The sequence below is a fragment of the Paramacrobiotus metropolitanus genome, unplaced genomic scaffold (genome assembly GCF_019649055.1).
Source record: "Paramacrobiotus metropolitanus isolate TYO unplaced genomic scaffold, Prichtersi_v1.0 Parri_scaffold0000027, whole genome shotgun sequence".
NCBI lineage: Eukaryota > Metazoa > Tardigrada > Eutardigrada > Parachela > Macrobiotidae > Paramacrobiotus > Paramacrobiotus metropolitanus.
The window spans coordinates 374,081-444,306 of record NW_026570247.1 but is presented as its reverse complement, the minus strand read 5'-3'; the positions used below and the strand labels follow the sequence as shown (position 1 = coordinate 444,306).

Here is a 70,226-nt window from a genome sequence, read left to right as displayed (position 1 = left end):
GAAAAGCTAAGTTGCCAGATAGCGGTAACGCTTCCGGTCCGACATGGCCTATTCGTATAAATGCACGTAAAATGGGCATACCCTTCGCCTCGACCTTAAACTTAGCTCAACAGAGACAGTGCAATAATATAGATATTACAAGTGTTGGTCGTGCTAGCGCGCGACCAGTTGCGTTTAAGGTAAGGAATCATAATTGTGAAACTAGGTGCGGGGACGTATTGATTGGAATTTTTCTAAATTTTATTTCCAACATTTTTTAAGCGTAGAAATGCTAAAATATCGAGCTATTAGCCGCGCTGTGCGGGGCCAGATTCAAAAACCTTTGAAATGTTTAGAAATCTTTCTAAAGTATAGAAAAAATTAAAATATAGAGGTAAAGGTAATGAATGCTATTTCAAAATGTTTGGAAACATTTAAAATTCTACAATATGAGTATGACGGAGCTGTCATTGATGAAGTGCCGTACATTAAGCATCAATATCGTACTGAATACTGTGTATTATCTTGTTGTTGCTGAGTACGAGTACTTTTATTTCGGGAAAGCGAAAAACAACAAATGTGCTGCTGTTAATGACCTTTTTAAAACATTCTACAATGTCAGAGTACTAAGTTTCAAAAACTTTTTGAATCTCAGACTAATCAAACTTTTGCAAAACCACCCACTAGCTGGAATCTACATATTATAAGGCATAAGCTATTTTATAAAAATTATGTAATTTGAAAAGTTTAATCAGGAATTAGGAGTGAATTTTCTGGGAATAAAGACGTAGGGATGAATGAATCTATAGATACCATTTCAAGTACAGCATCATGAAGTTGACATTAAGTGCAAGAACGTACCGCTGGAGCTTCATGTGTGAATGCAGATCCAGGTAAGAAAAGATTTCACTGAAGATCCAATGCGGCAGATAACCAAGGCACGTTGCTGAACACGATGACTCCATTCGGAAGTCTAAATTATGCAGCAAACTAATAAGTACGTACTACCAGTTCATAAAAATTGTCTGCGGTGGATCAAGTAGATAATCATGCAGTAATTGGGGGAAAATTATCATGGGTCTGTAATCATTCAATGACTATTAGCATCCGGTTCAAATAGGTAGTTCAGATTTGAGAATCATTCAAGAAGTATAATTATTATATTCTATCTGCACGGCAAACCGCCACCTACATTCCAGAGGTGCACCTGATGGTACGCTAAATAATATTAATAATATCAATACGCTAAATAATATTAGTACGCTAAATACTATTACTGTAGTGACGTTCACAAGTTAGACCACAGAGTTCGTATACCGGAAAACTGCGCATGGATACACCCACGCTGCACGGGCATTTTTCACGGCCTGCATCGCATTTTACTTTTCTTACTTCAGAGTTCAGATAGCAAATTTCCATGTGATTTCAGTTTTTAACTATTTCACCCATATCTTCCTTATTATCAGAGCTCTGAAAACAATCGTCACTTCCCCTCTTGTAAAGATATTCACTGTCAATCCCAGTGCTGAACACAAACCGTCCCCCCTCGCAGGGGCATCACCCCAAAAACCACAACAAACCAACACGGTAAATCGGAGCTCGAGTTTGTATGCTTTACTTTTCAGCCTTCCAAGTTAATAGGTGATTTTGGACTTTCAGAGATTACTAATTAGTTAAAATAAAATGTTAAAACATGAAGGTTGCTCAAGGAATTCCGATTTTAGTTTGCTGGTGAAATATCGTGAATTTTGCCCGTGCAGCGTGGGTATATACAGTGTTCATTTTTCCGGTAAACGTACTCTGTGGTCTAACTTGTGACCGTCACTACAGTAATCGTCAAAACCACAACATGAACACTCTTTATCGTCAACGTACCGTATTTATCGAATTAGAAGCCCAGGGCTACAAATAGTTCAAATGACCCACGGGGTGGGCTCCAATTACGGGCATGGGCTTGTATTTAGGGGGGGGCTTCAATTTTTCAAACCAGCTTTTTGGCATTTTTTAATATGGGCTTTACGGCATTTAATTAAGCCCATGGGCCTCTATTTCGGGGGGGGCTTATAACTTTCAAACGACCTTAGGGGTGGGCTCTAATTACGGGGGGGCTTGTATTTTGGGGGGGGCTTCAAATTCGATAATTACGGTATCTGCAGGTAAAAGCTGTATCTGTAACTATGCCCTTCTACATTTATCGCGTTCCGGACGCTTTCATAATACGGATTCGCGAATCGCAATCGACACAGCAGAGTCAGGGTATCCTCTAAACTGTTTCACATTAGAAAACTTGATAATTTTTAGTCTCATGTACTGTACAAGATTTGTAAATTAAAATAAATATCTGTACTATAAAGTATATATATTCAATTTTGAAAAGTTGTTGTCCTGTGGAGCGACGCGGAGACAATACGTCTCTGGTATGTACGAACTCATAATTCATACTGTGAAAATGTCGGAGAAGGCGAAAACCGTCGAAGTACGCATTTTGTTGAGAAAATTGTGCGGCGGGGTACTTCGAAGCGGCACAACGAATGCCTGACGCTTGCCGATATTAAGTTTGAAAGCGCTCGCAAGAGAAAACTCCAGCAGTCACAGCCTACCGTCGATGCCGATGCTGGAGCCATCATCAAAACGAATTGGCAGCAGACCGGCCCGGCTCCATACATGCCTCGGCAACATTATCGCCAGCTTCATGAACGTCATCCGCTGTGCGTCCGCGCTCCTTCCGACGCCGATCACCACAAACACGCAGCCGTTGGCTAGGACGCGCAGGTGAAACCGGCAGCAATCCGTCAGGTTCCCTAGCCCGCCATCAGACCCAAAGGCGTCGCGAAAATGTTTAATAATCCGCGAGCGATCGGCCGGTTCGCTGAGCACTTGGTGGGCCATCGCCATGAAGGGAACGAAATACTTCGTATACAGCAGCCCCCTCCCGCGCTGCACCATCGTCGGCGCAGTAAACCACTCCGGACCGAGGATCTGGCATTCGTCCACCAATTCAGTGCGAACCCCGACTGAATTACTGCTGGTAATGCACTGGGCATTGGTTCTGACGTAATACATACCCTGCGCGATTGCATGCAGTACAACAACCGACTGAAAGCGGAACGGACCGTCGTCTTCGTCGCGGAGTGCCGCGTAGATGGGTCGGTCGCGCTGGCGGTTCTGGTACTGATAATACGACGGCAGAATATACACGCACGCTGCTTCGAACCATCTGGCTTCGGCTTTCTTCGAGTCGAAATCGATGAACACGCGGTCTCCGTCGATATCCTGAATAAATCCCAGCCACATGGCGCCGTTGACATGGACAGCCACCGTGTTCTGGTAGCACATCTGATGGGCGCCCGGCAGCAGCCGTCGGAACGGTGGCATCGGTGTGTTCATGTTATTCCTTTGTTGCAGTTATACGCATACGATCTAGCTCAGACGAAAAGGCCAACTTTGCAGTATAGTGGCAGTTATTTTAATAATAAAAACGGTTGGCTGGAAGCTTGGAACTACGGCATCTACAAGTGGCGCTTTAGTGCTCAGTTTGTACAGCGCAAAACTGGTCACGGACTCTGCAAAATCGGGGCGTTTGCATCAAAGGAAACACTGAAGTGGAAAACTACACACAATTCAATATGCAAAGAAAAAACCTCCTAGTGAAATGTAGCTGTGTTTCGGGAATCCCAGCAAAACCACGTTTCGAATTTCCACAGACCGTATGGAGGCAGTGCTGTTCTACGCAAGCTACATACTGTACAGAACCACAGACAGTAACAGTGTTGCCATTCTGCGATAATCCTAAATCAAACAAGGATCCTCCTATATATTAAAGCAGAGATCTGATTCCGGAACGCTCCCGCCTCCAAAACGTTCTATATGGCTAGAACAGCCTTACGTTTCTGATTTTTTTTTTTTTGCGTAATTACTTTATTTCCAACAACGCGATAACAATATCAAGAATCAGTTTCGGTTGAAGAAATCAACATTTTCAACCGTACCAGTAACAGAAGCGGCATTACCCCTTTGAATTGCTAATGAAATATTCTGCCTTAAAAACTCATGGCTTCTTATCTCGCCGGTTTGTGACTCGATCCTCTTTCCGACTTCTCTGAGCAGCTTCTTAGCCGATGTACCAAAACTACCAAAAGTCTCGAAACCGACGGCAGCAAACTCATATCGTCCTGACAGGAAGCTGTACTTCTTCATTTTTTCCGCTTCAGCATGATCGGCTGCCGCTCCGGCCTTTACGCTGGTTTGATCCAAATAAGAGCGGGCGACAGTGTCGACGCAGGTTACATCCCATGCTAAGCATAACCCACGGGCCCAAGGGAAGGTAGTGATTCCATCTGGGCGTGTGTCATTTTCGTAGTGCATACCTCTAGGTTCCGTTCGCGCGGGGATGCCTGCCGAACCCAAAGCCCGACGCAAAATATCGTTGATGCAGTCGTGTCTTGGCCGTCTTCCAGCAGAAAATTTGCAACTTAAACCATGGTGGCCGTTAGCGGCGACATCGGTACCACACCTGCACTGGTGTTCGGCAGAAACAGGTGCGCCCAGACGAATGGCAACGGCGATGCGGAAGGATTCGTCGTCCAGGAGATTACCGATGGAGGATGAGGGTAGTGCGTGGGTCCATACACCGGACTCTGGTGTTGAAACAGCCAGCAGCCGTGCCTTGTTGGTGGAATCTGATGCTTCGTACAGCAGAGTTGCCTGCTCTGCTAAACAGTAAGGCGTATCCCTAGCACGTTGTAAGTGTCTGCTTTCGGGGAGAGGCGGCGAAGCGTCGTCAGAGAGATAGCTCCAAAGTGCAATGTGGTCATCCGCGTCAACTCCTGTTGAGTGTGGCAGTAGTTTGGAAACCAGACTACGGGTAGCATGAATCGAAGCCAAATAGGCCGGCAATGATAATTCATCAACCCGTCGGATACCAAGTCCACCGCAACGCACTGGCAAGGAAGCTTGACGCCACGCAGGCGGATTGGCTGGAACCCGCCTAGCGACGTTTAAGCTTTTGCAGCCCCTTAAACCTGTGCTGTTACGCCTTATCCTTACTAAGCTTTTGAAATTTAGTGCCTGCCTTTACCTGTAAAACCTTCACCTGATAAACCGAATCTCACAATAGCTTAGCTTTATTGCGAATTTAGCTTTATTTCTTACTAAGCTTCAAGACCATAGTGTTTTAACAAACCTGATAGTGTTAATTGCCTTAACAAACTTTGCGGCACCCACCCTTTAAGCCTTTGGTCACCGAATGCCACGCGTGCGGTACCCGCCTTATTAAGCCTTTGGTCACCGAAGGCCACGCGTGCGGCACCTGCCGTATTAAACCTTTGGCCACCGAAAGTCACGCGTGCGGCACTCGCCTTATTAAGCTTTAAGTTACCGAAGGCCTTATAAAACTTTGGTTGCCGAAGGCCACGCGTGCGGTACCCACCTTTTTAAGCCTTTGGTCACTGAAGGCCACGCGTGCGGTACCCGTTTTTTTAAGCCTTTGGTCACCCAAGGTGTTTTTAACCTTTTGTCACCGAAGGCCACGCGTGCGATACCCTCCCTTTTATGCCTTTGGTCACCGAAGGCCACGCGTGCGGTACCCGCCCTTTGAAGCCTTTGGTCTCCGAAGGCCACGCGTGCGGAACCTGCTTTTTTAAACCTTTGGTCACCGAAGGCCACGCGTGCGATACCCTCCGTTTTATGCCTTTGGTCACCGAAGGCCACGCGTGCGGTACCCGCTTTTTTAAACCTTTGGTCACCAAAGGCCACGCGTGCGGTACCTGCTTAATTAGGTAGCGGAAGGCCTTTTAAGCTTTTGGACACCGAAGGACATTTAAGGTTTTAGACACCGAAGGCCACGCGTGCGGCACCCGCCTTATTAAGCCTTCGGTCAACGAAGACCTTATTAAGCCTTCGGTCACCGATGGCCTTTTAAGCTTTTTGTTACCGATAACCACGCGTGAGGTACCCACTGCTTTAGCCTTTGTAACTGAAGCCTCTTGGTTTAGCCTGGTCCTAACTGACCTTATTTCGCTTTTACTAAAACCTACCAAGCTTTTTAAACCTTCTAACTGGAATCCATTCAGGGAAAAATGCAGCTGACTGAAATCACCTTTGCACTGCAGCGCGGCGCGTTAGCGCCGCGCGCTGTGCTTGTACAAGATTATACTTTCTTGCTGTGTCATACCACAGTCGGTAAAAAGCTAAAGCTAGTCCAGACAGTGCACGCTCGCTGCCTGTCGACTGCTGAAATCCAAACGGGGAGGTCAGTGTAAGTCAACAGCATAAACATGTGTTGCTCCCGATGCCTAATGACCCTTATAAAGGCTGTGCTGTATGTAATTGGCAGGTTCAGCGGATTCCATGACGACGGGACAGCGCGGCTCTGGGATGATGTGAACTTGCCGGCGATGGATGTGCGTCAGCTGAGCAAGTTGGCGGTGTGGGGCATCAGCCAGACCTTTCGTCTCTGACAGATATGCCGACCGTGTTTACAGATAGTTAAAAAACTTATCTTAATCGATCCATATTATTACGCTCTGCACGATTGCAGTAGTTGATTTGTATTCGATGGGGCTTCAATAGCAACTCTGATGCTTTCTGCTCTCGGTTTTGCATCCGTTTTCACTGTTCATTGCTTTCCTGAGGTTGCTGCAGTCTGAACAGTTCATATTCGAAACCAACTGCAATGGTAGATTAATTGACTGGTCATATAGCACGCCGTCATGCATGCGAAACTTGCTAACATTTTAAGGAAATGAGTATGAGATACGATTCGCCGGAGAGGAATGGATGGCAATCGATGCCACCGCGCGGCTGTGCATCATTAAGACAACCCTCAAGATGAGGATGAAACAATTCTCCGCTTCAGGTTGCGGTGTACAGTATGTAGATCCCCAAATACTTCACGCACTTCTCATCCTCCATCTGGTGGCCGCTGATTGTAATCAGCAGAGAAGGCTGTCTCAGGTACAAATCCGCGTTTCCGCTCACTGTCTTGCTTTGTTCATCCCAAGGTTTATCCTTCGAACCGTTTTACATAGTCGGTAGTTCAGATACCGCCGAATCCCGTACCATTGCTCAGGATAGACCAGACTGCCCACCCAATGTTCGTGCACTTTCGCTGCCAAAGCGTAAAGGTCATCGGTAACCGGCGGGCAGTGGGCGTTGACGGCCCACATGAAGCGGCGGAACATGGCGCTGTCTCCCGTGTCACAGTTGAAAGCCACGCTGTCCAGGTTGATCTCCATAAAACCAATGGCTGGAGCTGATGGCGTCACATCTAGCGGGAGAAAACTTCCATGATGCCAAGGGAATCTGCAGCGCACCCCGTACATGACACAGCCCCACAAGTCGCTCAGCGTCCAATTGCGAATGATGATGCGATGGCAAAAGTCGCGAAATTTCGTGACGTGGAAGGCAAAGACATTCTCGCGGCCGCAGGCGCCAAAGTCCAGGTGGAAATCCCGTAAAATGAGCAGCGGGAGACGGGGTTGCTACGCCCAGAACAAGTTCAAGCAAAGGTATGCTACTTGGCAGTGCGGATGCGGACTGGTCAGCGTCAGGCTTTTCGTGGTGGAGCGGATGGAGCGAACCAGAAGGAATAGCTCTGCCTGGTAGCGCCGACTGAGGCATTGTGATACGCCAGAAGGACAGAAACGGCAACGGACGATAATGTGGTGCGTGCTGCGGTTATCGCTGAGAATCTGCTGCCACAATGCACAGACTCTGTGCGACATTTAAAGGTCATCTGTCATGTTTTTACTGTTTGCCTAAAGACCTTTCAAAAACTGGCTGACCTTTTAGCGGTTGCCTGCGCCCGGAGGTCCATGTGGAGGAGGACCTCGGTCAACAGCGGGAGGGGCAGCCAAACGAGGGCGGTCGCTCGTTCCGCGATTGCGGTATCTGCTGGCAACAAGAAATCATAAGAAACTATAACACCTAAGAGACTGGTCAGTCGGTAAAGAGATTGTGCGGTGTTGCACATGGTCGACTTACTGTGATCCCGTGACGCAGGATAGATTGGAGATGGTCCGTCCTTTGTCCGGTCGGCGCTATGCTGTTGCAGCACCCGCAGCAACGTGGCGGGCATCCATCCGGGTGGTATGACGTTCGTCGGTGCGCTTAACACGATGAAGGTACAGTTGTCGGCTGCGAAGCGCAGGTGGAAGCGACAACAATCGCGCAGCTTCGTCTGGTGGTTTTGGCAGCTCAAAGCGTCACGGAGACTTTGGACGAGACAGCAGCGATCAGCGAAGCTTCGCAGCATCACCGGCGCCCCGGGAAAAGGAATAACGTGCTTGACGTAGTGAACGCCACGGCTGTCGTTGACGCCAGTTGTTCGGGCCCACGGTAATTCGGTAAGGAGCTGACAACCGTCGACCACTTCGAATCCGGCGCTGACATCAGCTGCCAGCGAACCATCCATCGCCGCGGGGGGCCAGCTTACGAAGAAGATTGTGCTGGGTTTATGATCTATGATCCTGCCCTTTACAACCGCCGCGCGGTAGCTGAAAGGTCCGTGGTCCTCATCCCGCAGCGCTACCAGCACCGGTGACTGGCTGTCCGAGGGAACATCACCCACGAACAACGTCGGCCAAACGCGACCGGCTTGCATCCAACACGCACCCGTCCGCTGAATATCAAAGTCAACCAGAACGTTAGCACCGTCGTCAGAGATGTCCTGAATGTAGCCCAGCCAATGAGGACCTGCGTCACAGGGATTCCGCACGATTACCGTGTTCTGATAACCAAATGAACGCCCATCGACTGCCGTCAACATCCGCCGGAACGGCGGCAGTGCTGCATGAATAACCATGGCTTGCTTACGTGCTAGCTCGTTGCCGCACTTTGCACAGCCAGTTTTATACGGTACTAATCTTTTAGAATCCAAAGGGATTTCTTTAGTGCAGTATGGTGGCTTCTCACTGGATATGGAGTACGTTCAGTTGTACATCTTACAGCACTGTGAGTGCATGGCTGTGCTGTTTGAGCACTTTCCGTTGCTCAAGAGAAAAACGATTTTCTTGCTGAGCGACGTTCGAAGCGCTTTATGTGGGTTAAAAGCAGAAGTAAAGACGGCAGAGAGCAGAAGCAGTATGCATCGACATAAGTAGCCGTCTAACCGAGCCAGTGGGCTAGACAATGGGCCCTGGTCGAGTGCATTTTTCTACAAGTTATGCAAAAGCCATAAGAACACTATAGGCCGAGAAGCAGATAAGATCGGAAAAGTATTAAAATGGTGAAAGAGATTTTGCAGAAAAGACTGGAAATCTATCGATTCAAATCTTATCAAGTTGCGTCCATCGGTATTACTGATACCCTGTCAGTTGTCCTTGTGCCTACAAATCTCGTTTGCGCCAGGCGTTGTTTTGGGATAATTCGCATGGGGCTGTGTGGGAGGTAACAATGTCTGCCGAACTGGAGATTTATATTCAACTGATTTTACTGTTCACCTTTCCAAACCCTTACAGCGCAGGTAAGTTTCGACAAATCGAATTCGACTTGCAGCAAGCATATTCACCAATAAGTTGTTGATAATCATGACTTTGGCTATTTTTTTAATAGCCTGGGATAATGCCACTACACTTCACAAAAAAACACGATGGTCACTACAATCCACGTCACAATTTGGCCAGTGGCACTACAAAAGGTCATTTAACATAAATATGTTAACCAATAAACAGAGAAAACGTATTATATCGAGCAAACGCACAAAACCGAAAATAGCCATGAAGACCATCGCCAAAACATCGACCACTGCAATACAGTACTTAACGGCAGGAAGTGACGTAAGACAAGGACAGCGCAGAAACGGTTCGGCGTATCCGTCAGACATGGAAGACCTCGCTGATGCCCCACACTGTCAACTTACTCAGCTGACAAACATCCAGCGTCCGCAAGTCGACATCATCAAAACACCGCACTGTCCCGTCGCCGCGGAATCCACTGAATCTGCCAATTTCAGCGAAGACAGTTATAAGGATCACTGTGCGACAGAAACAGCACAAACAGCGAGTTGCCTTGCGCAGCGGTGAGGCGCTGACTTACATGTTAAGATACAGCCGAATCCCGTACCATTGCCCAGGATAAACCAGGCTGCTCACCCACCGCTGGTGTACCTGCGCCACTTTAGCGTAAAGGTCATCGCTGACCGGCGGACATTGCGCATTGAGGAGCCACATGAAGCGGCTGGCCATGACCTTCTCGTTCGTGTCGCATGGGAATGCCACGCTGTCGAGGGTGAACTGCATCCGGTCGATGGCTAAGGGCGAGGGCGTCGTGTTGAGTCGCACCATCAACCGTCTCTCTTTACGCGGAAGAACAGCCACCCGAAGCCAGGGGAATACCCGCAATGCCAGGTGCATGGCGCGACCGAATAGCCCGCACAGCGTCCAGTTGCGCACCAGGATGCGCTGGCAGCAGTCGCGAAATCGGACGACTTCGTAGGCAAAGGCATGCACTGTAATCCAGCAGTTGCCCAGTTCCCGGTGAAAGTTCTGCAGGATGAGCAGCGGTAAGCGAGGTTTCCACGCGCACAACAAATTCCAGCACAGAAAAGGTAAGGCGCAGTCCGGATGGGGACTGAGCAGCGTCAGGCTCTTCGTACTGGAGCGAATGGAGCGAACCAGGAGGAACAATTCGGCGAGGTCCCGGGGACTGCCGCACTCTTTAACGCCAGACGTACAGCAATGACAGCGGACGGTATGGTGGCGCGTGTGGCGGGCGTCGCTGAGGATCTGGTGCCACAAGGAGCAGACTCTGTATTATTTAAAAGTTTGTAGTTTTCGTTCGACGCCATGTAGAGACAATAGTAGTTGACCTTTTAGCGAATGTCTGCGCCCGGAGGTTCATGTGCAAGAGGATCTCGGTCATTAGCGAAGGCGGCAGCCGACTGAGGGGGATCACTCGTTCGACTGACGTAGTAGCTGCTCGTAATAGCAATAATATTAAAACTGTACCGACTGCCGGCTGGGACCAAAAACATAAGAAATTGATCAGTTGTTTAAGAATCTCTCAATTATTCTCGATAACCTTGTCTTACGCTGCACAGCGATGTGTCGACTTACTGCCATCAGTCGCGCATAAATTCCGGGTCGCTTGACCAGGTAGCTGGTGCCCGCCTTCCGTGCAGTCGGCGCGGTGCTGCTGCAGCACCTGCCCCAACGTGGCTTCCATTCACTCCCCCGACATGACCTCCGTAGCGGCGCTAATCACGATGAAAGTGCAGCTGCCCGTCCCGATGCGCACGTGGAAGCGACAGATGTCGTGCAGCTTCTTCATCGGGGCGTGGCTGCTCAATGCATCCTGGACACGCTGGACGAGACGGTAGCGGTCAGCGGACCGTCGAATTAGGGACGGCGCCCCGTGAAACAGGATGACGTGCTTGGCGTAATACAATTTGCAGCCGCCGTTGGCGCTAGTCGACGGTAATTTGTCAGTAATTTGGCAGCGGTCGACCACTTCAAAGCCCGCGACGGCATCCTGCGTCGCCGGGGGCGTACTTACAAAAAGAGTACTGCCGTGTCGATCCATCACTCTCCCCTTTATAACCGCTGCACGGAAGTGGAATGGACCGTCGTTTTCATCGCGCAGCGCCACCTGCACCCGCGTTTCATCATACCAGCTGTCGGAGGGAAGAAGCCACACGCGGCTGGCCTCCATCCAGCACGCATCAACCAGTTTCGTATCAAAGTCAACCAGGATCGCAGTGCCGTCGTCGGAGATGTCCTGAATGTATCCTAACCGAAAAGAATTCGTTTTGCTGCCGGTCTGCACCACTACCGTGTTCTGGTAGCCGAAGGAACGCCCGTCTGCCGCGGTCAACATCCGTCGGAACGGCGGCAACGCTGAGGATGCCATGACTGTGTGCAAGTCGAGTAGAATCCAAGGAGATTTCTCTAGTGAAGTAGTATGTATGGCGTGACTATTTACTGGGTTGAGAATTAATTCGGTTGCACATTAGTATTATTTCGCTGTGCACACCAGCGAAACTGGAGAGTGGGGACATACCTATTCCGCGTTATAGCAATTTCAGCTGCCTCATAAGAAACAAATTTCTATACCCTGAGCGAAATGCGAAGCCCTTTAATTGGGTCAAATGAAGGAGCAGAGAAGAAACTGCCGAGCGCAGAAATCACGGTCAAAAAAGAACGTGACCGGACAATTGGGTCAGACGAAAGTCGGGCTTTGACTACTAGACGAATCTCCTTTATGTTTTCCTCAAAATGCTGCGAAAGCAATTAAAGCAGTACTCGTACTTTTGTACAAGTCGATAAACAGAGTAGAGCGGTTGCGCCAATCCGCCGAGATGTTTATATACGGATCAATTCTTTCACGGTTAAGAGCAGGGACATTCTTAGTGACCGTGTCTGCCCAGAAGCGAAAGATCACGTGTGTAAACAGTAGCACACACCGGGAAACAAGTGTTCATGCAGTTGTTGGGAACTATTTTGACGGAGTTATCAACTTCGCAGTATGGCAGGTATTCCGCGCAAGGTCAACCAAAAGCGGAGAGCGCCATTTTGTTCAGTCACCCGGTATAAAATTACCAGACTTTCCTGGCAACATGTGTTGGTATTAAAGATTAGAAACCAGCAAACAAAGTAAACAGTTTATAAAAAAACACACACAGAAACATGAAACGCACATATTTAGAGGCGAAAATGAATGGATATTGTTCGTGTGGCACGAATGTCGGTTACTGCAGTAACAACATAACTGTAGGTATCGATCGCTTGTCGGCAGTTGATTTCAAAGCAGATTCCGGCAAAGCAGCTTGATCACGGTTGGCGCATGTTATTGTGTGTCCGGAAGAACTCGCTGATGCCCAGCACTGCCAATTTGCTTAACTGGCGCACATCCACCGTCCGCAAGTCAACCTCATCCCACCGGTGTTCCGTCCCGTCGCCATGGAATCCGCTGAACCTGCCAAATGCACCCGACATCGGTCTAGTATCAAAATACAAGATTATCCAACAATGTCCTACGTACAGTACCGACTACAAATATTAAGGCGAAATGAATGTTGTCTAAGCGGTTCACCATGTGTGTCTACCTGACAACCTGTTCTGACCAGCTCACCATGCGCGTAGCATGAGTAGACACATTATCGGAAGCTGGCCCATTCTACTTCTAAACTTGATTTTAGTTTCTTGTTTCTCCTTCCGTTCGTACGGGACGACGTCTAATAAATTAGGCCTGCGATCTGGCCGCACGGTGTTTCTCTCTTCTGGTAATTGTAATGATAGCTGATTCGTGATCCTGCATCCTTTTCCAACCTGAACAGTCGTCTGCTCCCTGAAGCGCTGTATTAGCAATTCCATTTGAGTTACTTCAAGAGCACCGTTATAATATCTAGCGCGAAATTTGCGCTAGGGCAACTGTCACTACATTAGGACGTGAATGTGTATATTTCGCTGCATTGATTCGATCGTCCGAAATTTCCGGTTAAGCTAGTACACCGAGGATACCTAGAACAGCGCGATTGGTTCGTTGCGGCGACTTACACATTGAGATATTTCCGAATTCCGTCCCACTGCTCGGGATAGACCAGGCTGTTGATCCAGCGTTGGTGCACGTGCGCCACTTTGGCGTAAAGGTCATCGCTGATTGGCGGCCAGCGGGCGTTGACGGCCCACATGAAACGACTGGCCATGGCGTCATCGTCCGCGTCGCTGTGGAATTCCACGTTGTTCAGAGTAACTTGAATCACGTCGATGGACAATGTTGAAGGTCCCAGCGTCAGCGGGACCATCATCTGTTTTCCGTCAGCGGTCGGCCGCGAAACAAGTTGTGCATGGCGCGGCCGAATAAATCGCACAGCGTCCAGTTGCGGACAATGATGCGCTGACAGAATTGGCGAAAGCTGCGGACTATCCAGGTAAAGCGATGCAGCCGGTCGCTGCCGCCAAAGTTCAAGTGAAAATTCTGCAAGATAAGCAGCGGTATATCCGGTTTCCACACCCGGAACAGGCTGGAATAGGTACGGGATAAACGGCAATCCGGATGGGGACGGATCAGCGTTAGGCATTTCATGTGGGCGTGGATTGAGCGAATCAGGAGGATCAGCGGCGCGTGGTCCCGTTCACTCCAGCATTCGGCAGCGCCCCGAGTGCAGGACTGGCAGCGGAGGATGATGTGCTGGGTGTTGTGGGGCTCGCTGAGGATCTGGTGCCATAAAAGGCACACACTAGACAAGAGGAAGCGCTTGCCTTGTTTAGAGTATACGCGTTTAGTGATTATTATTCACTAACCTTTTAGCGACTGCCTGCGTTTGGAGGTCCAACTGCAGAAGGATGATGGTCCACAGCGGAGGCGGCAGACGACGGAATCTGGTCGCTCGTTCAGTCGATGTGATATCTGTAAGGGGCGAATCGAAAGTCCTGATCTTGGCCTTATGTGCACGAAAGTGGACATAAAGATCGTTTTATAATCCAAGAATAAGCCGTTTTACAACCCATGGTTTATGAAGATCGTTCTACCGCTTTCTCAAAAAATATAATTACAGATCTGTATAAATTTCGACAACTGTAAATCTGTTCTAAAACTGGTTCTGTTTGAAACTTAACTTCAGTTCAGTGTAAAAACGATATTGATGCAAGCTCTACTCTGTATACTCTGTAATAAGTGCATCTACAGATATATGGAAGACTGAAGGAAGAGCAGTCCATTACGAGACAAATGCTGATGTCATTGCCGCGAGCGTGGACAGCGTCCTTAATGACCGCCGTTCTGAAGCGGAACGGCCCGTCGTTCTCATCCCGCAGCGCCACCTGCCCCGACATTTTAGGAAGCCTGCTCGTATCCAAAAGAATCTCGCCGGCAGACAGCGCCAGCCACACACGGCTAGCCTCCATCCAGCGCGCATCCATCCGCTTGGAGTCAGAGTCAACCAGAATACGATCGGCGTTGTCGGAGATGTCCTGAACATATCCCAGCCAATAGACATCACCGTCACTGTCATTCCGCACCACCACCGTATTTTGGTAGCCAAAGGAACGCCCATCCGTTGCAGTCAACATCCGCCGAAACGGTGGCATTCCTGCCGGGGAGGCCATGATTCTGCTCACGTTGAAATTGTGGCGCTATACTGTAGGGGTGCAGACCGGGCAGTATTATGTGGTGGGTACTCACTTGATATGGAATACCTTCAGTTGTGCATCTTATAGCGCTGTCAGCGCATGGCTGTGCTGTGTTAGCGCTTTCCCTGATCCAAGGAGAAAAAAGTTCTCTTGCTGTTTCGAAAGGCGAAGCGGTTTATGTTGGTCGAAGCAGAGACTGCAGAGAGCAGAAGCAGTATGCGTCAATAGAAATCCTGGTGGGTCAGTGGGTTAGAAAATGCCATGCTCGACAGCAGTTTTGTCCAGGTTATGGCATAGCCTTTGGAACACTACAAGCCGAGCAGATAAGATCGGCCAATTATTAAACGGAAAAAAGAGATTCTTGCTGGAAATGAATGGCATGTGGTCAAAATGCTGAAAGAAACTGTTTCCTGTACTAGAATGGTCACATTTCTCAAAGGAAAGGGTCGCAACGCAAATGAATACTCTGCGAATGTTCATTCGTTAACTTGTTTTTAAATCTGAATAAAACCACCGATGACGGGAATCGAATTCGTGTGAGCTGCGTCTGTAGCCGTCCACTATCAACACCGGCTGCATTTAGTTAATTTTGTAGTAAATTTCGTCGCTATTTCCGAACTGAATCTCCATTTTTGAGATACGTACTGAATCTCCAAATCAGCTTCTAACGATAAATTACGGAGAAATAAATGTTTTTATTCTAAAATTTAAAACGAAAGAAATCAGACACGATCACAGTCTATATATGTGTCAGTCGACAAACTGCGTGGAGAAATTTGTTTGCTTTTCTAAAAAACCACCGAAATGTTTTATGGAAATATGAAAACCACCGTAAATACCATTAGAGGTATCAAATCACACGTCCGTGTTATCGCCGAAAACTACATGGAGGACAACAGAAAATCTGTAAGTCTGAACGCTCGCCGAAGACATCGTGACCTTTGTAGGCTCCCGACACCACTGCACAGCTGGCGGAAGTCTGCTTTTTTTACGGTTGTATGTGAGCTTTAACTGACGGAAATGAATGAACAGGGAGCTCCAGACCGTTTATTCGGATTTCCGCCCTATTACCCGAAGACGTTTCCAAACAAAACGCGTAATACAGTATAACCACAAATACAACATGAGAACCAAAATGTAGAGTTGCAGCATCATTTTCACTCGTAATTGTGGCCTCAAACAGTCCTACAAGCTTATTTAAGGCACGAGTACTACCGCTCCGTGACATATAGGGGGATTCAACTGCTGAGGCCAGCACTCCCTGTACTTGCTGCCGTAAGCCGGCTGGAGTTTTACGTTGTGGCTAAACATGGTGCTTATGTACCGCGCCGGATTTAACCGTAAATATTGCCGTAACGTCACACTCCAGGCGCGTGACGGCAGCAAGTACAGGCAGTGCTGGCCTCAGCAGTTAAATTCCCCTTAAACTATGTAGGTGATGATTCTCGGGAATAGGTTACGCACAGAGCGTGTTGGACGGTACATGTTCTACACTCCACGCACAATTTACAGGAACCAGAACACTTTGGTTTAAACAAATCCGGAATCCAGCAAGCACAATATACAGGTCAACAGAAAAAACGTACGCAAAACAGGAAGCCCACACGAAAGAATGGCTGTTATGTGTGGTGTACAAGAGTCGGTTACCGCGATAACACGTACGTTACCGCGATATTACGGGAGGGGGGCTGGTGTCAACTGAGCATGGCAGGTCGAGAAACGGTTGCCATAATTCTTCTTGCCCTTCCCTCACACGCGAAAGACCTCGCTGATGCCCAGTACCGCCAACTTGCTCCACTGACAGACATCCGTAGCTCGCAAGTCCACATCATCCCACGACAGCACTGTCCCGTCGCAACGGAACGGGCTGAACCTGTCAAATACAGGGGAGATCGGCTAAAATAGCGAAAATAGCAGCGCACAGAGGTCATTTCAGCGTTCGGCCACTTACACGTTAAGGTACTTTCGAATTCCGGACCACTGCCAGGGAGAGACCAGACTGTGTGCCCAGCGCTGGTGCACCTGCGCTGCTTTGGCGTAAAGGTCATCGCTGACCGGCGGACAGCGGGCGTTGACGGCCCACATGAAACGACTGACCATGGTCTTTTCGTCCGTGTCGCAGTGGAATTCCTCTTGAGCCACAGTGATCCGCATCCGGTTGCCGGGCAGTGCTGATGGCATGGTCAGCGGGGCCATCAGCTCTTTCTCCGTCAACGGTAGGTCAAGGAACAACGGCCGGTCTCACACCAAGTGCCAAAAGTCTCGCATGCGAAAGGAACAAAATAACAGCGATCAGTAAGTGACTTGTATTTTCCTATCTTCTCCCGGCATGCAAGTTCAGCGGCGGCGCCAGCACACTTTGAGGTCGCGTCGATGTATGAATCATTACAACTCCGAAATCTATAATTTTACGGATTACAGTTGTACGGCATTTTAAAGTATACGATGTTCTGTACGCTGCGCTTTATAGCATGATAATGACTGTGAAATCTTAAAAATATATTTTTCGGTGCCGCCAAGAAACCGCGCAGTTCTTAAAACATTTAGTGACTAATGTTAACCCGATCACGATGCATGTACACGGACAGATAAACAATGGTCTGCATATTGTTTAACTGGCTTCTTCCAGGCGTCAGCGTAGAATGGTTTCACTGGACTGCACGTCCGTGGTCGGATCGACGCCGGTGTTCCGGCGGCTGTTGACTGCCGTCAATCAGATGAGCTACCACAACACCGTGGCGGTCCAAGTCAACGGCGCAATGTGGCTGGGATTTATCCAGGATATTGAAAGCGTGGACCCAATGAAGGTTCACGCGTAGGAACAGAATTGACGGAATTCTGCCTACCAAAAAGCCTAGCAATGCTATAAAAGGCGCCTACGCTACAGAAAGCGAGAAATGGCGTGATTGCTAGGAATTTATGACAAGACTAAAATTTAATTCGTAAGAATTTCCTCGTGGACAACTCCGCATTGCTGACTGCAGCAAGCGTGGAAAATGCGCACGTAGCCGCCACACAGTGCGGGTGCGCGCAGAACACCATGCTTCCGCCACGCGTAAGGCGGGCGTGCAACAAAACACAACAGACTGCCAAAGCGAGGGTGTACGCATGTACGCCTGCGCTCATAATATCAACGGGGACCGCGTGTTTGTCGATTTCGACTCAAAGAAGGCCGCAGCCCGATGGATCCATGCCGGAAAGGTTTATCCTGTACCGTGGTACAGTCGGCACCGGGGCCCGGACCCCGGCACACCCATTTTCGCCGCACTGCGCGATCAAGACGACGGACCGTTCCGCTTCCAGTCGGTGTTCGTGCTGAAACGCCTGGTAATAGATTGCCGTAATTTGATGTATTACGTCAAGACCACGGACCAGTGCCTAACAAACCAGACGAGGGCTCGCATCGAATTGGTAGATCTCTGCCAGATCCTCGGACCGGATTGGTTTTCGGAGCCGTCGTTGCTGCACCGCAACAGCGGTCTGTTGTATGCGAAATACTTTATTGCCTTGGCCATGGCGAACCAGGTTCTCAGCGAACCGGCTGACCGATCGCGCCTTATCAAGCTTTTCGCGAAGCGTTCGAGAACGATACGGCGCTGACAGACGTGACGGATTGTTGCCGCTTTCACCTGCGCGCCGAAGCCACTGGCTGAATGTTTGTGATAGTCGGTGTCGGACCGAGCACGGATGCGCAGCAGACGACCGTTACGAAGCTGTTGACAGTGTCAGAAAGGCACTTGGCTACCCGGGCCGCTTTGTTACCGATTAATTTCGACAACTTCAATAGCTCCAGCAAGCCAACTGACATCGACCCAGAAGGTAGGCCTTAAAGCTAGATGAATTGCGTTTCCGTGTTTCGTTTGATTCAGTGGGACTCACTAAAGCCTGATTATTGTTAAACAAGTTATCTACTTCATATTTTTATCACAAAAGCATAGCGGTTTATTAGTGGCTCCGTACGTGTTTAATTGATAGTGCATTTAGATCTTGGGATGGAGTTGTCGTCCTGTTCGGAGGCCTTGCTATGTCATCTGCCACACTAGATCGTCGGTGAAATCGTTTTTTATCTGGATCTGCATTCACAGATGAAACTTAAACGGTAACTTAATGTGCAAACTTATCCCGTAATTTCTGCGTCAAACACAAATTCACGGGTCACAATTCACAATTATGCCAAGCTCCACCCTATGGCGCGCCACCCCACACTATGTATTTGCGCTGCACATGCACCTGGCCTGGTCGATGCATGCCAGATACATTATAAGCTATCTATACAAAACTATAAATACAATATCTACTTGTCTCCTTTAGAGAGGAGCAAATTTACCATGGTGGTAGACGTAGTGCAATGCCGACCTTTCCTAGCGCTTAATACGCGCTATCTGTACCATTACGTTAGAAATTACGGGGCAAGCTTGTATATTGTGCCGGAATGCATTATCGTGTTCCAGTCTTTTACCATAACTTCAAATATTAAATGCCATCGTTATTACTGACTGGCATGCTTTGAACAGAGTGTGCATTATGGCACGAACTGCTAAAGCGTCCCCACGCCACCGAGCACCTCCGCATATATTTGGACAGTCTGAATAAAAAAACCACGTCCGACAATTAAAACTGTTTTGGAGCGACAGCACTCCTAACGCGCACCATCACCTCCGCTACCCGCTATAATAACGCGCTCTCTCCGCGATCGTTTGCTGTTTCTGCTGCTCTTTTTGGAGGCCATGGAGCCGTAAACGTTTACCTGCCCCTGATCGTACTGAAGGACTTTATCATGGACAGCTGTGAACGGATTCTGTGTGAGGAGAAGTTCCACCTAGACCATCCGCTGATGTTCGATGTTGTCATGCTGGAAAATCACTGTGAACGGATTGTGCTGCACAACTGGACAGTCAGCCATCTCTTTGGCCGACCCATGTACGAAATCTTTAACAAGTCGGAATTCAGTATGCACTACCTGCCACAGAGGGAAAGGAATTTAATGCGGCATCTGGGATGGGACCACGAGCTAACCATTGACAAGTTGGAGATTGCGGTGCCGCGCGTCGTTTTGGACTGCCGTGAAGGCGCGCCGGATATGGTCAGTCGGTTCATGTGCGCTGTTAACGACAGATTTTCGCCGGTTACCCAGGAAATGCGTGCAGAGGTCAAAGCGATTTATGCGCGTTGGACGCGCGACCTGTTCTATCGGTGTCAGTGGGAAGATAAATAAGAAAATCTGATTTCCGAGACCACTGAATCGCACGCAACACGGCGACGTAACGATTGTACCGGACTCCGGTAACGATTGTACCACGGTACAGAATAGACACTCCCGGCATGGATCAATCGGGCTTCGGCCTTCTTCGAATCGATATGGACAAACGCTTGGTCCCCGTCGATATCCTGGATAAATCCCAGCCACATTGCCCCGTTGACTTGGACCGCCACGGTGTTCTGATAGCTCATCTGACTGACCCCAGTCAACAGCCGCCGGAACCCAGGCGTCGACCCGATCACGGAAGTGTGAATCCATATTATCCGTTAGACGCTCACGCCTGGACAATCCACTCAAATAATAAGCATAACACTGTTTATCTTTCCGCTTGCGTTCGTCATGATCTGGTAAACATTGGTCATTTAAATGCTTTAAGAACTGCGCAGTGGTTTCTATCCGGCAACGAAAAAAATTTATCTTTGATATCTTGCTAGTGCTACCATGCTATAAGGCGCATCTTGCAGAATTCAGGAATCTTGTTAAATCTACAAACATCGCTTTCCTTAGATTGAAGCGAAATTGCAACCCGTAAAAATTGCAACCCGTAAAAATTGTAGATTTCGTGTAGGTACGGTAAGTTGGTAACTGTACGTAATTGTAATAACTGGAGCTGTGATAGTGTGTGCACACATACCTGTATTTTTCGCCTCACCTACAGGATCAATTCAACATCAGGAGCCAACTTCTCTGGTATCACTATTCCTTATAGCCTATAGGCACGCTAGCCAGTTTAACAAGTGAATTATTCTTCTCCATACTCGCAGTTTTAACTTATTCGTGGCAACGAAGCTCTGTTCAGTAACTGCAAACTCACTCTAAAGGAAATTCTCTATCTTAGCTACCTCAGACTCAAACTATCTTGGTGCCGGGTTCGATTTGTATTTGGTACTTATGTGTTAACTGGTAGCCTTTTGAGACTTTTGGCGTCGGCGGCCCAGCTTGTATGAAATTTTTGCGTGAGCTGGGGAAATGCTTGAAGGATGCTTCTGGAGAAAACCGATCATACGAGTTTTTGATGCAACGTCTTACATAGTATTGAAATACAGCGTTGGAATGCGCTGTCTGTGACGTCCACTGTTCCACGTTCTGATGGTTTTAACGCTGTTTACTTTGTGTTATAATGTTTTTCGTTTTGGATGCGTAAATTACTGGCTAGTAACTAAACTAGTGCAACTGAAAAAAAAACTTGTAGCCTGCGCTTGTAGTCTTGAAAAGGCGGCCAGCAGGCCTCTTCAGATTCATTATGCTTCAAGCACAGTTTCGCCGCGATGATCTCAGTACGTATAAGGTAGCCAATCAGTTATTTAAATATCGTATTGGCCCAGCGGATGGAAATCATTAATCGTCTACTCGTACTCTACATACAGTAGATGTTGAGGATTAAATTAGGCCCTAATTTAATCCTGTATGTAGACAGGATTACGCTTCCCAGTCCGGTCCGGTGCCCACCTTGGTCGTCTCGAGACAGTCTTGTTACGACAACAATCCAACAATACAAGGAGCAATAGTACTCCCACATGAAATAGTGGTCCCTATTCTGGGCAAAGTGACAGAGGCGAAACAAAAGACACATCCAGGCTAATAAGACAGCAGATCACAGAGCAGTACTAACCATTGTGTGTAAATTAATAATGCAGTAGGATGTACGTGTATCGTGGCGGATGGCATGATGGCATAACACCCATTCGTGACCCAAATAAATAAATCTTACGTTAGTTATCGTCGTTTTAGCGTCTCTGCAGTGAGTTTGGACTCTGCAATCAATGTGAACAGAGCGGCGTTGATACCAGTTATTAGACAACTAGTAGAATAATCCTTCCAGTGCCTCAAATAGTATTGGCAACGCCGCAACAGGAAAGCTGATTTTAATGTTGAGTGAATTTCGTTACGGAGGCAGAAAATACAGGTACTGTATGTATGCGAAAACGCCAGTACATCAGGTATGTACACTGTATGCAATTTTCGAAAAATCTAAAGAATACAATATTTACAAAGGAAATTACATTCTACATATTGTCCTTTCTAGGTGATAGTAATTTTTAGTGCCTAGAATTTAGAAATGGGGCAACTCCTGAAGTTCACTGCTTCAAAGTCAGTTCTCCCCTGAGTGATTTCATATCGGATTGCACGTCAATAGAAAAATATCCGCCAGTAACTTTACGGCCGACTTAAAGTGTGGGCGTCTTTCAGGCGTGAGCGTAAAATGAGTTTACTGGATTGCACTTCCGTGGTCGGATCAACGCCTCTGTTCCGGCGGCTGCTGTCCGGCGTTAATCAGATGAGCTACCAGAACACCGTTGCGGTCCAAGTCAACGGCGCAATGTGGCTGGGATTTATCCAGGATATCGACGGGGACCAAGTGTTTGTCGATTTTGATTCGAAGAAGGCCGCCGCCCGATGGATTCATTCCGGGAGTGTCTACCCTGTCCCGTGGTGCAAAGGTAACCGGAATCACGAGAACCGATCAATTTTTGCGGCACTTCGCGACGTCGACGACGGACCGTTCCGCTTCCAGTCGGTTTTCGTACTCAAAGCATTTACGCCAGGTTACCCAAATTTTATGTATTACGTCCAGACCAATGTCCAGTGTATGACAAACCATACCAGCGGACAATCCGCCAGCGCTCGCATCGAGTTGGTGGAAAATTGTCAAATCCTCGGTCTGGAGTGGTTCTCTGAGCCAGCGTTGCTGTACCGTAACAGCGGGCTGGTGTATACGAAGCATTTTATTCCCTTTGCCATGGCGAACCAGATCCTGAGCGAACCGGCTGACAGATCGCGCGTTATTAAACTTTTTCGCGAAGCGTTTGAGAACGATACAGCGCTGACAGACGTGACGGATTGTTGGCGGTTTCACCTGCGCACCGAAGCCAGTGGCTGTATGTTTGTGGTCGCCGGTGTCGGACCGAGCGCGGATTCGCAACAGATGACCATTACGAAGCTGTCGACAGTGCTGGAGAGGCATCTAGCCACCCGGGCTGATTTGCTGCCGATTAATTTTGAGGATGGCTCCAACAAGCAAATCAGTATTTATTCAGCAGGTGGGTGTTGATAGGCTGTCCTCTTGCATAACATTAACCTTTCGCACTGCCTTTTACTTCTTCATTCCGTGCACTAGCTTATCCCGCAATGGTCGCATGCTATGCGGAAATTGTAACGCGATTACCGCACTAGATGACCAAACCTGCTGAATCGGTAGAGTGGGAATATGCTCTGGACTCCGTAAGTAATACGGAAACTACCGACTTTCGCTAGGTACAAGTGGATCGCCGTGCCTAAAAACTTTCACCGAAACCGAAATAATCAGGAAGTTTCCAAATGTTTAATCACCAAACTGAACGAACACCGCAAACAGAACAGAACGAGAATGAAATGAACTTCGTCCTAAGCCACAGTCACACCGACCTTTCAGCTAGAAAAAAATTCACAGGTTTAGTTTTAGGAACTGCAGACTGATTAGTAATCATTTAGCTGAACCAGAATCGCTGATGAACTGACGATCAAACGAGTTAGATAAGAACAGCGAGTCGTAACAGAACAGACAACACGTACTTCACAGAACGTGCATATTTCGCTTACTGCCTTATATGGGCTCCCCTTATATTACTCTCCCTTATCTGGGCTCCCGAGCAATATGAGCAACCCTCTATATCGGCGGTTACGTTACTACTCACAATTTTGCAGCTGTTATCAGTGTTATGACTGTATGAAAATTTAGATTTATTTAAAAAACTTATTTCGCCAGTACTTTTGCAGCATTGAGTGTATTTTAATTTAATTAAGATATATATAGATAATAAGATATAATTAAAAAATATATAGATAATATAATTATATAAATATAATTCGGATGTGAAATTTCGGAATTCTTTGGTGAGCTCACTTGTAAATCCGGTTGAAAGAAGTAGAAAAGGGTTCTGCTTAAATCCGATAAATAATTTGACGGGTATTGCTCACTAGCCGGGGGCCCAGATAAGGGAGAGTAATGTGAGGGGAGCCCATATAAGGCAGTAAGCGAAGTACACATAATTATGTGATAGGCTAAAATGCATTAAGTATGTTATCTCCGAAAATCACATTCAGTTCGTAGACATCTCACAGATCCTAGGAATTCAGGCATGTACGAGACCACTACGAGTATTCAAATTTTTATTGTGCAATCTTTTCGAACTCGAGAAAATCATGACGCAGGAAATCAGTCGCAAATTTCCTCCCATTTTTGCCCACGCGAAACCGTGAAAACAAAAAAAAAACAAAAGCGTCGTGCACGGAGTGAAGGCTAGGTAGCTCAGGAGGTTGTGAACGCAGTGGTCACCTGTTTTTATTATAAGCCGTAAATGTTTATTCATATTCCCGCACATAAGTGATAATTTTTAATTAATTTTAGATTTCCGAATGGAGCACTCCTGTTCCGGGGCCGTGCTATCTAATCTGCCGTACTGGATCTTCACTGAAATCTTTTCCTACCTGGATCTGCATTCAGTGATGAAGCTCAAACGGTAATTCAGTGCACAGCGTTTCTTCCGAGCTTCGGCTTATCCCAGCCATAATTACCAATAACTGGTGCGCTTTGAACAGAGTGTGCCCATTATGGCGCGAACTCCTCAACCGTCCCCACACCACCGAGCACGTCCGCATATATTTGGACAGTCTGACCAAAAAAACCACGTCCGACAACTACAACTGCTTTAGAGCGACAGCACTCCTCACGCGCACCATCACCGCCGCGACCCGCAGCTTGACGATAATGACGCGCTCTCTCCGCGATCGTTCGCTATTTCTGCTGCTCTTGTTGGAGGCCATGGAAGCCGTGAACGTTTTCCTGCCCCTGATCGTCCTGAAGGATTTTATCATGGACAGCTGTGAATGGATTCTGTGCGAGGAGAAGTTCCACCTGGATCATCCCATCATGACCGATGTCGTCATGTTGGAAAATCACTGTGAACGGATTGTGCTGCACAACTGGACAGTCAGCCATCTCTTTGGCCGACCCATGTACGAAATCTTTAACAAGTCGGAATTCAGTATGCACTACCTGCCACAGAGGGAAAGGAATTTAATGCGGCATCTGGGATGGGACCACGAGCTGACCATTGATAAGTTGGAGATCACGGTGCCACGAGTGGTTTTGGACTGCCGCGAAGGCCAGCCGGAGATGGTCAGTCGATTCATGTGCGCTGCTAACAACAGATTTCCGCCGGTTACCCAGGAAATGCGTGCAAAGGTCAAGGCGATTTATGCGCGTTGGACGCGCGACCTGTTCTATCGGTCTCAATGGGATAGAATTCGCAGCTACCTATCATTGTAAGTCTTGTTCGCTCGATAGCTCTTCTCGTCGTAAGAATTGCCCGTCTTACAGGTTCAATGGTTTTTACCCCGACGGCACACCGAGATCATGGCGGGCCGTTAATTTGGCGCGCGTGGATCCGCTCGAACTGAGCAAACTGGCCGTCTACGGGATCACTGAGGTGTTCATGACTGAAGCGTAGCCGCCCAGCCCGTGTAGCCATGTAATTATAAGAATGACAAATACTCCTCGCCTCGAAACCCATATTTGCTCGCTGTTCGGCAGTTAACGCCGCCGTAGGAACCGAGGCATTCGTGAATCATGATCATTGCCGCATGGAATAAACTAAAGAAAGCGTCTGCTATCGTTATAAATTGTGGTTAACTAATTTTGTCTGCGACCTGAGCCATCAGGCGACATATTGCAATACTCACCTATGTGGAATATTATTGGGGTTCGAATGTTTTTGATGTGTTCACTGTCCAGTAACGTCTTAAGAAACGGCATGCAATTTTTGCCTTCTGCGATACATCGCCTTGCTTTACATTACGGAGTTAATAATTTTATCGGTAATTTCTGCGTAATTATCAAACCTATGGCACGGTTAGTACACGTTAAATTTTTTTTTCCGGGCATGTGGTCGGCCTTGTATCCACAATATCCTGCCGTATCGTCCACGTATCCTTTGTATGACCTTTAAATTTTGTACTGTTTTTTGAGTCACTGCCCTATCGCATTGTATCTCTTCAGTATCCTTTATGCAGGCCCGTCTTTAAGGGTGGGCGCACTGGCGCGCCCCCCCCCCCTCCCGGAGGGAGAAAGCGGGAAAAAGGTGTGCCGGGAGCTGGCGCAACGAAAATTACAATAGAAAAGCGTAGAAAAGTGGCTTTTTGAGCCACTTTTCTACGTTTTTCCTGAAATTTTCGGCCATTTCCCAACTGGCGCAGCTGGCGCGAGGTTTTGCCCACCCCCCTTCCAAAAAAGCTAAAGACGGGCCTGCCGTTATGTATCCCGAATGTATTCCACAACCCGTAGGAAACCTCAGAAAACTTACTCCGGATACCTGAAAGATACACGACGGATACCGTAAGGATACTGATATCTTCACTGATAACTTCCTCGCTACATTCAGGAGGATTCATGAAAACTACGTAGAGGTGGTGACCGTGTGATACGGTGGCCGATACCATGGCTTTCGAATGGTGATACGCATGCAAACACCATTTTTGATTAGTATTCTGTAGTCTGTACGTATTGCGAATATTGTTAAACGTAGTCATTTTTTACACGTATTTAGAGCATCCCATATAGGTACATATGCAGTAACCTCACGCGTTTGGTAGTATCCTTCCTGTAACGCGTGATTCGTATAATCTGTATCCCATTTAGTTTTCTTAGGTTTCTTCAGTTTTCTTATTTTTCTTGTGTTATTGCATATGTTTTCTTGTTGGTTGGCTGGTTGGTTGGTTGTTATCCTTGTGTGATCCATACATGTGGAGGATGCGTAAAGGATACTGCACAGCTAGATACGGTAGTACACGGCACTGAATGAAAATAATCATAAAACTGTAAGGATTCGTTGTTTGATGCTGAGTAATACGCGATGCTTTTTAGACATTTGAAAGACATAAATATATATTCACACTTTGCTGAGTTCGAAAAAGTTTCCACTTCGCATATGTGCGATTGAGTAAACTTGGTTTTGTGGTTTTATTTCATCCACAACTCTCCAAGCGGATGTTGCACTAACTGCACATACGATTTTCACGCTCATGTACGCACTACACAGATCCTTTGACTATACAATGTCAAACCACGATGGCATTTGTTGATTCGTAACTCGCTTACAGTTACAGACGATAGCTGTCTATTAATTTCCATGTGCCTGTCCCATTGGTAGACGGGCAACTTGGTAATCGGTGTTCCAGAAAAAATAATTCTAACATTGTGCGATTGGCGCTGTACTGTAGAGCAGCCAGTACCAGCCACCAACTTCCGGCTGTCTGTAAACTGTAATGTAAAGTCGTACGGCATCCAACCGCCCGCGGACGCTACATCGGTGCAGAATTGCAGATCGTCCAATGCTGCGCTGCACTTTACACGTTGTAACACGTTGCAACTGCAGAGCAATATCCGTTCGTAATGATTCAGATTGTAGTGCAGATTGCTGTTAAAATTCGCTGTTTATTGCGATCAAGCTTTTTTGACGGCTGAACCATTACTCTGATTGTCGTTGTTGTGAAATCTGATCAGTGTGTTATACGAAAGATTGTCAGTGTGGAACGGGACATGAAGCACTCCTCGGTAGCGGAGAAGCGCTGCGCCAAGACGCAGAACACCAAACACACGGAGCATTCCTCCGTCTGGCATGCCTTCCGTCTGCACTGTACGCTCTTCCCCTAATTTCACATCCCATTATTTCTTCACTATATGTTCGCAGAATCTAACGGGACGCTGTTTGTCGTTCGCAGTTAGCAACAGCGCCAGCAAACGGCCGGGCTACGTGGAGGGACCGTGGTTTGTGTCGCCCGTAGGTGTCGCTACTTTTAATCCTTCCAACTGCAACAAAACTTGTTCGACGCTTGATCTTCTATCTGTAGACCGCGCTCTCCGCACGGGCGGCCGCCCCTCACCCCTCCACATCGCAGGATACTCCGGCCGCCTCCTCCCCTGGCAAGTCCCCCAAGAAGGCCTCGCGTTCCTTCCCCGCGGGACGCATCGAAGGACCTTGGTTCTCCACACAACAACAGGTACTGTATCTGGCAGATTTTCGTCGACTTTTCATTCCGTTTGGACTTTCTGCAGCGTTCGGTGCTTTAACCACAATCAGTGTTGTTTACGCTTAACCTGAGCACTGTTGCAGCTTCCCGTTCGATTTATTACCGAGGTCTTGTTTTTCTACGTTTTCTGCTTCCAGAATATGCATTTTATCGTTTAGAATAGTTTCTGCGATTTTAGTGCAATTTTTCCTAATAGTAGCAGTATAAATTAATTTTGTTGTTACGAAAGTGGTTTTGTCATCAAAAAGGAAAAGATGAGGAATTTTCTTATATTCAAAAAACTTTCCTAATAACATTCGCTTTACACTGCCGCACCGAGCGGTTGCAACTGTTTCAAGCCGTGAAAATCAGAGAATTTCCTTCGTGTTTCTCCAGTGCTCTAACCTACGCGATTTAAAAGAAAAGTCGTAAAAAAATTGATAATTATAATTATAAAAAATTGATAATCAGAATACTATTTTATGAATAATTATCACCGTTTCACAGCAACAATTTCCACACGTATCATCAATAATAGCTACGTGGCGTAAATTGACTAAATTCAGTCCAGATTTTTATTTATACGAGAGCGCTGATCTGTGAGCTTCGGGCTGCGGCAGTGGATGATTAGGACAGCTGCTGGAGTTTTTCTAATTATACTAAGTATTATTATTCGATCGGAGTGCGTGACGTTGGCGTGTGCTGCGCAGGCGTTGGAGAGTGAACTGCGCGAGGCCATCGAGAATGCTGACGAGGAGGAGGAGAGGGCCTGCGGCGGGCCGCCGCTGCACCCGCCCGTCGACGACGACACCGTGAGTTTTTCTGGCAGATGCTTTTTACTTTAAAAATATCTGTATTTTATCCTATCATGTCGCGTGTATTTTTTATTTATTTTATTATGTAGCATTTATTTTGTGCAATAGCTCATCTAGTATGACACAGTCGTTGACAAGAACTCATAAAACTAATATACGAGATAAATCAAAGAAAAAATGCAAATAAATTTAGATATTAATCAACAAAATGTTTATGAATGAGATAAAATTAACGAAAGTGCACACGCATAAATGGACAATGTAAAATGCACATTACGACGCGTACAAATAAGTGTAAACAAAATTTCTTCAGTGCAGATAATTATGAATGCGTAGTGGAAATAACAGAAAAATTAATAAGTGAGCGCCCAGTAATTAATACCAATCAGTCTAAATTCAAGAAATAATATAAAATAAATAAACAAAAAAGACGAAAATTTAAATGAACGATTTTCCCGCGTAGCTGGACATCCCGTCGTCCTGCTCCTCCCCCACGGCCTCCCCGCCCCTTCCCCGGCACCCCAACGTCTTCTCGCACATGCCCATGTCCTTCCCGCGCGTCCCCATCGACCCCGCGGACCGCATCAGCACCCCCGAGTTCCTGGAGGCCTGCCGGCAGATGCTGACCATCCTGGAGCTGCTGGGCGGCCGCGCTCTGGCCCCCGTCAAGGCCGACGTCCTGGGCAACGTCGGGAAGTTGCAGCGCGCCGCGGAGGAGGCGCCGGAAGTGGGCGGCACGGTGCAGGGCCTGTTGGAGGGGGAGATGCAGCGGCACGGGATTGTGGAGGGGCAGTTGACGGCGGCCAGTGATGCGTTGATGTGGCTGAAGCGGACGTTGGGGTTTGTGGCGGAGTTGTTGAAGGAGCTGCTGGAGACGGAGGCCGAGCCGCGGGAGTGCGCCGGGCGGGCGTATAAACGGACGCTGCAGCCGCAGCATAATCTGCTGGTGCGGACCGCGTTTCAGGTGGGCATGCGCCGGATGTTGACTGCACCGGTCATAGTCAAGCATTCTTTTATAATTTGGGATAAATTTATTTTTTAAGAACGTATTTTAGATTTATTTTGACTTTTGTCAATGGAAAAGAATTAGATTGTTAATGAACTTGTTTTGTAATAATTTTGCTAATTTGAAAAAGTATCTCTTATTTTAAGAATTTATTAGATGCGTGTTTTTTAACGTGGAAAAGGATTTATTTCTTTAGAATTTATTTTGTATTTATTTTTTGAACTAAAATAAATTGGAATAAAAATTGAATTTAATAGGCAGCTCAGTAATTTAATTAAAACAGTAACTAATATTGAAACCTCGAATTTATTTTGAACCTGGATTTATTTAGACGGGAAATTGAAAGTTCAATAAAGATATTAAGCAGTTAATCGGAGTAACCGGAAATTAAATCGAATTAAGACAATCTAAAAAAATTAAATTGAATTTTTGGAAACCTTAATTGAAAATATGACTGGCAATCGGCATAAAAAATTAAGGACCTAACTAAACCGGAGCGAAGTTAAAAAATAAAATGGAAAACAAAGTGAAGACATTCGTTGCAACTTGCAACTACATAAATGAGAGAGCACAAAATTAAACTGTGAATGTTAATGTTAATGATTGATTCCTGGATTGGATTTTGAAGTAAAATAGTTTTCACAAAAAGATAAAAGATCACTGTTAAAAATTGTAAATAATTCTGAAAATAAATTTTTTTTTTATTTATAATGGATTTTTTTTTAATTCTGAGCCCTATTCATAATTGAAAAAAACTGCGTTGGCATTGGCAGGTGGCCATGTACGCGTTGCCGTCGCGGCGGGACTTCCTGGCGGCGCTGCTGTACGGCCGTGACAAGGCGGAGGACGCCGCGGCCGTGCGCGAGCTGCTGGACAGCGCGGCGGCCTACCACGTCGCGCTGCACCGCCTGGTCAGCATCTTGGACGCATTCTACGCCCGGCACAAGCTGCCCAGCTAACCAAAAAAATATTAAAAAAAGTTATTAAAAATATAAAAATGAAAAATCATTGATTTGTTTCTAGTTTCCGTGGATGGTGTCCGCTGTTGTTGTTGTGTGTGTGATTTGTGATGCTGCTTGTGTGGCGTTGAAAGGAACAATCAACATGTCCCGGCTGTGTACGGAGTGGTGAGATTTTTCCATTTAAATGATCTGTTTTGTGCAGAAATGTGCGCCGCTGATGTTATATAAATAATAAAAAACATCGTTATACCGCTGTTAATTAGATTTTGGCGACGGTAATGATTTTATTTTTATTTTACTTACCTTTTTTTAATTTTATGGTGGCATTAAGTGATTCCGTTTTATCAGAATGGTATTAATTTTATACAATACATCTGTTGGTGAAGAATGTGGGCCGCTGATGTTATATAAATAAAAAACATCATTATACCGGTGTTGATTTTATTTTTTGCCGCGGCTGATGTGTCGGTGGAGTCGTAGAGGGTGCCGGCCGCGGGGCATCCGTGGCCGCGTTCATTTTCTCACATTTACGCTAAAGATCAATAAAATGCAGGAAAATGGCTATGTGCGGAGATTATCGCTCTAATTGGATCCTCTTGCGTAATCATGACACTGCATCGCACTGAGAACACCGAGTAACACCTGCCCACTCATAATTATTACCAGGTGTTTGTAAATATTGGCAGTCGAAAGAACAGTTAATCTACAATAATATACACGACATTATTGTCCATAAAGTTAAAAGAAATTTCAGTTTTTATTATTACACGTATTGGTTCTAGTTTTAAACCGATAATAATGTAAATAATTCTCACAAATCGAGCGCAAATCACAAAATTATGCCGAATACGTTCTTCGAAGTTCGAAGTAGTGAAACTGGAAACATACTGGTATAAATAATACTGGCAAATAAACAAAAATAATAAAACAAATCAAAAATAAATTCATAGTTAATAAATAATAAAATAATTCGACAATAAAACGAATAAAAAGCGCAAAAATAATAAATAATACAAGAAAATAAATTAAATAAATCCAAAATAAATAATTAAATAAATAAATTAATTACATTATTAATTAAAATAATCGAGAATAACTACGTAGTTGGTAAATTATAATTCATAGTAACAGATAATAACTGGAATGATGAGATAAATCGAAAATAAATGTTTCGTTTACCCTGTACGTGCTAATTCAATAAATGAATGGTTATAGCCAGAGAGTGTTTTAAATCGATAATAACAGATGGACGTTTACATTTTCTCAGTCAATAATGAATAAGAATGGTCAGGATTATTATGTACAATATCATAGCTTCCGTGTCGAATGTATAGTACGCATATACACGGTGTGTAAAGGATCTTATGTAAAGGATTTCCCGCATGAACGGATCTACCGGTACACCGCGGTGCCGGGTGCGTAAATGACACCAACACCGAAGAAAACTGAAAACTGATTCAGAACCAATTCTGGCACGCGCCAAGAGAAATTCTTAATGGCAAATGGGTATACTTGGCCGGCGATTGGCCGTGATTAGGCCGATCACTGGCGGTCGGCCGCCATATAAACTCCACCGCCAACATCCAGTCGGCAGTTGCTGGCTTTTATATGGCTCTTATCCAACCCGGTGTATATCTGTATGTACATTTATTATATACACCGAATTGATCCTGAATTGATCCTGAATTTCGTTCCTAATGTACACTCGGTAATAAATCCCTTTGATCTGCGACTGGCGGTTCGTTTCACCAACCGCAAGTCTTTCAGTTTATCGGTGGAGCGCGCGCAGCGAGACAATTGTATACTGAAATGTTGCCGGTAAATTATCCGGTTTTTGCACGGAATATGTTCCTTTACTTGTGTTTGACTGTACTGTTTATCAGCGTGTGCCGGGTTTTGGCTGACGGTAAGAAAATATTTTTACTTCTAAGCAAAAATAACACTTAAAAGTAAGAAATAATTACAGGAATTCTGAATGATAACGATAAGCTAATAAAAATATGAATAATAATGATTACTTTTAGAAATTTTTTATTTGCATTGTTATTTTTAAAAAAATTAAAAGTATAAAATATTAAAAAAATCAAGCTGAAAATAATCTGAGTAATGTTCCCAAAATATGTATATTGTAATGCAACTACATATATAAAAACTAGAGGAAAATTCGAAAAGTTTTCAGTAATTATGCAACTTCATTAATATTTTCTGGTTACCACAGTAAAATAATAAAGCTCTATAAAAATCACAGACGACGATGGCTCCTTTGTGTGGAGCAGCAGCAGCGCCTCCAACAAGCCCAATTCGCGCTCCAAAGCCCGCGTCATGGTGGGCCGCAACCGCCTCAGCTCGCCCCGCAACCGCGGCCTGTTGGACGAGCTGTTCGGCGGCAGCAGCACCTCCCTGGAGAACAACTTCCTCACCATCCAGAGCAGCAACACCAAGATCACCCAGACCAACGGTATGTCTGCGCCTCCCTTAAAGGTCACGGGTTCCTAAGCCCTAGCTGGGAACCCTCCTAAAGGTCACGCGGATCATGAGCTATGGTTTGGTCGTATAGGTCTCCCGCCGCAAGCCGCTTTCGCCCCGAACCTGGCTCCCAACCCTCTCCCCGACAACTGCGAGTGCGTGGCGCCCAACGATTGCCGAGACATCTCCGGGCTGGCGCGGAGCACCCGGAGGTTCCAGCAGAACTTCTGTGCCATTGGGACGGTCCCGTGTTGTGCTGATCAACGTCCGGGACCCGGGCCGGTGGTCGGCGGGGGTCCGGGCTTCGTCGGAGGAGGCCCCGGGATCGGTGGAGGTGGTCCTATCGTCACCGGAGGTGGTCCGGCCATCGGCGGCGGCGGTCCCGGGTTTATCGGCAACGGCGGTCCGGGTTTCGTCGGCTCCGGTCCACGCCCCGTTATCACCAACGGTGGACCGCCTCCCCTCCCCGCCGGACCCCGCCCCGTGCCGATCGGCGGCCCCGGAGGTGGCCAGATCCTGCCGATGGGGCAGTGCGGCCGCAAAGGCGGGAATCCGTTGGCGCGGGTGTTGGATGCGGAGATGCCGGAGAACGTGGCGGAGTTCGGGGAGTATCCGTGGATGGCCGCCATTCTCCGCCGCGACCTGACGTATGTGTGCGGCGGCGCCCTCATCGACGTGAACCTGGTGGTTACGGCAGCCCACTGCGTGGCCAAGTGCGTACTCATGATTGTGTAATTCATTCACGCTGCCAATTATATAATATAATATATGAACGATATATATGCCGCTTATTACTTAACCCGGCAATTATCAACGCGGAATTAACCATGCGCGCGATATTATATAAAGCCGACATTGACACTGACTAATACAGCGCTAACTTCCGGTTGTATTTTCATACTCTGCATTTTCATTTGTATTTTGTTATTTATGTCAAGAAACTTGTATATGTAATGTAAATATATATGTAAAAATATGTATGTAAAAAATATATATATATGCAAAAATATGTATATGTAAAATATATAAATGTAAAAAATATATACGTAAATGTTTATATATATATATGTTTGCATATATGTTTACATAGTATGTAAAAACTTTATATGTTAAAATTTTATAAATCTAAACCGGATTTGTAATTTTTTTATTTCTTTTTCATTTTTATTTATTTACGAATTTATTTTTTATTTTGTTTGGGTTTTTATACAGGATGAAGTTTGAGCCGTTGATTGTGCGGCTGGGAGAGTTCGACGTGTCCGAGACGCAGGAGCCGCCGTTCCAGGACATCCCGGTGCGCAGCGTCATCATCCACGCCGGCTACCACTCGGGGACGCTGCGCAACGACATCGCCATGCTGGTGCTGGACGGGATGGCCGCCTTCAACGGCTACATCAAGCCGGTCTGCCTGCCGCCCCCGGGGGATCTCGCCGGGGCGCCCTGCACCGTCACCGGCTGGGGCAAACACCGTCCCGGTAATTATTATACGTGGAATAAAAAAATTAAAAATTAAACGTATATTAAATTCCATTTTGATTAATTCAGTGTAATTTGGGAATTAATGACAACTGCTAATTCAGGAGCACGATTTTCGCATATTTTACGGGAAGTGGACCTGCCGGTGATCGGCAACGGGCAGTGCGAGAACATGCTGCGCCAATCAGCGGAACTGGGGCCGGATTTTAATCTGCATCCCAGTATGCTGTGCGCCGGACTGCCCGGCAAAGACGCCTGCTCCGTAAGCGACCTCCATAATAATGTTGTAATATTTTTTATTTTTTCTTATTTAAGGAGCATTAATTATAAATATTTAAATACATTAGTTAAAAATAAAAAAATAGTTAAAAAAAATAATGATTAAAAAAATAATTAATTACTAATTAATTAATTAACAATGAGTCAGTGTTAATTTTGTTTTATTTAATAAAATAAAAGATTTATTGGATTCGAAGATTTATACGGGTGATTTGACATTTAATGGTGATTATATATATTTTCAATGAATTTTCAGGGCGACGGCGGAAGTCCGTTGGTGTGCCAAGTGGACGGCGCCTGGCGCTTGGTCGGCCTGGTGTCATGGGGCATCGGATGCGGCCAGTACCCGGGCGTGTACACCCGCGTCAACGCCTTCGTCCCCTGGATGATGGACCTGGCGCAGCGCAACTAACCAACCCAACCCGGAAATCAACCGGCAACCGGCGCTTATATAAACGCCGTAAATTGCACTCACTCTGTTGTGATATATACGCGTCCCAAAATGCTTCCGGCTACGCTGGCGTAGCCCACTGATTTGTAACTGAATTTTATTTCTCTGCCCGCCAAAAACAACAACAGATTAAAGCTTGTATGCGCATTGAGCCAAAAAAAAAGAAATTAAAATAAAAACAAAATTCATTGGACCATTTTGTACAGTTCGTTCTCGTAGTTCAGCGTCGACATGAGCGAGTGCATATCGTTCATCACCATGTTGTCGCCGGCGTAGAAAGTGTTCCCGCCCGGGTAGTGGGCGTCCATCCCGGTGGTGCTGGTGACCTGGTAACTGTCCGGGGACCCTTCCGTTAGCGGTCGACCCCCTCCGGCGTCCGGGAGGGGCACCACGGCGCCCCGCCGCTGCCGCTGGTGGCTGGCGGTCTGGTACACATCCGGCGCGTAGAATTCCGGGGGTTGGGAGGGACGCCGGGGCTGCTGGTACACCTCCGGCGGCCCGTGGGAGAAGGAGGCGCTGCGCCCGTACGGCGGCGGCGGGGGGTACCCGTGGCCGGCGTAGTTGGGCTGGATCTCCGGGAGATCGTCCCCGGTGTCTTCCTCGACCAGTCCGAGCTCCCGCGCCTGGCGGGCGCGCTCGGCGACCTCGTGGAGGTGGCGGATCATGTCGTCGGGGATGTGGAGGGCGTCTTCCCGCGGGAAATGGTCTCCGGGGTCCCCGGCGCACAGACTGTTGTGGCGCTGGAGGTTGCGGCGGGTTAGCGGCTGGATGCGGGCCGGCGCGATGGTCCCGGTGGGTTCGCTGGCCCGCCGGAGGCCGTGGTACTGCACCGGCGGGGTCCAGGCCGCGGTGTCCAGGGTCCCGGTGCGCGGGGGCGGGGCCTGCACCGCCCAGCGCTGCTGGCGCATCTGGATCTTCTGCTGGTAGAAGGAGCGGTTGGGGACGATGGTGGGCTCGCTGGAGCGCCGTGAGGACCCCACCGAGATCGGGTCGTACGGCTGGCTGGTCGCCGAGGCCTCGCTGACCCGCCGGCTGCTCATGTCGGACGCCGGGAGACTAGAGTAGAAGGTCCCGATGCTGGCGGCGCTGTCGCGGCGGCAGGTCAGCGGGGGACCCGGCTCCGGCTCCCCGGAGGTGTAGTACTGCGGCCGGGGAGGTTCCGGGAAGGTGTGCATCTCGGTGAAGCGCTGGTTGAGGTCGTGGATGTTGAGGGGACCCGCCGGGGCCGTTTTGCATGGGAGGCGGCGGGCCGGAGCCAGGCGGGGCGCCGGGAGGACCTCCGGGCCGTAGATGGCGGCGCGGATGTCGCTGGCCATGTCGGCGAAGGGGTCCGCGTCCATCTCGTTGTCCACCTCGGCGATTGGTGCGTTGCTGCGCATTGGGTGGCCGCGGGTCAGCACCGGGTGGTGGAAGTCCGCCAGACTGGCGGGACTGTCCAGGGAGCAGTTGGTGAAGGTGCTCGAGGGGTGCGAGTAGCTCGGCGACAGCTCCACACTCTGTAATGCAGTTTTATTCAGCAATTTTATTTAACCCTATTATTTCAAATTTTATTAAGGAATTTTTTATGCCACGCGGTTTTCTTTACTTTGCTTTATTTTCTTTACCAATTTTAATTTTTTTGCAGTTTTATATTTATATTTCATTGCCCTATCGATTTTATTACACAATTTAATTTTATTTAAATTTATTACTTCACTTTAAATTTAATTTGTGGTATAAACTTCAATAAAACTGACAAATTTTTAATTATTTTATTGTTGAATTTCACAATTAAAACTTATTTTTTACTGGACACCGGCAAAGGTCACCCACCTCCTGTTTGACATGTCCCCGCGGGGTGCTGGGCTCGCTGCCCGACCGCCCGGAGCTGCGCGTGTCGTCGGCGAAGTGGCGCGGCGCGAAGTGCGCCGGCGGCTCGTCGGCGTCGTGGTCGCGGTGGTGGCGGCCGCGCGGCACATCGTTGCCTTTGTGCTTCTTGTTGGCGAAGTGCTCCGGCCCGTGGACCGTCTTGACGTGCTTGCGCAGCGAGCTGGGGTCCGTGTAGCGCTTGGTGCAGCCCTCCACTTTGCAAAAGTACGGTTTCTGCAACACGAAACACCGTCTGCCTTGACTGACAACACATCGCCGGAAAAGGTCAAACCCGTACTGCGCAATGCACGCCCAAAAAATGAGAGAAAAATAAAAATAAAATGGCGGAAAAATTCAATAAAAATAGCAATCAAAATCAATATAATTCCAAAAAAAAAATGTTTGTCAATAAAAATGTATTTACAAAATAGTTACACAACTTGTATCTATTAACTGCTGATCTGATAAATTATACGAGATATATACTGTACGATAATTATAGTAGTCTAACTAATTATGGAATTATTGGTTGAAATATATACCGTATTGGTTGAGAAATTTTTATACGAACAATTTTGATTAATTGCCGACTTTCTGTGCCAATATTTTCCGGAGCGGACTGACACCAGTTGGCAGTCGGTTAAACTAGAATAATTACAAAGACTAGTCTTTGTACACTATTTAGTTTACGGCTTGTTTTCGTCAGGTCTATGGAAAGTCTGTAACCAAAATGTTACACGATTCTGATTCGCACATTTTAGGGGGGTGGTTTAGCACAGCACAAGCATCAAGTTACACAAAGGAAGATACTGTAAGGGACTATCTATAACTACGTTCCCGAAAATTCGTTCTGTACGTAGTTTGTGTGTGGTCCCTAACTATACCATTAATTACAAAATTAATTTATAGTACACGAATAATACGTAATTTGCACAGCGAGTCCGCAACGGAATGTTTTCGCTGACTGCGAAGCAGACAAGAAAACGCCACTTCGTGTTTTTCTGAATGGTTTACATAACGCTGTGTAGGATGTGTAACAATTTTGTACCTGGTTGGAATGTGTACGGTTCTGGTGTTTGGCGCGGTCGGAGGCGTTGGTGAAGGCCTTGGGGCAGTGCTCGAACTCGCAGCGGTACGGCCGGTCGCCGGTGTGGCTGCGTTCGTGCGTCTTCAGATTCTCCAGCCGCGAGTACGCTTTCGGACAGCCGGCAAACTATCCCACAACGCACATAACATCACTGCATTTATGACATTTCATAATAAGCAAAAACACAAATAAACTGGAAAGCAGAAATACTACGCTCGCCATACGACAGGTTGTCCGAAAATAATTACAATGTAACGTAAGAAAAAGGCTGATTTATGGAAATTTTCAGGAGATTTCGTAGAATAAACTGAAAAACGAAACAATTGAGTGATATAATAAAATCCGTATAAACCAGGAAGATATAACCCAAATTGAACAACTGATGTACTGCGGACATGCGTAAAACGGCCAGAGAAAGTCAGTTTCTTCAGTTGTACAGACTACAGATGTAAGAGGTAACACTGCAACAAGAAATCGAAAAAATTTCGCATATATTCGGACAAGTACTTACTATAGTGTGAGGAGGACTGGTAACCTACCGTTTGACGTCATCACTCTCGCACACACGAGAGGGCGGCTGCCATGGCGACAGATGCGCGTTTTTTACGGTTTTTGTCAGTTTTCTCAGCATATTTCTTTTCTCTTCTATTTCTAGCCTCTCATGTTTGGTTTTCTAAATTCAATATGATCTGTTAAAATATCAGAAAGCTTCAGAGGAGAAAGGAACTGAGAATATCTTTAAAAAGGGACAATAAAATCTGTGGGCCTATGGTAAGCAATAGCAGAGCAGTGCATTCTGTATGCGACAGTGATGACGTAGTCGACCGTTGCAGAGTCGCTTCCCAGTCCTCTACCTATAGTAAGATCTTGATTCGGACTAAAACAGGCATCTGAGTAGTTGTTTCTACCAGTACGTACCTTGCATTTGTGCGGCTTCTCGCCGGTATGTCGGCGCATATGCACCACCAGCATGTAGTGCGCCTTGAAGGGTTTCTCCTCGCGGACGCAGTCCGTCCAGCGGCAGACGAACTGCTTCTTATTGGTCGGCAGATGGTCCTGGTTGACGTGCTGCACCAGGGCGCTGTTGCACTGGAACTCCAACTGACAATTTTCCCAGCGACACCGCGTCTCCACCGGCTCCAGCTCCTCACCGCCCGCGGCCGGCGACCGCATCATCGCATCTACAATTTTCAAAATAATTAAACTGAAAATTATTTACTAAATATTTTTAAAAAAGGTCAAGCTTGTTTATAATTATTCTAGTATTATATATATTTTTAGTAATTTATTTAGCATGCATTATTATTTTATAATTACTGTAATAAACATTTTATTATTATTTTGTTTTATATTTTTGTTATTAGAATATTGTAGTTGGTCTTTAACATTAAGGGAATTTTTTGAGGGGCGGTTACCGTCGTCGTCCTCGTTGCCGCCGGTGCTGGACTGCGCCGATTCCCGGGTGACCTTTTCTGGCTTCCGCCGCGGACTGACGGCCGGGACACTGCTGGAGACCACCGGCTGGAGGGGGGCGGCCGGGAGGTACGGCTCTTTTTTGGACGGCTTCTCCGCCGCCTCCGGGAGGTCGGTCTTGGAGGGCGCCGGCGGGCAGAAGGCCGAGGAGAAGGCCTGCATGTACTGCTGCATGCGCACGTGATCCAGCGCCAACAGCGACGGACTCAACGCGCCTAAATTATTTTCAGCGTTTAATAATTGATTTTTTTAACCATAAAAATTTTTTTGATCATTTTTTAAACGATTTTGACGGACCAGCAGCCAAGTGTCCATAGGTGCCGCTAGCGGAACTGGAACACCGCGAGCGATTCCCGCCGGACAGCAACGAATTCGGCGACATGCGGATGACGGTGTTGAGATCGAAGTCGGCGGCGTAGGGCGACAGGGAGAGCGGCCGTTTCCGGCCGATACGACTGAGCGATTCCGGCCGCGGTGTGCTCAGACGGGATCCACCTGTACAACAATAGGTCACTCGCTTGATTAGCCCTGTCTAAGAAATCTAAGAAACCTAAGAAATCTAAGAATCACATATATATCTCTCTCGCTTGATTAGCCGCTTATACACAACCTAAGGAACACGTATATATGTACATCTCTCGCTTGATTGGCCGCGGTTCGAAGGAATCTAAGAAAGCTAAGAAATCTAAGAAACATTGTTATGACTTCTAAGCCCTTACCCTCCGCGGTGAAGGGCAGCCCGATGCTGGGCGTGACGCTGGCCGGGTGCAGGCTGAAGACATCGGGCGGGGCCGCCGCACTGGCTGCCGCCGCCGCGGCGGCCGCCATAGCGGCTTGCCGGGCTAAGAAATCCGGGGAGATGGGAACTGTTCAAGAGAAAGAAGGTTGGTGTATTAGAGTGCAGTGTGGTGGAAGAAAGCAGGGTGAATGTACCGCGGGGGTCGATGGGCAGGCCGCGCTGCAGCGACTGCAGCCGGTACATCTGCTCCCACATGCTGTAGCGGTAGGCGGCGCTGGCCGCGTCCGACATCGGCAAACGACCTAGGTCGCCCAATAACGGACTTCCGCTGTTTGAAAAAAAAATTAGCCGGATTATTTTCAGCTAAAAGAAGAATTCTTATTTATACATGAACAGTTTCACTCGTTATAAATGGATATTCGAATTGTTTTAGCAATAGTCATTTCTTATGTTAATTTTAGCTGCACATCTATTTAACGTTGACTGTTTTAAAATAAAGATTTTAATTATTAATAATTCTTTTTTCGCCACTTCACTTATTTGAAACCATTTTTAAATAAGCGTTCACTAAAATCAAATCAGATAATAAACCTTAACATAGTTTGCAAATCGGCATTAAAGTAAAAGATAATTAAACTAAAATGAACGATGCTCTTACATTGAAATTATTAAAAAAAAATAACTATTGATGTAAGAAAAAAACGGCAAATTTTGTTTATATTTAACTGTCCTTAAAGGCCTTTTTTAACAATGATCTCATACATCACTTCGATTTAAAAAAAGAAATCCATAATAAATAAAAACAGAATTAAAAAGGCGGTCTTTTCGTTATTACTGAACCTGGCACTTCTTATCACTTTTTACAAAAAAGTAATAAAAGTTGTTTACTACTATTTTGTACCCGGAAATGCCCATTAAGCGCGCCTGATCCCAGGGCGAGGCGTAGCGCGCCGGCTCCAGTCCGCGCGGATCCATCGGCGCCGACACCGGTTGGTGCAGCGCGAAGGCACTGGGCGACATGGGGAAGGGATACCCTGCCACATTCCGCATTATACCACCACACGGCATAGTGATGCGAAAACATTTTGTCGCACTTAACACTAATCACCCGCCACCACTCAATGGAAACGGTTATTTTTCACACACACACAACTATCCACCACCGCTTCCGGCCGTCGGCTATTCGGCTATCTGTGCTTACCGTAGGGGGAACCGGTTCCGCCGGCATGCGTCCGCGGATCCATGACGCGCGGATGATGATTATATTTGTGTTTATATATACGCAGAGGTTAGATGCGGATGATGATGATGATATCGGCGTTGGGGCTAATTGCGCGGATGCCCACAGCGACGGATAGTGATTTCGGCTTATCGGTAATGGAGCACTTGTCCCGTTTTCCACTGGCTCCTGTCCGGCATAATTATCCAAAATGGCTAATTGCCGGTATGACCTATCGATAGAGGATGATTTAACCGTCATCGTTAGACGCCTTAAATGGTGCCGTCTAATGATACTGACCACGGTTAAAATAATTTCTCCTGACAGCCACGAAAACATTTCTATTTAAAATACAGTTCCATCAAGCGCCGGGAAGAATTGCTCGCCGGGAAAATAAATACAACAAAAATACGCAATCAAATTTTGTCGGTCTGTAAATGCTATACTAGTAATACGTGGAAAATGCTAAAACGTCTAAATCTGTTAAAATAAATAAATGCAATAAACAGAAATTAGAACAAAATTTCAAATTAATAAAAGCTGTAAATATTATAAATGTAAGTATTATTTAGATATTATATACGTAAATATTATAGCGATGTACATATTATAAATGCCAAAATCTTTGCTATATGATATATAACATTATCAAAACGCCATAATAAATAAAACCAGAAAACAAACTTTAAATAAAACCGGGAAATACTAAAAACATAGGAAAGCATGCATTTTTGAAAATGTTAAATCCTCTAAAAAATGATAATAATTAAAAAGCAAATTTGAAGTTAAAGATAAACGAAATAAAATGCAAAAATCGAAGCGGGCACTATTACCGGCAATAAAATCAAGAAACAATTCGGGAAAAATTGGGCAAGCTGCGAACATGACCCAGAAAAATTCCCCTCGGCGCGTCGCCTGTCTCGTGAATGAATAGCACGCAACAAGTTGTACAATCCCTCGTCGAAAGTGCATTCACAACGAGAGTGTAGCGTTTGGTAAAGTGAAGTGGTCAGCTGCGGGGAAAAATGGGCTGCTGGCAAGCTCGTTAGCTAATCTGTCCCATCTCCCGTCTGTTGTGCCTCTCACTCTCCACTGACCACTCACTCTCTCGCCGCTGCATCTGATCAGTTTATCCAATCCATCCATCAGCTACCGAAGATGGCTCTATTTTATAGCCAAGCAAAACGCCAGCCATTGTTATTGTACTTATCTATATAATAATATATCTTCTCCATCGAAGACCGGCCGTTTCCTAACCTGTTTCAGCCTAGGCGCGACAAAAGCGCAGGAGAAACGCGCAGCATCATAATTCCGCGCCTGCATCTGTCAAACATCAGGACGGGCATTTGTCGTGTATATCATTTTTCCCGTATAATACCTCAATGCCAACGTGGTAATTTATCCCCGGTTATGGCGTGATGGTATGCGCCGCGGAGCCGGCGATTATTCCGCGCGCTTACGCGTCAATTACACACTCTCACACATTATCAACACAATTCTCTCTAATCCCCAATCCGAATACACCCAACACTTTCTACCGGTTTTCGAAAAGCCATCTTTTCGGTATATTTATACGCACGTGTCCTGCATTTTCGCCCGAACGTTGTTGATATTTATATAAAGGTCACGCAGACACTAGAATTCATTACATACGTGCCTAAAACTTCTTCCAGAATTCTCGATGTTTATATAAAGGTCACGCAAAAGATCTTTCTTGTATATATAAATTTTATAAAAAAAAATTAAAATGTATATATTTTTTTCTTTTTTCTATATGTTAGATATTTTTGAAAAAATTGTTGATTCACACAGGCGCTCTTTTCTGCATATAAATGTTTCCTAATTTTTTTCCAATTATGATTTCATATTATATGTTTTATTTTTTAATTTACCTGTATATAATTTTCTGGTTGGTGTTTATGTACAGATCACGTACACGTTCTTTTCTGTATTGTATAAACGTTACAAACGTGTGTGACGAGGAAAAGACACGTGCACGTGTCTTGATATTTCTACGGAAAAAAATCATTAAAAATGCCCATGTTTATGTAAAGGTCACGCGCACGATTTACGCGCGGCACGCAGCAGTGTTATGATAAAGGTCACGTACACAACCCGCCAACACGGATTAGCATTAAACGCGCTCAACCTTGACCGTGCCAAGAGCGCTGCGCTGATACCGGCATCGCGCGGTAATTATTAGCGACTTGTTGCTGCTGTTCTGCTCCTCTCCTGTCTGCTGATTGTGCGCGGGACGTAATGTTTATGACTGTTATGACGCGCCTTCTTTCAGGGGACGACTGGAATATATGTGTATTTTACGAGTTGTGCTGATGGATTCGATTAAATTGTCTCGGATCTATCAGGCGCAGTAGCAGCACAGCAGAATGGAACTGGTTGTAATGGACACTGGCCAATCTTAATGCGCCATCGCGGATCATTTCGAGACGCACGGGGAGCGTTAATGCTGTACACTACGCCTGGTGTAAAGTGTACAGTAGTCGGCGCGTGGGAATTCTCATCAAAACAGGATGCTGCCGGGGAAAGCTTTTTGTAAATAAATCTCGGTTTGGAAGATGCGCCTGAGACGGAGGAAGACATTAATTTCCCTCAATTGTTGTCTTTTCGACATGACGCCTTTATCAAATATACACACATGTAAACGATCACGTAAATTCGAACTGAAATGCATGAAAATTTAAAGATTTTTCTAACCGCTTCCAAAATATAAATTAGCACTAATTTTTCCATAAAAGAAAGAAGGCAAACAGTAAGCAAATACAGTTAATAAAACAAGCATGATCTGTTGAAGTGTAAACATAAATACAGATAAAAACTCTACGAAATAAATTTGTATTAATTTTTCCATTTAAGAAGAACAGACACAACACTATATTAAAATACAAACAACATGAAAATGTACATATACAAATAAAAAAATAAAAAAAATTTTATTATATTAAATATTGTATTTTATTTTACAGAGTATTTTATTATTTTTTGCCGATTACACATTTTGAAAGAATTTATTTTGCAAGATTAAAATTTTCATGTTTGCTGGAATCAAGCGTCTCTCGGCATAATTCATTGAGGGCAGAAAGCAAGGTCTCTTTTTGCTGGTTTGGAGATTAAAGACTGACCGTTTCAGAAAAGACAAAACACCATAAAAACCCAGCGCGTCTACCACGAATAATAGTCAGCGCTGGTTTGCAGGAGGAAAATTGCTAATTTCGCCCGATGGGTGTAGTGAGAAAAGAAAGAAACACAGTTGGAAAGGAATGTTGCCATGGGATTATACGGTATTGAGGGAATATTGTCTGCTGCGCTGCTGCGGAGCCGGCAATTGTGTGCTCCCGGTGTGGATAATGGCCGGTGTCGGATAATGGCTGTCCGTGGTCGTAGCGTTTCCCACAGCAGCCAACACTAATCGACATGCAGCGGCTCATTAACCGGGCTACCTAATTATAATTGGCCCAACGGCTGCTGAACAGAGTAGCCAGCTTAAATCCAATGCTATACACAACTGCTCATCCGCAAAAACGCCCAAATTACCATTTTGCTCTCGTTTAATTCTTCTACGCGATTATTACACGAAAAACACTGTTTAATTAAACTGACATCTTTAGCGGACTTAATTAACTATGTAACCAGTATGTAACCAATTAAACAACCGTTGAAAAAAAATTAACCGAACCGGTGGAAAAAATGGATTTATGAAATTTTGATTAATTAAATCAATTTTAATGGGGTAATTGGATTAAAATCGGCGTTGGGTTTAATCAGGCGGCCGCTGCAATAAAATCGACGCGCGTGCGTTTGAGCTGTTGAGTCAATAGTGGCCCGGCATCGGGTGTTTATTTACAGTCAGCATCAGCTGCCGCGTCCGTATTAACAGCCATTAATGAGGCATATTAGCCGGTTGTTCACCAGGTAAAACGGTTTATGATGCCGGTTTTATCTCTCCATCAATTATTCACGCCAACATGCGTGGCCAAATTAAATCTCCACGCATTGCTGCAGCTTAAGAAATAATTATGTACATTATTTATTAAAAGAAATTGTTAATTTATTTTATTTTTATTAACTATAAGGTTATTTATTCTGTAAGCAGTTTAATGTAGTGAATTGCTGGCGTTGATTGGCAATAAATTAAATAGAGTGAAGGCTTGAATGGGACGAAATCAGCTTAAATAGTTTGATCAACGTCTGCGCGCCGTAAAGAATCTAAAGACCGTTGTGGTCCAGCTTAATAAACAGTTGACAGAAAGTAAACAGCGCGCGCTGTTTGATGCGAAAAGGTAACACTCCCGCATACAATATAAATTCCACGTCTTAGAGACGCGGTTGTGTACACAGGAGCAGTGTACATGTGTTAACCGGTGTATTTACCTTCATCAGCCACTCCAACTCCCATTCATCGCTCCTTGACAAATCCGCAAACACACCACTCGATTAGCCCGATTACCTCTCGCAGAACCCGGAAATCAAATTCCGCACGCACACTCTGCTTCTGGAAAACGCGCGACTACTTGTTGCGTGCGTTGGAGCACGGAGTGAGGAAGAAGAAAAAGTCGAATGCCAACACACACACACACACCGTGTTGACCGCAGATGAACTGGATGCAGTAGCGCGCGATGCGTTATGGAGTTGAGTGAAAATGCGTAGGGTAATCCAATCCGTGGGGCTCATTAATGCGCCTGATGATCATTAGCCCGTTGTGTATGGTGTTCAGACGCACGGAGACAGATAAATCACGACTGGCCTTTCATCAGACGCGGGTTGAATACCGAATCAGCATTTTGGAGAAAGTATGAAAGAAGCAGCCCGGGGAAGAAGAGGCGTCATGTGAAAACTGGCCAACAGAATTCTTACACGGACGCATCAAACAAAGACGGTAGGGAGACACTGCGCCGACAGGAGTGTGCTCACACAGATATACGCAGAGACACAGGCACAGAGAGAGGCAGCCTTTGCACAGATACAGACAGAGAGAGAGACGCGGATATAAACAGACACAGGCACAGACAGAGTTGAGAGACACGAGACAGCGAGAAGCGAGGCTGCAGCATTCTTTCGCTTTGCATGCGCTGCGTCTGACCACTGGACAGCGTTATCCACTTCCAGCCCTTTGCAAAACCGAACCGCTGCCGAGCCGATTATTCTGTGCGACTAATTAGCGGCATTTTACGCAATCTGTTGCATTGCCAACGTCACTGCGCTGCCAATGTCGTCAGTTTAATTGAGAGGCTTGATAATTTTTTTCTGGGAAATGGAAATGGCATATTCGGGCAGAATTTTAATTACGGGCCAACGGTCCCGATGATGGGCCATCATTAATGGACATCCATCAGCACGAGAGTGCATCGTTTGTCCGGGGAACAGTGACTGACATGCAGAGAATCGTCTTAATGACGCTTCTCAGGTTGCACATTAAAATTCTTCATTGGAGATTGCTGGTCTTAAGTTCTTTACGTGAAGCTGATGAGTGCATTGCTCGAAGATCCCGAACACCAGCCACTGTGTTCAAACAGTAATCGAAAAATATCAGTATCAGTTGTACTTGATAGCTAATACGAATTAATTTAATAAAATTAATACTTACACTGCTTAAATTTCCAGTGTACGTAAAAACTGCAAGCAGAGCAGGTTTTTTTTAATTTTTAACTTCAATCTGTTTGGTTATATAACCATGCGTTCGGTGCTTGGCTACGGCTTTTTTTGCACTAGCGTTCAGTAAAATCTTTAGTGATGTGGAATTTAAATAAAGTTTCCCGATTTCTTAATAGCATTTTGTCAGAGTTAATTGGGACGTTTTGTGGTCATATCTTTCATCAGGCGATGGCTGGTGAGTGCCGGACATTCTCCTTATCACCCGTTCAGCGCAACAGGTGTCGTGCAGATTGACGCTGCTGTTGTCCAGTGCGAATATTCCATGTCGCAGCTCCCACAACATGATCCGCTGTAAAGCTGTTAACCAGCATACAGCACAGCCAACCGAGCATGATCGAATTGCCAATTAAGGGATGCCATGATGGAGCCGTCCGTAATTGTCATCAAGGAGCTGTAGCAGCTCCCGATACGCTCCGGCCTGACAGCTCCATCCCGATTGATGGCTGCCTAACGCAGCCGAGTGTGACCGCTCCACAATAAAATGCACCGTACTTGACCAGTGGTCAATTCCGCGGCCAGGGCGCCCATCCATCACGGCCTCATTATGCTCCAGCGGCTCCTATGCGGCCGCAACCAACATACGGTTTTAATTAGACACCACGGCTGTGTAATTCCACAATGCCCATCACTCATGCGGCGGCATTCTTAACATAGTTTAATCAAATCGTACAAACCTAAGGGTCTCAATTATTCCGTGGTTTAACGTTCACCGATTAAAAATTTAAAACCGTGGTGGGTAACTTTTATTTCATAAATCAAACCAAAAAAAAGTATAAAATTTTCAAATTACTGGTAAACAAAAAATTTTCCAGTAGCCTAAAAACCTAAAGGTTTTCACCTTAGGGTTAAAGTCTCCTTTAATGGAGTTTGGCTACTGTAGTTGCTATAATACTAATAATAATAATAATAATAATAATAATAATAATAATAATAATAATAATAATAATAGACAGCTATGTGAAGCACTTCTTTACTAAGATACCAGCGAGTATTTAACATAACTTAGGAAAATTAATAAATAACGTACACAAATGTTATTGAAGTTTAATAATTAAACGTTATTAAAGTACGATAGTTCGTTCAATTTTTTGTAGAAAGTTCTAAATCTTCTGAATTTTGTTTCCGTTTTCCTTAAATAGCTTTTTTATAATTTCAGATTCTGGTGAAAAATTTAAAATTTTTACAATTAATTTTGTATAAACTTTAAAACCACGATTCTGAAATTCTTAAAAACTGGGCGTTACTCCGCCATGTGCGCGACGGCGGACGTTGTATTTGCTTGTCCAGCGCCGGCAGCGCATTCCGCCGATGACGCAAGGTCAGCGCACACATGCCGGTCCACGTCACACATTGCGTCCATTCACGGCGAATGACGTGAGTGATCCGTGCATCGCGATAACAACAAACACAGACCACATGGCGCTGCAGATGCACCGGCAGCTCCGGATATGCGCTAACGCCACCATCATCCATCACCCATTACGCCGTCAAGACGCTCTGTCCGGCAAGAAGCCAGTGGTCAGTGTAACGGTCAGCCGAGGACACGGTGTAGTCTGTGTAGTACACGGATGTTATGGCGGGCGGTATGGCGCCCCGCGGTAAACACTTGCTACAACAAATAAACATTCCCTCCATTCTCCCATTATCCGGTTTAATCAAGCAGTGGCCTGTTTAACGGTGCCAGCTAGTAATTGTTCACACTTCATGTAAATGTCTGTTAACAACCAACGTTCAACTTTTCAGCTGCTGATGCCTTTAGTTACCTTTCGAATTTAATTTCTTCTGTTGTTGTGTTAGGCATTTCCTATCCTGTAACGGTACTTGTTAGCTCATATGGCAGCTCGCATTTTTACTCACGACATTATTATTAATTATGGCGTAAATACATTGTTTTTTATGCATTTAAATTACATTTATTTTAATTCTTATTTTTGTTATACATTTATGTATTTCGGTTTTAATAAAATTACGCAGATTTTCGAGTTCCGATTTTATTTTTGTTATACGACGAATATTCACACACGGTTTTCTATTAGAATAAAATTTTGAAAGTGTTACGAGTGACCTTTATATTTTTCATTCTGGTTTTCTATTATTTATGTATTTGAATATTATTACGGTTAAGCGCATTTTTATGAGATTTATTTTAATTTTTTATTACAACTGTAAACGGGCTTTATTTAACAGCTCCTTCAATCTGCGAACGCCTGGAATAAAAATTCCCATTAAAATTCCGTAACAACCACGCAGCACCTGTAGCACGCCCCATAAAGTTAATCGCTCCATTTTGTACTCAATACTCCGGTTAAAAAGAGTCCTTTTAAACCTGTCTCACAGCTGTTAGCACGGTTCTTAACCGCGAGGACAAATTGAAACTTTACGGTGCACATTTGGCCGTTATGTCCTTTCAATAGGGAATAATATAATACACTAATCTCTCCCCCAACTACAGCGCGCTCTTGTTACCCACCGTGAATGAAACGCAGAATTCGCTGGATAATTATTAGCAACACTATCCTGTATATATACAACCAGCGGCACCTGCGTCGCTATTCGTCGTTCTCAGCGCGCAACATAAAAGACTCAACAATTGCCACCGGTAGCATAAAAGCCGCGGCTGACCTTTGCTGATTGTTTTATGACACGCGATTACGGGAACGCCGTGCAGCGGGAGTGTATATAGATGTATATATACGGCCGTGTAATTGTCCGCGATTACAGGTAATTATAGGTCGGATCGCGGGCGCTAACGAAGCCACCGACGCCAGACGCGCGGGGAATCAGCAACACGGTAATTATTGACGACGGAAAACACTTAATGATGTATACTTCATGTGCGAGTTATTTTGACGCTGGCAGCTCTTCTCCAAGGAAACCAAACCTGATGGCACAGGAAGAGTGCAAAAGCGTGCTCGTACAAGTAATCGATACTTTGTTAATACTGTTTGTATAAGCTTCTTATATAAATAGTTTGTTTTAAGTTAATTTCGTGTGAAACTAATCAAAATTCATTAGAAATTATATATGTGATTTTTTTACTACGTATTACAAATAAAGGGGTATAAAATGGTGAGGTTCAAAAGGTCATCCGATCATTTATATAATTTTATTTTAATAATGTTATAAAAATATGTATATGCAAACGGATATTATGGATTAAGAGTTTGCGGGATTGGATGGACGCACGCGATTGGTTAAAATTGCGTGCGCTGCGTGTGCGTGTGGATGCCGGCCGATGAGGCATCCGACGTGCTCGTCTTCCAGCTGGGCATCCTGCGCACCCTGGGCCTGGTGGCGCCCCCTCCCGGCGGCGGCGTCCTGCAGCGCGGACTGTACCACCTCTGGCAGGTCGTGGGCGGGCTCTTCCTCCTCGGGGCCCTGGCCAACCTGGGTTTATTGACCGGCTTCGTGGCCTACACCTTCGCCCACGTCCGCCACAGCCACGCCCACATCAGCCCCTTCGTCCTCCTGCTCTCCGTCCTCCCGCCCCTGCTCTTTACGCTGCGCGCGTTGTCGGTGCTGCTGCGGACCGCCTACGACCGGCAGTTACTGCGGGATGTGGTACAGACGACGGACGAGGTGCTGCGGTTGAATTTCGGGGAGGAACGGCTGGAGGGGGAGCTCCTGGGGAGCGGCGCGCGGCGACCGTATTGGGGATGGTGACGCTGGTGTTGCGGGTGGCCTGGGACGCGTGTAATTGGTGGTATTTTGTCGAGCAGCTGGAGACGCGGCCGGAAGCCACGGCGGAGAATGTGTGGGACCCGTTTCCGCTGCGGGTGACGCTGGTGCAGTTTGTCGTGCTGTGGAGTGTCTTCTCCTCGCTGCCGTTCTTCGTCTCGCAACAGGTCAAATCAGTATTGTAGAAATATGTAAAGGTATTCCCTTGGTTTATTGTGGCAATCAACTATTTATTTTATACGCATTTTGATAATTCTGCCCGTTTTTTAGAATAAAACGGGGACTTTTCCCTTGCTCATTTATGATTTCCAGCCAGTCTCCAAATTTTTTTGCATTTAAAAACGTTCTTAATTTTTTCGTGGTTTTAATAATCAGAATTTATGTTTATAATCCGCAGATACCTTTTTCTATTAACAATATTTCCATGAAATTCTTGGAAAATATTTTGTCTATTTACGTATGATTGTACTCGCGCGTACTGTTTAATTTATTTTACAGAATTTTCTTTACAGTTAGGTTTACTAATTTTATATTACTTTTCAAGAAAACAAATTAAAATAAATTATAAAATTATTACAACATTGTCATAATAAATCAGTTATCAAATTGTTGCACTAAAACTCTTAAACGATATTTTGGTACACATTTTAACATTTCGAGGGAATTTAACAGAATTGTAACAGTATTTTGCCTACTTTATTCACATGTTTATTTACCTAAACAAATATTTCAGCAACACTATTTATCATAAAAATTTGAATATAGGTGTTCGGTGTGGCGATGGTGCTGTCGTGGATGTTCGGGTCGTGCATCAAACAGCTGGTCAGCGAGATCAACGAGGCCCACGACGACCTGCAGCGGCGTCTGGGCCGCAGCAACGGCCACTCCGAGAAGCACATGGCCACGGCGGAGAAGCTGGTCATCGCGCTAAAAGACCGGCACGCCCGCCTCGTGGAGTACTGCGAGGAGTTCAACGACACCTTCGCCTGGGAGCTGTTCTTCATCTACTTCCTGGATGTGTGCGCCGTGTGCGGCTACGTGGCCGACGTGGTGATGAACGTGGAGAGCCACCTGCTAAGCGGGAAACTGTACCACTGGTTGAGTGTCCTGCTGTACGGGGTCTACGCCTCCGTCTTCTTCATCCCGCTGGTGCGCGTCCACGAACAGGTGGGTGCGGTGATCCCGTTTCCGGTGACCTTTCGGTGGGGTGATAGGGCGAATGTTTTTGCAGGGACATCGCATTATGCGGGCCTTGTACCAGATGCTCCACACCGCCGAGCACTACACTCCGCCCACCGAGGTAAAGCAACTTCCTTATAAACGTCTTAAAGCTTTTATTATCAATAAAAATTTACTTTTGCATTGATCATTAATAAATTTACGTCAAAAATATTTATCACGTTTATTATTACGTTTTACTCGTAATGTATTTTCCCAAAAATAGCTAAAATTATACACTATTAGAAAGTGTTTTGACCAACCTTATCAGAACGTTTGATACGTATTTATTTTGCATCGTGATTATACAGCACATTTGCATGCCAAATACGTACAGGTACCTTATTATTTCTGTAATTATGCTTTACTTGTTTTAATGAAAAATTACTAATTTATTACAATGAAGTGCTGAAGATTACGTGTACATTACCATGTTTGCGTATTTTGAAAACTTATACTAATGGTAAGAAGATTATAATTATTATGAAAAATATAAGATCGAAAATTGCAAGAGTTATATATATTTATCTATCTGTACTGCTTATAGTAAATTTGGTAATCAAATAATTTGTTTCCACATGATGATGGCCTGGTACATTTGCAGGGGGAACACTTGAAAAAGTACCTGGTGTCCTTTATCAACGCCAGCAAGAACCAGGTGCTCATGTTCCACGGTGCGGAGATGTTCCACATTACGCGCCACATTCCCATCGCGGTGCGTACTGCATACTTCCGCTTAAGGGAAATGGCCCGGTACATAGCGTCAAGAATGGGATACATACGCTAAAACTTTCGCTTTCGCGCACTCCGAATCGCTTTTTTGTAATACTTAATGTCATTTTAAAGCTAAATGATTTGTTTACATTGTTCCGAAAACGGTTTGCGCGCGCAACATCCGGTTACCGAGATATGGTGAAACAAAATGGGCAAAAAGTTTAAATGCGTTGTCGTGTACCAAAAGTCTGGTTATTACCCGATCTTCTTGAAACTTTGCTGTAAACGACACATGACCATAAGGTCGAAAGTGAACCAATATCAGATCCATAGCATTTTTTTCCAATTTTAAAATGAATTTTCAAATTGGTAATAACCAGACTTTTGGTACACGACAATGCATTTAAACTTTTTGCCCATTTTGTTCCACCATATCTCGGCAACCGGATGTTGCGCGCGCAAACGGTTTTCAGAACAATATAAACAAATCATTTAGCTTTAAAATGACATTAAGTAATACAAAAAAGTGATTCGGAGTGCGCGAAAGCGAAAGTTTTAGTGGATGTATCCCATTCTTGACGCTATGTACCGGGCCATTTCCTTAATTACAGTAGCCCCGCAATCGGGTCGCTCTTCATAGAACACGCAGTGTTTTCTGCAGACGTGGACGCTGACGTTGTCTGCCGGGATCGTCTGCAGCGAGATTCTCGGGCATCAGAAGAAATGCCCGGAGGTGTGCCAGTGCGGCGCTGCCGGCAACGGTAGCCTACGCGGTCTGCAGCAGGAGACCACCGTCTCCGGGTTGGATTTTGCGCTGTGAGGCCGGATGAGACGTATAATGCCCGGTCCGTAGCTAGGGTTTTATTGTCCCGTTATAAATGTTACTGTCGTTGTTGTTAGTGTAAAATTAAGAGTATTCTCATACCTATAATGTTGTGTTGTACGTAGTGCTTCCTTTGCATTTTTGTTTCCGTCGCATCTGTTCAGTGCTATTTAATAGTTAATGTGTAGCTGGCATCTTCTAGCTGAATCAAACACTGATCAGTTGATAACACAAAAGCACATAGCTATAGTATAGGATAAGGACATGTTTCAAAATAAGTCTCATGAAAGTTATTTGAAACGTAACAGTAACGTTTTGAAACCTGTCGATCATCACAGCTTTGGTGGCGAAATTTCGACGATTAAAAATGCTGACTTGTATAGCTTAGCAGCTAGAAGTGTCCAACCAAGTGTTTATCAAGTGACTGATTGTACTGTAGTAAACTCCCCGTTGCAACTACTCTGTAGAAGCTTGAAAAAATCGGCAAGCATAACCCAGCTCTAGGACATTGTAAGCGCCGGAAGTATTGGTATTTTGAAAAACGGCTGCAAGGGCATGGATACTCTGTGCATCCTATCGGCTGTCAGTAAAATCGAGTTACCCTTTGGCATTGGCGGTGTGGCAGCGCATGCGTGCACTCGTCGCGAAATTTAGGGTGGGAAAAGCCGAAAAGGGTTTGTCGAGTCCGAGCTTGAGCAGCATATCAATAGGTTAACGTTCCGCCATTGAAAACGGAGCTTACCGATATATCTGTAAGCACGTTTAGCGACGGAACTTATAGCGACTGATCGATACTATCCAAAACTGCTGAAACGCTTATAAGACAGGACACCAAAGAACTTTGCAAGACCCCAGGGCCTCATTAAACGTTTTCCCCTTACTTTATTGGTTGCTGAATCCCGAATCACCAGCTTTATAAGTAATATCTTCTGCTTGATAGATCCCGTCCCTTCCCAATTAATCCACACGGTTAATCTTTGCTCTAGTTGGGTGTTTTTCTTGTTCTGGACTTCACTACATTATAATTATTCCCATTGCTGCCTAACTGCATAACGCAGACAGTTAAATCAATCGATCACATCATCACAATGCGACGAATTCCGACAATATACAACTGCACACGTTTTCGTAGTGTGATATTAATTGTACTATTTATATAGCTTTCCTACGTACCGATTTTGTTACTTGTTTACTGGTCATATCTATACAAGTATATTTATGTGTCATACTTATTTATTTTTTTACTTTATTTACTGGTTGGCCATAAGTGTACTTTGTAAAATATTCCACACAGAAACTTTATGCGATTCTACAACTGCAATACGCAATTAGTTGATTTATCGTACCTGTATAACGTCTTTATAATAACTAAGTATCGCACCGTACGTAAAAACTGAGTCAGCGGTTTTGATTTTACAATTTTACTGAAGTACTGATGAACAGCCAATCCGCAAAACTTAGTTCGAAAATGTCATGTAATTCTGGAAGCAAAAACATCGAGAAACAAAAGCAGTGTGGACAAACTGCATGACTATGAGCTACCGTAGAACGGATCGAGAGAACAGAGAGTGAAAAAAATCGTCGGAAACGACGGAGTAAGAAACACTCAGGATTGTCCGGTAAGTGCTGCAGTAACATACGGTTAAGCCATCCGACCGTCTGCTGTACTCGCATCAAAGAATAACTGCATCCATAAGCGCGCGTTGACATGGTCGAGAATCTCGAGATGTTCGTCAGACGGGAAAGATCTCGCTGATGCCCAGCACCGCCCACTTACTGAACTGGCCCACATCCACCGTCCGCAAGTCCACGTCATCCCAGCACCGAGCTGTCCCGTCGCCATAAAATCCGCTAAACCTGCCAGTAGCACACAGAACACCGGATAACACTGTCAAAAACCTCATTATGGATCGCTCTTTTTTCAAGATTTACACGCAAACGTACAGTTATGTAACCAAGTACAAGCCCATCTCAAAACCGAGTCATGACTTGAAGTGGGAGAAAGTGAAAACATAGGCTGGTTGTGTCCTGTCTGCTGTGATTTCCTTGCCATAAGCGTGACTTCGTTTTGAGATGGACTTGCACGAAGACCGTTTCTACATCGACAAAAAGTTGTGAATCTCCTCAAACTTTCAAACGAACTTCAATTCAACTTTACAATTCGTTGACCCATTGAACATCAATACCATGTAATGGTGCTTCATGTGTTTGGCAAGATCGTATTCCGACGGTACTTACGCGGTGAGATAGCGTCGAATCCCGTACCATTCCGCGGGATAGGCTAGGTTGCGCACCCAGCGCTGGTGCACCTGTGCCACTTTTTCATAAAGGTCATCGCTGACCGGCGGACAATGTGTGTTGACCGCCCACATGAGACGGACGGCCATGGCTGCGTCGTTCGGCTCGCAGTGAATCGCCAGGCTGGCTAGGATGATTTTCATCTGGTCGATCGCCAGTCGCGATCCGGGCGTAGGCAATGAGGCCATCAACTGCCGCTCCGTCGGCGGGAGGGAATAGTCGGGATGCTGAAAAGATACGCCGAGGAAACAGTGCATGGCGCCCCCAAAAAGACCACACAGCGTCCAGTTGCGAACGATGATGCGCGCTGGCAAAAGTAGCGAAATTTCGTAACTTCCAAGGTAAAGTCATGGTGGCCATCGAAATCCAGGTCGCAGTCGCGCAGGATTAGCAGCGGTATGCGGGGTTGCCAGTCCCACAAGCAATGGAAGCAGACGTTAGACAAGCGGCAGCCGAAACCGGGCCCGATGATCGTCAGGCTTTTCGTGGTGGGGCGAAGGGAGCGCGTTAGCAGCAGCAGCGCGGTGTGGTCGCGTAGGCTGCGGCAACGTACGGCGCCGTTACTGCAGGATTGGCAGCGGAAAATGATGTGCTTGGTATTGCGCGGATCGCTGAGAATCTGCTGCCACAATGCACATACCCTGGAAATAGGCAAAGGTCATCCCGTCGTGTCAGTGCAAGTGTTGGCTTGCGAAACGGGTGAAAAATCACTGACCTTTTGGCGGTGGCCTGCGCCTGGAGGTCCAGCTGAGCGAGGCTCTCCTTCCATAGCGGAGGTGGCAGACGAGCGGGTCCGGCGCTGGTTCAATCAACTAGCGTGGCACTGGCCCATAAAGAGGCAACGTACAAGCGATGCAACGACTGAACGATCATCCACTGAGGCTTTTCTGAATCCTCGTAGCGGCTCCGCTTCCTATCGCCAGGACTCCAGCACTGCGTGAACGCCGGGCTGGTCAGCCGCGCGGTGAACCCCACCTGGGCGGCGCAGTGCTGCTGCAGCACTTGCAACAGCGTGGCTTTCGTCCACTCGGCCGGCATGACGTCGGTCGGGGCGCTCAACACGATGAAGGTACAGCTGTCCGGCCCGATGCGCAGGTGGAAGCGACAGCTGTCGTGAAACGCCTGGAAATAAGCGTGGCTGCTGATGGCTTGGTGGAGCAGCGGATGAGACCGGATCTGTCGGCGGCTTCTTGTAAAACGGATGACGCTCCGGGAAATGGGATAACATGCTTGGAATAATGGAGGGCGTTGCTGGCGGTGGCGGGCGATGTGTGGACGAAAGGTAGTGCCGGGTTGACCTGGCAGCGGTCCACCACTTCGAAGTTCCCGGCGGAGGCCCCGTCCCGCTCTGCGCCATCGGCCGCAAGGTATGTTCTGATAAAAAAACATACCAATGTATGGCTTATGGTAGCCGCAAATGCTGCCCTTGAAAACCGCCGCTCGGAAGCGGAAGGGCTTGTCATCCTCATCCCGCAGCGCCACCTGCACGGGCTCCTTATTATACCAGCTCTTATCTGCGATCCTATCGCCGGCAGACAGCGCCAACCACACGTGTGTTGCGGGTATCCAACACATGTCCACCCGTTTCGCGTCAAAGTGGACCTGTATAAAATGGCCGTCATCGGAGATGTCCTGAATGAAGGCCAGCCAATAGGCATCCGTGTCACTGTCCGTCCGCACCACCGCTGTGTTCTGGTAGCCGAAGGCTCGTCCATCCGCCGTCGTCAGCATTTGTCGGAACGGTGGTAAGGCGGCTGAGGCAGCCATGATTCTGTGTACGACGGCACGCTGCCGTTGCCTTGTCTGGTGCAGTAGTGCCTACCTAGCGTTCCTACAAAACCTGCAGATGCTTAAGCACCTAATGCGCTGGCTCGACGCTCGACTGTACATCAAGGGCATAACGCTGGCAATCTGACCGGGCCAAGCAGCTGACTGGCCGGTTGTAATCTCTTCTTTGCAGAGTCGTGTAGAGGCGCTGTTGAATTATGCGATGACGATTGCGAATTACCGTACAAGAATTACTCAGTTACTCTTAACTGGGCCATGGCGTACGACAAAGATATACTATAAAATTAATAAAAACGAGGCAAATGAATCGGTGACTGATCCATTCAAGTCGACGCTGTGGCTATTCGACACACGGGTCTTTGATTCGGTCAGACAATGGTCTAACCGACTTCAGCGTAATCCGGGTGAGTGAGCAACTACTGTAAAACTGCGATTTTGCAAGAACAGTATGTAACGAGTGCAAGGCGCACTTCTATTGTACTCGATAAGCTCACCCAATAGCGTTCTTTCTAAGCTCACCTAATAGCGCGGCTAATACGCAGGCTGCCCATGATTACAGGTAAAACGCTAACTGTACTGCTTAGCAAGACCGTCGGCAGACAGGGTCACAACTCCGTTCTGAACAGCCAGCAGGCAGAAGACGGAACAGTCCACATTTCAGTTTGACCCCGATTTATTATCTGCTATCTTATACGATCGCGATACAGAGAAACCCCAAGCAAGTTCATACTTCAAAACGCCGATACACTGCCCGCAACTCGGCGAAGAACTGAGAGGAATAAACCGCCAGTTGTCTAATTTCTAGGCAAGCGCCATATATAATTATTTGTATACAATCAGATATGTTGCCACCACAATACTCACGCTAGTTGATGACCCACGTCACACGTGACACGAGCAGTATAAGGTGTGACCAAGCAGTATCAGGTGGCGACAAGAGAATGATGTCTTCTTCAGCAGCGCTGCCGCCGTTTCGGCGGAGGTTAACAGCAGCGGATGGGCGTTCCTTCAGCTACCAGAACACGGTGGTGGTGCGGGCAGGCCAGGACGCGGATGCCTATTGGCTGGGATACATTCAGGACATCTCCGACGACGGAGATTCCATCCTGGTTGAGTTTGACTCGAAACGAATGGATGCGTGCTGGATAGAGGCCAGTCGCGTGTGGCTGGCACTATCTGTCGGCGATTGGAGCGCCGACGACACCTGGCGCAGTGTGCCGCGGGCGCCGGTGCAGGTGGCGCTGCGGGATGATGACGACGGGCCGTTCCGTTTCCGGGTGGGGATTATACGGGGCAGCATCTGTGACTGTCCCCACTGGAGCATTTTTTTCATTAGCACTTCTTGCGCCGCAGCTGACCCGCTGGATCTTGTCACATCTAGCTTGGAAGTGGTCGACCGTTGCCAGGTCATCGCCGAACTGCCGTGGAGCCAAACAAGCACTAATTTTCATTATGTCAAGCACGTTATTCCGTTTCCAGTAGCGTCTACCGTCCTCCAACATGACGCTGACCGCTTCCGTCTCGTCCAGCGTCTGCGTAATGCTTTAAGCGGCAACGCCCAGCTGAAGGAGCTCTGGGACAGCTGCCGCTTCCACCTGCGCATGGGAGCGGACAGCTGTACTTTCATCGTACTCAGCGCGCCGACCGAGGTCATCGAGTGGACGTCCGCAGCTTTACTGCAAGTGTTGCAGCAGTACTGCACCGAGAAAGCGGGGCTCCCCGCCCAGCTGACCAGTCCACCGTTCACGGCGCGATGGAGTTCTGACGGTAAAGACAGCAGCCGGGGCGAGAATGCAGGCAACGGTAAGCTTAATAGCCGTTCAGTGATGTACTAAATTTCGAACAGTTGCTGTTGTTATCGGACAGTTATCACGCCAGGTGATTTACTAGGTGCCGACTTCGGTCGTCTGCCGCCTCCGCTATGGACCGCCATCCTCCTTCAGCTGGACCTCCACACGCAGGCGACCGCCAATAGGTCAGTAGTGAGCAATGGTTGCGCGCACGCAGTACGACGACAAGTTGCCATTAATATCACCGTTAGCAGGGTGTGCGCGTTGTGGCAACAGATCCTCGGCGACCAGCGCAACACGGAGCACATCATCTTCCTCTGCCAATCTTGCAGCAACGGCGCCGCAGAATGCCGCAGCAAAAGCGACCACGCTGCGCTGCTGCTGCTAGCCCGCTCCATCCGCCCCACCACGAAAAGCCTCACGATCAGTGATCCCCATCAACACTGCCACCTATCGTGGGTTGCTTGGAATTGTTCGCTGCCATGAAGCTCCGCCTACCGCTGCTCATCCTGCGCGATTTCAACTGGAATTTCCGCCAGGAGTACATCTTTGGCTTTCGACTCGGCAAATTCTGCGATTGCGCCCAGCGCATCATCGTCCGCAACGTGACGCTGCGAGATCTGTTCGGGCGCACCATATACGATATATTCTACTTCATGGAGCCTCCCAGTAACAGCCTACCGCTGACGGAGCATTATTTCATTCTCCGCGGAACTCAGCGTCAAGGTGAAATCCGTTAGGCCGTTGGCCTTGACTGTTCAGCACCAACGGGCTTGCTGGACCATGGCCAGTCGTTTTATTTTAAATCTTGTTGTGTTTCGTCTAACATTCGCCGAAAGGGCCGCAACGCTGCCGGACAAGCCATGATTCTGTTGGCGTTGTAGTCGGCGATCTTTTCGTGTTCGTAAGACGAAGGATCGCCAAGGAATTTCAATGCTCAAGTGCCGCGGTGGCGAGATGTTAGGCTCAGGACTGTGTAATTCAGTAACGTGTTATGCTGTAAATCATAACTGCTAACGAAGCTGAACTGAAAACAGTCTCCTCTAGTCTGTATGCATTGCACTGACATAGTTAACATATAAAGGACTTGGCCGTTGCCACGCTTCCTGCCTAACAGAGCCTAAAATCTTCAAAATCTATGTGATCACACTTCATTTCGCAAAGAGGGGGGTATTGATTATTTGCTTTGATTTTCGTACTGGCTGACATTGTCATGACTCAGGAGATTGCACGCGTTGGCAAATTTACAGAAAATTTTATGGGAGTGCCTATCCAGTAAAATTGGCATTTAATACAAAAAACATGAGTTCTGAGATAACTGAAGTTGTTAGTTTTTTTGTGCAGCAGTTTTGTAAATACGACAGCGAATGTTTTGTCTTTTTTCGCTTATTTCTTGAGTCCGAATTGAGGCCTCGCGCGAAGCGCGAAGCCGACGTTGCTTTTTGACCAGAAAGCACAAGAAAATCAATTAAATTAAGTTATTTATTCAGAACTATTTCGGGTTTGTCAAATTTGTTAAACACTCGTATATAAAACTAGCGAAGCGTTTTGTATTGTGATTCGTTTTGCCCCGAGCTCTTAGCATGGCAGGGGCTGCATTGATGACCTTACGGCTGACATTCAGCAACGGTGTCAGTATCGCCGGTATTATTTTTATTTCATAAACGCGCATACATTACAGATTGAAAAGAAACAGTAATCACAACAACAAAATTTCATTTAAAGCTGCCGCTCCATCCACTGTTCCGAGTACTGAAGCGGCGTTGCCCCGCTGAATTTCTAGTGACAACGTTGACGGAGAAATTCATGGGAGCGAGGTTCACCCGTGTGTAGTTGAAGTCGTTTGCCGAGTTCTTTTACTAAGAGTATGGCTAGCTTCCCCCATGGCCCAAGAGTTTCGAAACCTAGTGGAGAGAAGACATATCTACCCTACAAATACGAGTACAGTCGTAATTTTTTATCTTCGGCCTCCGCAGCAGCAGCTCCTGCGGTACTGACGTAGATTGCAGGTAAGACATCGCAACGGTATCCACGCACGTCGCGTCCCACGCCAAGCACATACCACGCTTCCAGGCAAAGGTTGTGCACCCATCCGGACGGCGATCGGACGTGTGGGATGTACCCCGGGGTTCCAGCTTAGCCGGGATGCCGGCTGACACTAACGATCTACACACAATACTGTTCAAACCGCCGTGGCGTGCGTGTCTTCCAGCGGAAAAGGAGCAGGATAAGCCGTGGTGTCCATACTCATCCACGGACTTGTGACACTTCGCACATGAATGCGGCTCGCAGATCTTTACGCCCAGTCTCAGACCCACTGAAATCTTTACTGTGTCATCGTCAAGGAGGTTACCGATGTGTGCAAAGGGCAAGGCATTTAACCAAAGGCCTGCTTCCGGTGTTGATTGAGCCAATAAGCGAGCACGGTTGACCTTATCGTCGCGAAAAATGTCCAGCAGAACTGATAAAGACACATTACACAGCGGGAGGTCTCATGTCCGTTGTGCTTTGCGAAAAGTTGGTTCGGGAAGATCTGAGAGACGTGTCAGTATTGGACCGGGGAAACTGGTATTTGATAAAGATGAAGTAAACTAAGATAACCACGAGCTGAATCGCTAAGATATTCTAATGGTCGACCAAAATCACAAGTTCTACGAGTAGTTGCTGTAAAAGTATCGACCTGTAGAGAGATATATGCGCCAAATACCCACCAAGTTTAAACGTTTTCAATTACTGGGAGATTTGCCAGTAGACACTGGGAAAGTTTTTAAGTAACCACACTTCTGCCGCTACATAACTCAAATGCACAATAGCGCATTGCAGCATTTGTTGAACTTAGTAATAATGCTGTTTCACAGGGTAAATCCAAAAGCGGAAATGAGAAAAAGGTATATCAGCAATTTCGAAAAAAGTATTCATAAATGTGACTATTGTTTCCATTACGCAGATGGCATTCCCTATTTAACTCTATCGGTAAATGGACAACTGTTGCTGGTACTGCCACTAAAATACCGCATGTCTACCCGAAATGGTCGTTCTCTCAAATAACCACCAGATCATCCCGTGAAAGTTGAAGCACACAATGCTTGTACATCAAATGACACAAATTCACACAATCATAATTTTTCACCTGATTCTGCCAACTGGAGGTCAAATAAGAGAACGTAGCTGTTTCTTTGAGTTCGCTGATTAAAGATTGATTTTCAGTATTATACGACCCTATGCACTCTACTAACTGCGCACGAAAGACATTTATACAAATTTTATAAACAGCGCGCGTGATTCTACTACGTGCAACAAGAGCACTATTGACTTGTGGGCATGTAAGTTATGCAACATCAGAAGTGTGGTTAGTAAGTATAAAACATGCCGTCTGCCACATCTCCCAGTGAAAGTTAACGTGACACGCATTGGCTTATAGCTTTTACTTGTTTGTTCGTGAAAGTTTCTGCTCTCTTAAAACAATTAAAAACAGTTAGAAGCCGGTTAATTACACAGAAGGGGGGAGTATTGACAATTTTTAAGCACTAATTGGGATCTAGGTGAGCACATGCACCTTTATGTGAGCACATTTTGTGCTATGTGAGCACAAGTTTTTAGGCCCGGGAATACTGTTATGCGCGTAGAGGCGATCCTATCGGTACTGGGCCGCCTCTACGCGCACAACAGTAATCCCCCATCACGCATGCAGGGTGTTGTGGGAAGCCAATGCCATATCCGCACCGAATGACCAGATGATAGCCAGTTCAGCTAAAGGGCTTGCTGAGGCCTTTAGTTGAATTAGCTACCACTTGCAGTCTGGCACCAGCAACGCTACTGGACTGGAAAGAGGCCTGGTTATCCCACTTGGACTAACTTCGACGCCATCATCGAAGCCGAGGATCTTAATGAATTCCAGATCCTTGGGATTCATCGTATCCCAAGGATCTCGAATTGACTAAGTTCGCCGCCGACGCACGAGATTCCACTCTTCAATAATCAACGAGCGCCGATCTTCGCCAGCTCCTGCGTTCTCGCAACAGCATTAGCGAAAACACCGCGCAACAGGGCAATAAAGATACTCGAAGCATACAACGAAGCAATAAAATAGAACCGGGGACAATTCCATTGACGTCATTGTTTCGGCTACTCAGAACACTGGTCTTTTGTGTCCGTCAGACCATGGTCTGACCGACTTTGGCCTGTTCTGGCTTCTCCTGCGTCTTTTAATAGGAAGAAGGGAGGTTTGGCAGACGACCCAGATAAATCATCTTTCTTAGCCTCATTTTCCCGCTGCACAGTAATGAGATCAGAGATGAATTTCGTGAAAATACGAATATCGTATGTTTTTAATCATCATAATTAGCATCTCTTAAGAAAGTTTTCGGTTTCAGGACAGCAGGTTTGCCGTTTGTGTAGAGTACAGACTGTACAGTGTATCCCGACTGTATCGTATCGCCTTCGCATTTGACATCTGCCAACCTGAATTCCGTACAGCATTATTGGTAAATCCTTTTCGGCCGAACGTAAACGAAACTGAGCAAATTCAAGGGTATTAATTCAAAGATATTTGTGCTATCAAATTTGGGAGCATTTACTTTGCAGTAGTGCCTGTGACAGCCGTTATATTTTCGGCCTACATCGTGTACGATGTAAGGCTGAAAATCGAGTAAGGTTCATTACTTCATTACTTATTTCTTTTCTTCATATTCTGTTGTCAGCAACTCGGCGAAGAATGGAGAGAAGCCGCGGCCTGATAAGACGTCTAATTTCTGATACAGCGCCACTATTAATTTACCCGTTTCTAATTACAGTCACATTATTACACAGCCGAGCATCTCGCCGCCGCAGCACTTACACTATTTTCTGACGCACCCAAACGAACAGTATAAGGCGTGCCAAGAACGTCACGTCAACAGAATGATGCCATCCTCAGCCGCGTTACCGCCGTTCCGGCGGATGTTGACAGCAGCGGATGGGCTTTCCTTTGGCTACCAGAACACGGTGGTGGTGCGATCTGGCAGCAACGATGATGCATATTGGCTGGGATACATTCAGGACATCTCAGACGACGGCCGTTCTGTTCTCGTTGATTTTGACTCGAAACGGATGGATGCCTGCTGGATGGAGGCCAGCCGCGTGTGGCTGGCCGTGTCTGCCGGCGATATGCGCTCGGACGAGAGCTGGCATTATGTGCCGCCGGCGCAGGTGGCGCTGCGGGATGAGGACGGCGGACCGTTCCGTTTCCGAGCGGCGACTGTACGGGGCCGCGTCTGGGGCCATCACCGGTGTACGTTGTTCGTCAGCACGCCTCCCGTGCCGGTTGCCGACTCGCTGGATGTTATTACCTTCAGCTTCGATGTGGTGGACCGTTTGCAAGTCATCGCAAAACTACCGTCGCTCCAAACACCTCCCGCCAACGTCAGCACCGGCTTTCATTATGCCAAACACGTTATTCCATTTCCTGGAGCGTTGTCCGTTCTCCAAGATGCTGGTGATCGCTGCCGTCTCGTCCAGCGGCTCCGAGATGCCTTAAGCAGCCATGCCGCGATGAGAGTGCTGTACGACTGCTGTCGCTTCTATTTGCGCATCGGGACGGACAGCTGCACCTTCATCGTGTTAAGCGCCCCGACTGAGTTCTTTCCGGCGGAATGGACGAGCGCCACGCTGCTACAGATGCTGCAGCAACACTGCGCCGACCAGCCGGGATCCATCAAGCGACCGACAAATTCAACGTTCATCGAGCGCTGGAATTCTGACGGCACGAAACAGAGCCGTTGCGAGGATGCAAGGAATGATTGTAAGTAGAATAACTGTTATTCATTTTTCTTTGTTCTTTTTTACGGGGAATCGTAATCGTTACGTCGGCCGATCTGCCAGGCGCCGACTTCGGCCATCTGCCGCCTCCGTTGTGGACCGCGATCCTCCTGCAGATGGACCTTCAAATGCAGGCGACCGCCAAAAGGTCAGTAGTGAGCAACGGTTGCGCGTACGCAATGAACATGACAAGTTACTATTAATACCGTTGACAGGGTGTGCTCGCTGTGGCAGCACATTCTCAGCGACCCGCGCAACACACAGCACATCATCTTCCGCTGCCAATCCTGCAGCAACGGCGCAGTAGAATGCCGCACCCAAAGAGACCACATCGCGCTGCTACTGCTAGCCCGCTCCATCCTTCCCACCACGAAAAGCCTGACGATCAGTGAGAGCGATCTTCGCTGCCGTATACCTTCCGCCTGCTGGGACTTGTTGTTCGCCTTGAGGATCCGTTTACCGCTGCTCATTCTGCGCGATTTCAGCTTCATTATCGGCGGCCCTGGCGGCCAGGAGCACTGCTATGCCTTGGAGCTGCAAAGATTTTGCGAATACGCTAAGCGTATCATCGTCCGCAACTGGAGGCTGCGCGATCTGTTCGGACGCGCCATATGCGGCATATTCTGGCGCATTCCGCCGTTCAGTCATCGCCTGCCGCTTAAAGAAGAGCAGATGATGGTTCCACAGAAGGAGGTTGCCTACACCCTGGCCGTCGACCGGATGGAGATTACTCTGGCCAACGTGGTCTTCCGCTGCGACACGGGCAGAGACGCGATGGCTAGCCGTTTCATGTGTGCTGTCGACGCCCACTGTCCGCCGGTCTGCGATGACCTTTACGCTAAGGTAGAGCAGGTGCATCAACGCTGGGTGCGCAACTTGGTATATCCCGGGGAATGGCACGGGATTCGGGAGTACCTCAACCAGTAAGTCGTCGAAGCGAGACGTGACACAACGAGGCTGTCGGGTTTGTAGGAATGCTTTGTTTATATGGATGGCTTTAATACTACAGCTAAGTTGACAGCCGCGAGCTCGCATAACGACGAAATAGGAAGTACGACAAGCATCAAACACGTGGTAGTAACTGCGTTGCAAAGTAAACAGGATTTATAAGAAGATTGACAAAAATGCCACGGACACGAAATCAATGTCTGCATGCAATTGGCAGGTTCAGCGGATTCCAAGGCGACGGGACAGCGCAGCGGTGGGATGACGTGGATTTGCGCACGGCGGATGCTCGTCAGCTGAGCAAACTGGCCGTGCTGGGCATCAGCGAGGTCTTCCGCGTCTGATACAACGACAAATACGCCAATCGTGTTAAAGCCTTTCAAAGTGAAAGGAGCTATGTAGTTATGGTTTACTCGACAACCTCCACGAATGAATTTTTTCATTTATGCGCCTTACGGATCCATGTATGTTTTTAGTAATTTTGGTTTTCTTTCTTGTTCTTTGCTTGCACCGTTGCACGCAGATTCATTAAGCAAACTGTTACGCTGTATGTACAGTATTTTAAAGAGAATAGTATGAAAGAACTGCAAAACACTGCGAAACGGCAAAATAGCAATTTGTGTGGAATGACCTTTGTTTATCCATCGTAGCCGCAATATTCATGCCGCTGGCACACATCGTGGCATAGATTGTGCTGGGCACCAGTGCGTGCTGTCCAAAAATGCTCAGTTTTCCGGCGTTCGTTGCCGTTCATAATAAGCAGCATAAATTTGGATAGCCAGTGCTTTGATCTCACAGATATATTCGATTACTACGGTGCGCGCCGCGCGCGTTAACGTCGTGATCTTTGGTTCTGTATATACTCATTATCTGATACGGCTACGACGAACGCCGCTGCGAATTATTAATTTCAGTTACTGGTACTAATTGACCTTGCGCGAATTTCGCGGAATAAATCAGCGCTGGATAAATCACAAGTTAATGCAAATTCGAAGAGCATGTGCAAGAACTTTTATGAGCAAAACGTAGAATAATAAGTTACCTTTACAGAAAAATACGTATTAGTTGGAATCCCTTCGTTCCAACACAAATTGTCGCAGCGCAATCATGAACGTAAATAATCGCCAGAAAAAGTTCGCTGCAGGCGGAAGAAAATCACACGATAAAGAGAATTGGCTGCAAAGGATAAAACAGATTGTTGTAACCGAAAAACGTTTGTTTTGTGGTGCTGTACGAAACTTTGCTGTTTGTCATACTTGGTAGCGTTTCATACTGCATTAATCGTTTATTAGACCGGTTTTGTGAAGATTTTTCCTGTTTTGTGAAATCATGTGGGAGCAAATCAAGGAAAGTTCAAAAGGTGGAGGAGCTTAAAACTGTCCTCCTTGGTTGATGTGTTTTCCTTTCAACTTCGGATTCTAAACATTTAAAGAGAGACTGTAGAGGGAAGTTTTGGGATTTACGGGTAATTCAGGCATTTCATGTCTCTCTGTTGACCCCCATCCTCTTTCTAAGCTGTCTGTGCGATTTTTTGCGGAACGAGTTACGACTCAAGAGCATTCTAAGCTAATGTGCAAGTGGTGCAATCCACCTGCAATTCTGCATTTGGCATCATTTAATAAACTCAGGGGATAGGGATATGCACTTTGATTGGCTGCTGGTATTGCAGATGACCTTGTCAGGCATCATTGGTCCATTGTAGGATTAAATAAAACTGACAGAATTTTTACAAATTCAAAAACGTTTAAAAATAAATATTGAAAAAAATACTAATTTGCAGCTGTGTCCGCGGTAACCGTATGCGCAAATTGTATATACAGCAACGAAGGTCACGGACGTTACCGCACGAACTTTATTGATCGAATATCTCTGCAAGAATGAATCATTGATCAGTCGACAGTCACTGATCAGTTAATTACAACTATTTACAAGTATGTTGCAAATTATGAACGGCAACGGAGGCCAAAAAACTGTACCCGGAAAAGCATGCATTGGTACCCAGGATATCTATGCCCCGGTTTAAATTAGCGGCAAGATATTGCAGCTACGATGACTGAACAAAGCCGGTCACTCCAGACAAATTAATATTTTGCCGCTAACCGTCCCCAGGTCTTTCGCAATACGTTCACTAAAATAAATCACTCGTAACAGTTTATTAATAAATTACTTTGAGTACAAAGCGCAGAACAGTAAAGAAAACCAACAACGCGAAAAAAGCGGACAGGGAAAGTGAACGTTCGCAAACAGATACGAGTAAGTCGGTGAAAGTTGGTTTGAGAACGCGTATGTGTTGTACGAACTAAGAAATAACGTTAATTACGCCGAGATGACGTTGTCACGGTTGACATATTTTCTGTGTCTTCGTATCAGACGCGGAAGACTTCGCTGATACCTAGGACCGCCAGTTTACTCAGATGTCGCACGTCCACCGTCCGCAAATCTTCGCCATCCCAGCACCGCGGTGTCCCGTCACTGTGGAATGCGCTGAAACTGTCAATTTCGTTAAGAGATTGAAAAAGGGTCCTTGTTTCGTGCCTCGTTGGCATGATGGATGACTTACTGGTTAAGGTAATCCCGAATCACGTACCATTCCCCGGGATAGACCAAGTTGCGCACCCAGCGCTGGTACACCTGCGCCACGTGGGCGTAAAGGTCATCGCTGAGCGGCAAGCAGTGGGCGTCGACGGTCCACATGAAACGACTGGTCATGACATCTTCCTCCGCGCCGCAGCGGAACACCACGTTGGCCAGCGTAATCTCCATTCGGTCGATGGCCAGTGTGAAATCAGGATTGTTTAGTGGGGCCATCAGCTGCTCCTCCGTCATCGGCAGGCGGTGGCCGTGCTGCGGAGGATGGTAGAGTATGGATTCCATGGCGCATCCGAACAGCTCGCGCAGCTTCCAGTTGCGGAGAATGATGCGCTGGGCGTAGTAACAGAATTTGCTGAATCGGAAGGCATAGCAATGCATCTCGCCGGTCGTGCCGCCGGAATTCAAGTGGGAATCGCGCAGGATGAGCAGCGGTAGGCGGGGCTTCAAGGCAGCGAATAAGTACCAGCAGGCAGAAGATATTTGGCAGTTGTGCCGGTGCTCAGTGATCGTGAGGCTTTTCGTGTTGGGGCGCATGGAACGGGCCAACAGCAGCAGCGCGACATGGTCACTTTGGCTGCGGCATTGGGCGGCGCCGTTACTGCACGATTGGCAGCGGAAGATGATGTGCTGCATGTTGCGCGGGTCGCTGAGAATCTGCTGCCACAACGCGCATACCCTGTTATAAACCGTAACTTTAGAAATCGTCTGGGTATTTATGCGCGTAACAATCGGCCTTTGC

General features: G+C 46.6%; 5 protein-coding genes across 9 annotated transcripts in view; 3 read left to right on the top strand and 2 right to left on the bottom strand.

The window, feature by feature from the left end:
* LOC129587943 (uncharacterized) overlaps positions 1-3,366 on the bottom strand; it is a 4,768-nt gene extending 1,402 nt beyond the window's left edge. Inside the window, exons 1-2 of the mRNA XM_055481920.1 lie at positions 2,580-3,366; positions 841-952 (exon numbers count right to left, since the gene is read on the bottom strand). Of these exons, the coding sequence (XP_055337895.1) occupies positions 841-952; positions 2,580-3,366 (899 nt within the window). The remainder of the gene's footprint in view (positions 1-840; positions 953-2,579) is intronic.
* A 24,349-nt stretch (positions 3,367-27,715) lies between these two features.
* Positions 27,716-31,601, top strand: LOC129587972 (glycolipid transfer protein-like). The gene is made up of 6 exons (XM_055481955.1): positions 27,716-27,980; positions 28,066-28,124; positions 28,195-28,344; positions 29,064-29,165; positions 29,632-30,132; positions 30,948-31,601. Exons 1-6 carry the CDS (start codon positions 27,884-27,886, stop codon positions 31,131-31,133), a joined length of 1,095 nt encoding a protein of 364 aa, XP_055337930.1. The 5' UTR covers positions 27,716-27,883; the 3' UTR covers positions 31,134-31,601.
* A 1,153-nt stretch (positions 31,602-32,754) lies between these two features.
* LOC129587898 (serine protease 44-like) lies at positions 32,755-35,958 on the top strand. The gene is made up of 6 exons (XM_055481844.1): positions 32,755-33,042; positions 33,385-33,594; positions 33,694-34,315; positions 34,815-35,077; positions 35,183-35,340; positions 35,614-35,958. Exons 1-6 carry the CDS (start codon positions 32,946-32,948, stop codon positions 35,767-35,769), a joined length of 1,506 nt encoding a protein of 501 aa, XP_055337819.1. The 5' UTR covers positions 32,755-32,945; the 3' UTR covers positions 35,770-35,958.
* On the bottom strand, positions 35,897-46,907 carry LOC129587897 (transcriptional activator GLI3-like). Of its 3 annotated transcripts, XM_055481843.1 has the most exons (12): positions 43,553-43,661; positions 43,432-43,491; positions 42,157-42,406; positions 41,857-41,989; positions 41,150-41,283; positions 40,936-41,082; positions 40,514-40,711; positions 40,159-40,431; positions 39,662-39,924; positions 38,705-38,869; positions 37,621-37,890; positions 35,897-37,304 (listed from the first exon to the last, which is right to left on the bottom strand). In XM_055481843.1, the coding sequence occupies exons 3-12, from the start codon at positions 42,197-42,199 to the stop codon at positions 35,994-35,996; spliced, it is 2,937 nt and encodes a 978-aa protein (XP_055337818.1). In that variant the 5' UTR covers positions 42,200-42,406; positions 43,432-43,491; positions 43,553-43,661; the 3' UTR covers positions 35,897-35,993. The 3 variants fall into 3 exon arrangements, with proteins under 3 accessions (XP_055337818.1, XP_055337816.1, XP_055337817.1); XM_055481841.1 differs by lacking the exons at positions 43,432-43,491; positions 43,553-43,661 and adding an exon at positions 46,564-46,907; XM_055481842.1 differs by having other exon boundaries at positions 43,432-43,686.
* A 4,586-nt stretch (positions 46,908-51,493) lies between these two features.
* Positions 51,494-54,643, top strand: LOC129587900 (uncharacterized). 3 transcript variants are annotated; one of them, XM_055481848.1, is made up of 5 exons: positions 51,494-51,690; positions 52,289-52,690; positions 52,755-52,823; positions 53,346-53,494; positions 54,067-54,643. In XM_055481848.1, exons 1-5 carry the CDS (start codon positions 51,502-51,504, stop codon positions 54,218-54,220), a joined length of 963 nt encoding a protein of 320 aa, XP_055337823.1. In that variant the 5' UTR covers positions 51,494-51,501; the 3' UTR covers positions 54,221-54,643. The 3 variants fall into 3 exon arrangements, with proteins under 3 accessions (XP_055337823.1, XP_055337824.1, XP_055337825.1); XM_055481849.1 differs by having other exon boundaries at positions 53,346-53,456; positions 54,096-54,642; XM_055481850.1 differs by having other exon boundaries at positions 53,346-53,456; positions 54,117-54,640.
* The last annotated feature ends 15,583 nt before the right edge of the window (positions 54,644-70,226 follow it).

What these genes read in the sequence shown, in the direction of transcription:
- LOC129587898 (XM_055481844.1), top strand. Translation starts at nt 32,946, where the DNA reads ATGTTGCCGGTAAATTATCCGGTTTTTGCACGGAATATGTTCCTTTAC. An exon ending in GTGCCGGGTTTTGGCTGACG is followed by an intron (nt 33,043 to 33,384) that starts GTAAGAAAATAT and finishes TAAAAATCACAG; the next exon opens with ACGACGATGGCTCCTTTGTG. An exon ending in GCAGCCCACTGCGTGGCCAA is followed by an intron (nt 34,316 to 34,814) that starts GTGCGTACTCAT and finishes GTTTTTATACAG; the next exon opens with GATGAAGTTTGAGCCGTTGA.
- LOC129587897 (XM_055481841.1), bottom strand. Translation starts at nt 42,199, where the DNA reads ATGGATCCGCGGACGCATGCCGGCGGAACCGGTTCCCCCTACG. An exon ending in CTATGGACACTTGGCTGCTG is followed by an intron (nt 40,432 to 40,513) that starts GTCCGTCAAAAT and finishes AAAATAATTTAG; the next exon opens with GCGCGTTGAGTCCGTCGCTG. An exon ending in ACCGTACACATTCCAACCAG is followed by an intron (nt 37,891 to 38,704) that starts GTACAAAATTGT and finishes TTCGTGTTGCAG; the next exon opens with AAACCGTACTTTTGCAAAGT.
- LOC129587900 (XM_055481848.1), top strand. Translation starts at nt 51,502, where the DNA reads ATGGTGACGCTGGTGTTGCGGGTGGCCTGGGACGCGTGTAATTGGTGG. An exon ending in TGGTGCGCGTCCACGAACAG is followed by an intron (nt 52,691 to 52,754) that starts GTGGGTGCGGTG and finishes ATGTTTTTGCAG; the next exon opens with GGACATCGCATTATGCGGGC. An exon ending in CGCTTAAGGGAAATGGCCCG is followed by an intron (nt 53,495 to 54,066) that starts GTACATAGCGTC and finishes CCTTAATTACAG; the next exon opens with TAGCCCCGCAATCGGGTCGC.
- LOC129587972 (XM_055481955.1), top strand. Translation starts at nt 27,884, where the DNA reads ATGAAGCACTCCTCGGTAGCGGAGAAGCGCTGCGCCAAGACGCAGAAC. An exon ending in GGTTCTCCACACAACAACAG is followed by an intron (nt 28,345 to 29,063) that starts GTACTGTATCTG and finishes TGTGCTGCGCAG; the next exon opens with GCGTTGGAGAGTGAACTGCG. An exon ending in TGGTGCGGACCGCGTTTCAG is followed by an intron (nt 30,133 to 30,947) that starts GTGGGCATGCGC and finishes TGGCATTGGCAG; the next exon opens with GTGGCCATGTACGCGTTGCC.